At 42.2% G+C, this 60,948-nt stretch overlaps 2 protein-coding genes across 4 annotated transcripts; both read left to right on the forward strand.

Annotated features, from left to right (window-relative positions):
* Positions 1 to 127: 127 nt before the first annotated feature.
* Positions 128 to 18,521, forward strand: LOC147228118 (mucolipin-1-like). 2 transcript variants are annotated; one of them, XM_086156342.1, is made up of 14 exons: positions 128 to 329; positions 6,853 to 7,130; positions 7,280 to 7,447; positions 7,716 to 7,872; positions 8,443 to 8,524; positions 8,797 to 8,893; positions 9,797 to 9,896; positions 10,097 to 10,203; positions 10,545 to 10,694; positions 10,828 to 10,929; positions 11,845 to 11,967; positions 15,081 to 15,287; positions 15,739 to 15,869; positions 16,474 to 18,521. In XM_086156342.1, the coding sequence occupies exons 1-14, from the start codon at positions 299 to 301 to the stop codon at positions 16,508 to 16,510; spliced, it is 1,770 nt and encodes a 589-aa protein (XP_086012468.1). In that variant the 5' UTR covers positions 128 to 298; the 3' UTR covers positions 16,511 to 18,521. The 2 variants fall into 2 exon arrangements, with proteins under 2 accessions (XP_086012468.1, XP_086012469.1); XM_086156343.1 differs by having other exon boundaries at positions 133 to 329; positions 10,545 to 10,617; positions 10,865 to 10,929.
* A 14,805-nt stretch (positions 18,522 to 33,326) lies between these two features.
* LOC147228119 (uncharacterized) lies at positions 33,327 to 55,188 on the forward strand. Of its 2 annotated transcripts, XM_086156337.1 has the most exons (6): positions 33,327 to 33,574; positions 40,381 to 40,995; positions 41,146 to 41,233; positions 47,225 to 47,415; positions 47,664 to 50,120; positions 51,846 to 55,188. In XM_086156337.1, the coding sequence occupies exons 2-6, from the start codon at positions 40,419 to 40,421 to the stop codon at positions 52,928 to 52,930; spliced, it is 4,398 nt and encodes a 1,465-aa protein (XP_086012463.1). In that variant the 5' UTR covers positions 33,327 to 33,574; positions 40,381 to 40,418; the 3' UTR covers positions 52,931 to 55,188. The 2 variants fall into 2 exon arrangements, with proteins under 2 accessions (XP_086012463.1, XP_086012464.1); XM_086156338.1 differs by lacking the exon at positions 51,846 to 55,188 and having other exon boundaries at positions 47,664 to 50,702.
* Positions 55,189 to 60,948: the final 5,760 nt, after the last annotated feature.

Consider the following 60,948-nt stretch of genomic DNA (forward strand, 5'->3'; position numbering starts at 1 on the left):
TGTTGGTCCTGTTTTTGTTCAATTAAAAAAACACACACACAAATCGAATCTACAACAATCAATTACCCCGTAGTTTGATAAAGTTGAACAGAGCGAGGCGGTATCCGGTCACGTGGTTTGAGCACATGACCCAGGGTCGGAAGACTGTTTGAGAAACAACGGAGGAGCGGTTTGCTGTCGGCACTTTCTGTACAACAGCAGACAATCAGAAGCTGTTATTAATACGGTATAATTATTCTGCAACTGTAGTTAATAGTTCTACGATTGACCCATTTTTTTAATTTTTTGAACATTCGTCATGGCCGCGACAGGACATCAGGACCACCCAGGTAATTGAATCACCTCAGCGTAACAAATATGTAGCCTAGACTCCTGACTAATGTACTAGATTATTTCCCCATCACCAAAAGTACCGTTTGATATTGATTCTTCCTCCAAAGTACTCCCCCAGAAGTTGCACATATATATTTATGTGTCTAAAGGTCGCTGACGCTTCATTTGTCTTAGCATTACTTCGCTGTCATCTTTGGGGAAGAAGAGTTGCATATCTGCTTTCCCCAAACAAGTCTAACAACAGCAGTGTTTTGTTGTAATGTCTCAACGATATTATTTTCGAGGGGCTGTTTTTAATGGTTTTCCTGCTATTAGTTGTCCTGTTTGGACTATCAATATACTTTTCATTACTGTAAAACAGGTATGAGGATGTGTCCTGTTGATTTTTCATTTGGTGTTGTACCCACACTAACTGTAAGCTAAAAAATTAGAAGAAATACTCAGTCATACTCGGGCATTTCTGCTTATTATTCGCTATGTTGATCACACTTTTGATCTACTACCGAGTTTTTCTACAAACATCAGTCATTTCTTTGATTGCTTGATTTCTTTATCAAAAAATCTCATTACTTGTTCAAGTGAAAGCGCTCTTTCATGCATAACTGTTGTTTTAGATCAGACTGGTGAGCCTTAAGTCTTCATATACATATTTGTGTTGTAAACAGGATTGTTGCTGAGGGATAGATCAACACTGCCCCTCCAAGGCTATCCATTTCTCTTGACTCCTATTGATTGAGGGATTTTAGTCCCCATTCCTCTGTTTCAGAACAGAGCGATGTGATTCCATTAAGTGACACCCCTGTATTTTACGGCCCACGGGCGTCATCTGGCCTGTTTTGATTTTTTATCCGGCCCGTCAATCTATTTTCTTTGAATATCTTAATAAATATTTTCAATCCATATTGAATTTAGAAGCTCCCTATGTTTTTTCCTTTTGTTTAATTTTGTATGGATGATTACTTACAAAATAATGTTGATCCATTTATATGATCATTAACTATTTTAAAGTCGAAATAAAATGCCTAAAAATGTAAATATATAGATTTCAATTGTCATTTTGTTCCAATTTCCATGATACCTAGTTGGCCCGCGCATAAAAATTGAAAAAGAAATGTGGCCCACCAGCCAAAACAATTGCCCACCCCTGCAGTACGTAGTGTGTTGTACTCAGCAACTTTGAGACATCCATCATGACTATTATTGCTGACAATTAAACGTTTTCCTTGTATTTTCATGAAGTGCTATTCAATGACCTAGTGCAGTGCCATCAGTGAAATTTTACTGCTGTCAATTTGTAAACAATGCTCTGATCTCACTTGACTACTATTGTGTGATGTAGCATTGCTTCCTTGTACTCCAGTTATGTGCAATGGGCCATATACCTTAATGATGCCCAAAAAATTCTGTGATTCAAAAGTGAAGACTGGCTGATTTTGAATAGAAATAGGGCTGTCTGTGTCTAAAGAGTCTTTAGTCTAAGTTGACAGCACAGGTATGCCTGTTTCACTTGCGGTACAGCACTTTAATACAAATCAGTGTCACACGTCATGTACTAAAGATGGCCTAGATGGCATTTAAATTAAATGTCAGCAGCAATAACCAAGTCCGAAGAAGAATTTCCTCCCAGACATGTCAAAGTGGATTATCTACCTTGATTCATAGGTTTTCATCTGCTTTCACGCTCAACATAGGCTAAATATTAGACAGACACTGGAACTTGAGCTTTTTGCAAATCGTATGACTATGTACTGATGCTGTTTTAATTTCCATTTAAATTTGATCCAATTCTTTAGCCAACTGAAAGGTTAATGGTTCATTATTATTATTATTATTATTATCATCATCATTACTGAATTATAACTACCAGTATAGATACAAAGTTAGGATCTATTGCCATGAACCTCAGATTAAGACCACTGGTGAATGTGGCAAAATAACAAGCTTAATGGTGAGATCATATTCAATCTCAAATTTAGCCAACTAAAATTACAGAAAGTTACCTTTAAAAATGTAGTAGCTGACATCAATCTAAATACAATCTGTCACTGGTGGCATCCTACATGACTGCAGAACTACTGTCTTGCCTTGTATTCCAAGACTCATTAGCTTCACCCTTATCTGAAATCCCTAAATACTGTGAAGATTATGTTAACGATTTTTTTATCTGTTAATTAATCCATCACTTCAAAATTATTGTTAGTAAGCTATTGTGAATTGTGAACAACAATTTAAATGTTATTAAATGCTTTTAACTATTAAAGGTTACTAATTTTTGTAAATATGAAGTGCTCACTTTGTATCTCCAAAGTAAAAAATTCTAATAAGATTCATATTTTCATGGAAATTAAATGATAGTAGAGACCAAATCCCTTAATCACTTCATCACTTTATTTAAAATAGCTTAAGATGGCTCTAGGCGGATTCTTTGAACATCAAGTGATCTGGAAACTTCTCACTCAACAAGCACTGTGTATTACACTGTTTATCATAAATCCCTATGGACTTGATAGCACATAAACAATTGGAGTCCACAAGGGCTTAGACTATGTGTCTGTCTTTTACATCACTTGTACTTTTGATTATTTGAATCTCGAACACTGCATACTCAGGATCTTTGTGTCGCATGCAGAGGCGCAAATCAGAACATCGCTGGTTTGACCAGACCTATGATACTAAGTTGTTGATACATTTTATGCTCTGCAAGGGGATATGAAGTGTAAGAGTCAGATGTTTTAGCAGAGTTATTCAGCGTAAGTGAATCTGTCTTGTGTCAAACTGTTGGTACAGTCAATGACCTATCCCCACTTTTATTTGGCAGATTTGTATCCACCATGACAATCCACACACCCCTCTGATCAAAGATATGTGTAGACTCGGCTTTGAAACTATTGTCTACAAGAAATGTTAAGTGTTTGGGTTCCTGTGGCTTCTTTTCATTCTTTTGACCAAGGCACGCAATGTGTTTCAAGGTCGGGAACCTTGTCAACTTCTTTGTTTAGCTGAGTTACTTAAAATGCTGTCAATTTAATATACTGAATGTTCACACTGATGCAAAGAAACTGTTAAAGGTTGACAGCAGTGTCTACTAATAAAGAAAGCACATCACACAATAAAATAGAGCACAAGTATATGCTCTTCAATTTGAAAATTGACTAGGAAATTATTCAACTTGCTGAAATGACCCTGTTGAATGTTAAAACATGTACAAATTAAGCTTTTTGGGAAAACAAGAGGTCTTGATGAGTACATTTTTCCAAATGACCAAATGTTCATAGAGCTCTTAGATTTGGTGAAAAAATTGTATTAAATTTTAAGCATTGTGACAGTTACTTCTAAGGAATAAGACCAGCATAATCATCTGAGTATTTTCTCTTCCGGCTCACTTTTCCAGGCAATTTTGGCATTTGCTAAATTAGAAGTCTGCTTGTATAACCCATAGATAAATATTGATGAAAGACAACACATATAACTTAATTGTTAACCACAGACTACAAACAAAAACAAAAATAAATCCATATGTCACTAATAGAAACTTAGTCATCCATATTTTGTGCAATCACTCTGGAGTGTGTCTCAGATGATGGCACAAAGGATTAAGACATCTGTGGACTGGAGTAGAAGTTTCCCTTTGATTAAGAACTCATTTAACATTATGATGGCCATCTATGACTATGACGATGACTATGATGGCCACTGCCGAGCAAAAGTTTTAATGGTTCAGTTCTGTTTTCAGATCTGTATGAGGCTCTGGTTATGGACCTTGTCCACTCTGCTTATGAGTGGGAACATAAGATGTAACCCTTCAAAACAATTTACACTTAAAAATGGTTGTTTGTTGGATTGTTTTCTTGACTGATTTGTTCAAATTATGTGTTCAATGTCAAGATGTTTTTTGCACTAAATTTAATGACTTAACGTAGTAAGTATTTTGAATAATAACAAAAATAAAGGGTATTTTCATTAGCAGAAGAAAAACAAATAAAATGACAATGAAATAAAAGACTAAAGAACAGACTAAAAAAAGGTTATTGATTGGCAACTGGTCCAGGGTTTACCTCCCTCAATGACTGCTGGGGTTGGCTCCTGCCTCACTGCCACCCTCCGTGCAGGATAGGCGTTATGGACTATCATTGCATTAAGGTATGATATAAAATATACATGAAAAAAGAATAAGAAGCAATTTACAAACTACACACATTGATGGCAAAAGCTCTGTCCCCTTTATTCCTACACTTTTTCCAAGGTATCGTCCATTGTTGGAATTTAGATAGGAGCAACAAATGAAAAAAGAACCTCACCATTCCCCCAAAAAAACTGTGTCAGGGGAAAATAAATCTCTAACATTTCAGTAATTTTGTTCAAATAAAATACTACAGATCCATTTCAGACACACCCAGTACAAATTGTCATTACTGTGCATGTGTTTAATAGTTAAAAAATTCAAACACATTGATTTGATTTTTCAAGCATTAGTAATACATTGACTGCAGTGTGGATACAGTGTGCAGAGCTGTGTTCTTAATGGGGCTATTTTTCAACCTATGGGAAACCTCACCCCCCCACCCCCACCCCCATGCGAACAAAGTGACTTTATATAGAGTTGTATAGAGAACATTGCAGAAATACCTGTCATTGCATGGGATGATTTTTCTTGGAAGACTAAAACTATAAGGTGCTATTGCACAAAGAATAGGTATATAAGTGGATCATGCTTTACAAGTTCTTTGCCTTGTGAATGTCATCGAGTAAAAGAATATAGCTCCAAAATAAGAACTTATTAATGTGATGGCCACATTTCTAATGCAGGGGAAACTGTGATATTTTTTGGTCTTCAAATTAGAAGAGTAAAATTGGGATCTCAAACTGGTAGATTTGAAAGCCCAATGCTTTTTCATAGATACTCTGGGGATTCATTCAAAGCAAGGTCATAATTTTGGTATATATCCAAGATTAATTCAGGGGTATTCCTGCAGGTGAAGACAGGCCAATTGGTATATATATGTATAAAGTAATAACTTACACCATGGAGGCGATGAACACAAATCTGAATAATTAGAACTTTTTCTTCATTTCTCCCACATACAGTACTCCTCTTTCATACAACAACAGGATCCTCTTTACTCCTATAATAATATGTTCTGAAACGGGCAGAGTAGGTGGCAAAGTAAAATTGGAGGTACTGTATGTGAAAGTGTTTTTTTCTGTTTGACTACAGACCTGTTTACAGTTGATTGTAGGAATGAGCCCAAAAACTGAAACACCCACATGTAACCAGGGGCCATTGTGATTTGGATTATCGAAGACATTATAGTCACCTAATTTTCTGTGTTCTGTCCATCAGTTACTTAAAAGCAGCGTTTCACTTTTATGCCCGCACATCTTATATGCAAAGTTTTATTGCAGCCATTTTGACAAAACTCTTTCGTGATGCTGGAGCCTATCCCAATACACCCTGGACTGGTTGCCAGTCAATTGCTGGGCCGAATACAGAGAAATACAAAATCACTCACTCATTCTGGGCAATTTTCTTCCAATTTACCTGCTGCATGTTTTTGGACTATGGGAGGAAACCGGAGACCATGCAACAAGCAAACTCCACACAGAAAGGTCCCCTTGATGGAATCGAACCAGGGTCTTTTGTGCTGTCAAGCGCTAACCAGGAGAGAGTATGATTTTGATTTCTTTCATCTTTATATTATATTATATTAATATTAATTGTGCAGCATTAGTTCTCACCCATCGTCTCACCCATGACGAAACCAGTCGAGATATATCTGTCATATATCTGCCACATGAAATCTGATCTATGTTGATGTCAGTATTCACCTGCAGAAATACCACTGAATTCCTATTACTTTTGTGACAAAGAGCTAAACAGCACATGCATTAACTGGCTGAGGGGACAGAGAGAGAAATACAAAGTATGAGACACAGAAAGTAGTGTAATTCTGATGTAAAAGCCATGAAAGATAAAGACCATCTGTCCTGGCTCACATTGCACACATTAGGTGCTGAGAGGGTGCCCTCAGTGTCATACTGAGGCAGCAAGTTTTGCAATATGTAGCTAGACTTTGCCTCAGATGTTTGGAAAACTTTTCTTCTCATTATCTTTGCATCTGTTTAACTGAATGACTGGTGGTAATAATACTTGTGTGGATCTCTGTGTGGAGTCTGTCCTTGGCTTGTTCTATTACTATGTAATTTTATAACACCCTATTTTTCATGTCTCATTTACCAAAAAACACGAGGAAATATTCTGCTGTGTTATAGCTGGGTTGCTACAAGGCCAATCGCCCAGATGTTACATATGCATAATACCTCTCCTCTGTGATGGAGAACTTAAGGTATTTTCTGCACAGCAAAAATAAAGAAATTGATAGATATCTCACTTTGAATTTTCCAACCCCCTGAAAACCTATTGGAGTTGTGCTGGAAAAAATTATCATTTTTATCATAACAACCATATTACGTTTTAGGACTTCTGAAGACCAGAATTTTATCAGACTTCTTTCTTTCCAGAGAGGGAAAACCTGTCGTGCTCAGTGAACAGCTACGGGTCCACAGAAAGCAGCGACAAGCACGACCATCAGGTCAACAGCAGTGACAACAACTACTGCAACCAGCGGTTACCCACAGCAGTAGCAGGCCATTGGGTGGGGACAGATCAGGAGGAAGAGGCCATTCGCAGGAAGTTGAAATTCTTCTTCATGAGCCCTTGTGATAAGTATCATGCAAAGGGCCGCAAGCCTTACAAGCTGATTCTACAGCTTCTAAAGATCATTATTGTCACAGTTCAGGTATATAACTCATTTATAAGATTTTAAACAGACATTCCAGCAATGTTCACACAATTCAGTTTACATGATTGCATTCATTGTATACTATATAACTAATTGATCTTCTCGAAAATTGATCAACGTGTTTGTTCTTCTCATCTTCGTTGCAGCTAGTGTTATTCGGACTCAGTAATCAGGTGGTGGTAACCTTCAAGGAAGAAAATACTATGACTTTTAAACACCTCTTCCTCAAAGACTTTGATGAGTCCTTGGATGACTCCTTTGCTATTTACACTCAGAAAGACGTCTACGAACACATCTTCTATGCTGTGAAACAAGTAATTTCAAACATTATTCTCAAAATGCTTTTTCATTCTTTTCATTCATGGGTTTATCAAATTTAAAACAAACATCTATGTGGCAATTTAATAAAGAGTACATATAAAGTAATCTAGTAGCGGGCTATTTTTTGTGTTTCTCAGTCATATGGAATGAAAGTCTCAGAGCAAGATTGCCTTAAAAAACACAGCTCAGGTGTGGGTTACAATACCTTCAAATGTTATATCGTGCAAAAAACACCAAACAATACGTCTTTTCTCTCCCCAGTACCTGGCCTTACCAGAGACCACAGTGGGGCGCTACGCATACGTCTATGGTGTTGGTGTGAATGGTAGTGCACTGTCTCTCTGTCAACACTACTACAAGCGGGGGCGGATTGACCCAGCTAACGATACCTTCAGTATAGACCCTCACATCAGCACAGGTGCACCAGCTACACTGAAGATTTTCATCAACATGATGTGCTTTTGTTTTATGTGGTTCCCATTCAAATCACTGCCAGTTGACAAATGTTCTCAGGATACATATGAAATATTTTGGTGGTGTATGGATTTTCACAAAACAGGTCTGTGGATGTTTACTAAAACCCTGTTGAAATTGTTATCACATGGTTTCACCATTTTATGTAAATGTATCTAGGTACTTTTCTTTTGATCTTTCACCCAAACACACAAATTGAGAGTGGCATGGTGATTCAACATTTAATCTAATATAGAATACACAAAATTCCAGGAGGAGATGCCTCTGCAGGTTCCTTCTCATTCACGTCACTGACTGAGTCATATTAAGAGTATTAAAAGGAAGTAAGAACTATTTAAACTTCCTTGTGTTATAGTTTTACTTCACCTATTTCTCAGTATAAAAGGTTGTTTGTAGCAAATCACTACTTCTTCTTTTCCTTTTTGTGTGTGTAATATAAAATATGAAAATAAGCCACTCCTTTTGATGATGCATGTAATTATTCACCATGGTCCTGTACATTCTCTTTCTGCAGAGTGTGTAGGTGTTAATCCACTGTCAGTCCCTTCAGTTTCACTCAACAGCAGTTACAAGAACTTTACAGTCAAGTTACACAAGTAAGGCTTCATTTTTCACATGGCTTCTCTGCCACTGGCTTCCAGCACCAAGATTATCTTTAAATCTGATGACAGTCAGCCTGTCATTTATTATGAGTGTACAAGCATGCACAGGGGCATACTGTATCTGACATTGGCCCTGAATGTCTTTAAAAAATGTTCTCAAATATGTTTTATTGAGTGTCGGCCAAATTTATCATCCTTGTCAGTTCTTCAATTTCTGTATTATAATATCCATATTCTATACGTCTTTTTTTTCTTCTCTTTCAAAGGTTTATTAACGTCACCATTGAGTTTCAGCTGAAGGCAATCAATTTGCAGACGATCATCAACAATGAAATTCCAGACTGCTACACTTTTTACATAACGGTGAGACACAATTGGTTTGATGGAACCAATTGTGCCGGTTCGATTGGTCCAGAGGAAATGCAGGATATGCTGGTTGAGAAGCTACAGAGCAGGGGTGGGCAAACTTTTTGGCTCAGGGGCCGCATTGACTTTTGAAATTTGACAGACAGGTTGGGTCACCGCAAGATACGATACATATAAAAAACATGCATTTGTTAACAGTACATATCAGACTCGTCTGACATTTGTCTGAACATTGTCGGAAAATTGCTTTGAAAATAAAACCAGCTTTGTTTTGAAGGCTCTGATGTTTGCTTGCATTTCATGTTTAAACTGCTTTTTCCCTTGTAGTTTCACATCCAGCTCATTCATTGGTGTCAGTATGTCCACACTAAAGCCAATCTGTCATTCAGCTCAGGAAAATTCTCAAGTGTTCTCAAGTAGCTCCAAAAATGAAATAATTTCCTGTTCGAGCTCCCATATTTATCGATCCAATCATTCAATTATTCACATCAAGTATGAATTCTGTGCCAATCTTTGCCGGGCCGTATTACAAAGACCAAAGGGCCAAATGTGGCCCGCGGACTGTAGTTTGCCCACCCCTGCTATAGAGTGTTAATGGACCAAGTACAATTTAAATGAGCTTACTTAGTAAATGAAGAGGCAGCCATCATGTAAGGAATACTATTTGTGACTGTTGCTGAAGTTTATTGGCTTTTTGGATAGTAGCTGAAAAGTTGGAATCGATTTAACACTAAATGATGAGGAAATTCAAGTAATTGCAATGATATGCATCATTCGATGGGGTGGCACAGTTACCAGGTTTGTGATAAAAATGATTTTACAAAAAACAAAAAGAAGAAAACGCATTTCTTTAGTGTTAAGTGTTAAGTTAAAGGTTATCTTTTGATCTTTCTCCTTCAGATAGTGCTGGACAATAAGGCTCACAGTGGTAAGGTTAAGATCCATTTAGAAAACCGGGCATCAATAAAGGAGTGTAAAGACCCAAGCGTCTCTGGCCATGGTAAGATGATGATTTTTCTTGAAAAGAGGGTAGAATTATCTACAGACATGGTTGACAGCAAAGCATGAAGGTAGTGCTAATTTAGTTCTAATGAACCAAAAGATATTATTTGGGAGTTAGTGCTTAAAGAAGTGAAATCATGAACGTGCTGCATTAAATGAAAGATTGCTAAGATTGTTTTTCTTGCCTCACATTCCCAGCTGAGAATTACACTCGTGTGGCGTTTGATGTCGCTGTGGCCCTAGTGTGCATGTTGTCCCTATTGCTGTGTGGACGCTCTATCCTGCGAGGCATCATGCTGCAACAGGTAGTAAATTGACTTTCTACAGAGGCGCCCAATGTGCCACATGGGCTCAGTATTCACCATGCTGCACTGAAAAAGCTCCTGAACTTAAAGTGGGCTGACAATTTATTTAATTGTAAATAGCTCACAATTCACAATTCCTAGTCTTTTATCATGTCTTATGTCTCCTTGGTTCAGCTACTGACAGCATCTTTATTACGTGTGTGTGTGTGTGTGTGTGTGTGTGTGTGTGTGTGTGTGTGTGTGTGTGTGTGTGTGTGTGTGTGTTTGTGAGTGTGTGTGTCTGTGTCTGTGTGTGTGTGTGTGTGTGCGTGCGTGCGCATGTGTTTTGTTTTGCTTTTCAGGAGTTTGTGCAGTTTTTTAGGGAGACTCTGGATCGTAATGTGTGCTGGGCTGACCGCCTGGAATTCATTAACGGTTGGTTCATCCTTCTAATTATAAGCGACATCCTCACCATCACTGGAAGCATCATCAAAATCGGTATAGAGTCTAAGGTGGGTCCTTATCTTGTAAAATCTATACATACACAAATTATTGCAGGTTAACAAATCAGAGCCTTATGATGATGCAATTAACTGTCAGGCTGTTTTCCATATCAAATATGTCTTTTTTTCCTTTTCCCAACAGACTATGTCCTCCTATGATCTATGTGGCATCCTTTTAGGGACTTCAACTCTCTTGGTGTGGGTGGGAGTCATTCGTTACCTCACTTTCTTTCAGAAGTACAATGTAAGCTACAGACACACTTATCAAATGATACTGTTGTGTCTGTTCTTGGACTGAATAACAACTATGAGGGTGCAAAAATGACAGTTTTTGAAGGGTTTGCTTCTCATATAATGGAGCAATGCTGGGAGGTCTGTGTGAGCCTTGGGAACGTGCTTATGGTGTAGTATTAGCTCTATGGTGGAGGTGTTTTTTCTTTTTTTTGCATCAAGCATGCACTCACACAACACAGAGCAGGAAACATGAAGTGCAGTGAACAAACCTTCAAGAGACACCATGGAAAAATATTTAACAGGGATGACAAGAAAGGCAGAGATAATGAGACAAGCAAAAGTCACCCGAAAGCTAAGACCAGGAAATATGATGACCTGTATGTAGTGCTTGGCTTTACTGTGACAGCGGTAGGAGATGAAGAAAGACTGGTATGTTTACTGTGTCCAAAAATGTTGGCAGCGGACAGCATTAAGCCATATAAATTAAGGCGCCCCTTAAAGACATTACACCCCTATTACACTGATAAGCTGCTTGAGATTTTTCAGCGAAAACATGCCAAATATTGCCAACTTTGTGAAAGCTATTTCAGTAAGACAGCGAGCGCTGGTATGTTAATAAATGTTTATTAAGTTCTTCTTTGTTGTAAGTCGATCTCGGTTTCTATCTTTTGTATTTTATTTAATATTAATAAGGATGCAATGATGTGCATAGGTTTACATATAACAATTTTATAGACAAATGATACTTGTTATAGTTGCAGTGAAGAATGGGGGCGGCTACGAAATGTTTTCTTCTGCCTATGGGGGGCATAACAGATAATAATTGAGAAGCACTGGGTTAATGTGACATAGTAGAATATAATTTTGGTTCAGTCTCCCCTCTGTTTTTCATTTTGAGGTGATATAGCGTCTCTTCCCCCGGTAGATCCTGATTGTGACACTTCGAGCTGCGTTTCCCAATGTTATTCGCTTTTGCTGCTGTGTTGCTGTCATCTATCTGGGCTACTGTTTCTGTGGCTGGATCGTTCTTGGACCGTACCATGTCAAGGTAAAGAGCCCACACTCTTTTTAAATTAATTAAATTATTATGATATCATTTCATATTTTTTTCAAGTGTGTGGAGGTTCTCAGTCATCCAGGCCATGGTGAATGCTTGTTGAAATCTTGTGGCTATAATTTTTTCAATTGAAGACGTTTTACCCTTCATCCAAAAGACTTCTTCAATACTGAACTGAGGAAGCCTCTCGGATGAAAGGTTTCATAAAGGCTTTAAAAAGGCTTTCAAAGAGAAGCCTCATTCGAGAGGCTTCTTCACTTCAGAACTGAAGGTATATTTTTTAACACAGGCTAAGTTTGATGACCCATATGATGGACCCTCATCCATCTTCTGCTGCTTATCTGAAGATGGGTCACAGGGGCAGCAGCCAGAGCCCAGACTTCACTCTCCCCAGCCAAATGTTCCAGCTCTTCTGAGGGAATCCTAAGGCATTCCCAGGACAGCGTCTCCTGTCCCTTCCCTGGTCTCAGGTATTCCGGACATGCCCGGAATACCTCCCCCGGGAGGCGTCCAGGAGGCATCCTGACCAGATTCCCAAGCCACCTCATCTGTCTCTTCTCTATGCAGAGGAGCAGCAGCTCTACTCTGAGCTCCTCCCTGATGGCCGTAATTCTCACCCTATCTCTAAGGGAGAGACTGGCCACCCTGCGGAGAAAACTCATTTCTACCTCTTGTATCCGCAATCTCGTTCTTTCGGTCTCTACCAAAGTGACCAAACGTGAGGACAGGAATGTAAATCGACCGTTAAATTGAGAGTTTTGCCTTCTGGCTCAGCTCCTTCTTCAGCACAACAGACCAGTACAGAGTCTGCATCACTGTAGATGCTGCACCAGTCCACCTGTCAACCTCCTGCTCCGTCCTTCCCATTCATGAACAAGACCCCGAGATACTTGAAGTCCTCCACTTGAGACAAGACCTCTTCCTCTACTCGCATTGGGTACTCCACCCATTTCCAGTTAAGCACCATGGTCTGGGATTTGGAGGCGCTGATCCTCATCCTGGCCGCTTCACATTCAGTTGCAAACTGTTCCAGTGATAGCTGGAGATCATGGACGGATGAAGCCAACAGAACCAAATCATCTGCAAAAAGAGACTTGATCCAGTGGCCACTAAACCAGATCCCCTCTATGCCCTGGTTGCGCCTAGAAATTCTGTCCATAAAAGTTATGAACAGAATCGGTGACAAAGGGCAGCCCTGGGGGAATTCAAACTCAGCAGAAACAAGTCAAAATTAGAAACAGCAATGCGGAGCAAGCCCCGACACTAGGTTGTGAACAGCCCGTATAATAGGGTCCAGTACCCCATACTCTCGGAGCACCCCCCACAGTATTGCCCATAGGACATGGCTGAATGCCTTCTCCAGATCCACAAAACACTTTTAGACTGGTTGGCCAAACTCGCATGTCCACTTGAGGAGCCTGCTGAGGGTATAGAGCTGCATTGACCTTACCAGGGAGGCTGAGTGTGATCCCCCAGTAGTTGGAGCACACCCTCCGATCCCCCTTTTTAAAAAGGGGGATCATCATCCCAGTCTGCCAGTCCAGTGACAATGTCCCTGACATCCACACAATGCTTCAGAGGTGTGTTAGCCAGGATGGCCCTACAACATCCAGAGCTTTAATGAAACCAGGACGTTCCTCATCCATCCCCGACTTCTACTACTGAAGAGCTTTCTGACTGCTTCAGCAACTTCAGCCCCGGAAATAGTTGTGTCTGCTGCTGAATACCCCAGCTCTACTTCCTCATTGGAAGGCGTTTCGACGAGATTGAGAAGGTCTTGGAAATATTCCCCACACTGATCTACTACATCTCAAATTGAGGTCAGCAGCGCCCCGCTCCCACTGTACACAGATGTTGGAGCACTGCTTCTCCCTCCTTGGAGAACGACCCGGAAGTCGTTGTCCATGGTGTCCCCGAACTCCTCCCAGTAGGAGTACTCTTGAGCAGCCCCTCTAAGGACCCCAAGAAGGGTGTGTAAACTGAACTGCTGTTGGGTGCATAGCTGCAAACAACTGTCAGTGTCCGTCCCCCCACCTGAAGGTGGAGGCAGGCTACCCTCTCGTCCACTGGTTTGAACCCCAACGTGCAGGCACCGAGTCAGGGGGCAGTCAATATACCCACAACTGCCCATTACCTCTCACCAGGGCCACCTCCAGAGTAAAAAAAAAAAGTCCAGCCCTCCACAAGAGGCCTCATTCCAGAACGCATGCTGTGCGTCAAGATGAGTCTGATTACATGTAGTTGGAATCTCTCAGCCTCGCACACCATCTCGGGCTCCTTTCCCACCAGAGAGGTGACATTCCATTCCATAGAGCCAGCTTCTGTAGCCAAGGGTCAGACTGCCAAGGACCCCCACTGCCCCATGGGTGCAGGCCTGGCCACCAGGCGCTCACCATCGAGCCCCGCCCCTGGGCCTGGCTCATGGGGGGGGGCCGGTGACCCACATCCGGGCAGGGGAAAACTGGGTTTAATTCTGTTACTCTTCATGAGCATCTTCTGAGCTGCACTTTGTCTGGTCCCTTACCTAGACCCTGTTTGCCTCAAGTGACCCTTTTAGGGGCATAAAGCCCCCGACAACATAGCTCTCTGGGATGCCCAAACCCCTCCACCGCAGTAAGGTGGCAGCTCAAGGAGGGGGTTTGTTGACCCTTTTATATGTTTTACTGGCATCACTGTCTTTGCTATCCAGTTACCATATCACCATTAAAGTCATTTTTACATTTTATAAACATTTTATGAACCTTTTGAGGTTCTCATAATTCTCTTTTATTTAACCCAGCCTATTCTTGAGTATTCTTATTCCACTCATAATTTTTCAGTTAAGCCAGCAAATCCTGTATGCAAGGTTTGACGTCTTTCTCCCTCATTAGTCTGTTCTAAGAGAGGGAAACACTGGGCCTGGTCTTGATTTTCCTGAATTTATTAGAGCATAGGTTTGAAGGGGGCTTTCTAATATTGTTCCGTTTTAAAAGCTTTCAGAAAAATAAGCCTCCATGCTCAAACTTCGGGCTTTCTTACGAGTGAAGTTTTAACCACTTTCAGTTCAACCTCTCTTCTTTATATTTGCAGAGGATTTAATAAGTTCATTGCTTTTTGTCTCCCAGTTTCGTTCCCTCTCCATGGTGTCCGAATGCCTGTTCTCGCTCATCAATGGGGACGACATGTTCGTGACATTCTCAGAAATGCAGGAGAGCAGTATCCTGGTGTGGTTGTTCAGCCAGGTTTACCTTTACACCTTCATCTCCCTCTTTATATACATGGTGCTGTCACTATTTATTGCTCTCATCACAGGAGCTTACGAGGCTATCAAGGTAGGTGCAAGGGGTGATTAGAATTGATCTATTGCTTCTGAGCAAAACTATTTATTTATGACCTGCAAACAGGAAGTTAAGTTTTCACCTGCACCTGTTGTTTTGAGTTCCTTTCTTATATACAGTATATATTTATAGATTATACGCGATTGTGGAGGTTTTAGGGGTTTTTTTGTTTTAAGTGCTCTATAATTACCTTCCAATTCAGTTTAAGTGCTATTATGAAATTATATTGTAATACTTTGATACATATTACTTCATACTATTTTTAAGAAAATGCTGTCTTTTTAAAACTTGTGTTTAAGTGTCATTCTTGTCATTGCTTTATCTATCTGTCAGTTAGTTAGCAGAAATAAGAGACCTTAATTTCAAGGGTCAGGTAATAAAAGAAATCATCATTAATTACTATTTGAGTGACAATTAGCCACTTCCATGTTCTTGTTTTTCCTAGCACCAAACTCAAGAACCCATACACATCACTGACCTGCATGCATTTATAGCAGAGTGCAGAGATGCACCAAACTCTGGGAAGTTCAGGGGTCTGGAGACCTCGCCGTGCTCTGTCTTCTGCTGCTGTGACAGGTACGAAATGAGAAAAGTACAAATAACAAAGGATCAAAAACAGCAGTTCTTCCTCTTTGTTGTCTAAGAACAGTTTTTTTCATATGTGGATCTTTGCGGTTGTCCGGGTTAAGGTTTAACATTGTCACGTTGTTCTTCATAACCGAAGAAGCCTGCGATGAGAGTTGAAATGTTTTCAAGGAAAGAAACGTCCAGTTGCTAAGATTACATTTCACAACTACAGTGGTTTCCCACCATTGTATTCTTCAAGGTCCTTTCCTGGTTTAGCCTTCAATAAATGTGTTATAGATATATTAATGTCTATCTGATTTGACAATTATTTTGATTTCCTTAACATAAGCAATCAATTTTGATAGCTCATAATGAGACAAAACCTTGATTTTTGGTGCCCTCTCTTGGATATTTCTGAACTCATCATGACATTAAGTGATTTAATAATAAAGGCAGGATATTTGAATTCTAATGATTTGGTTGTTTTTATTTCCTCTGTTAATTTTCTAGAATAATGTCAAAAGATGTGTCTAAGATCATGTAAAACATCAGGACTGGTTATTGGTGTTTCACGGCTGTGACTAGCTTAAATAAGTCTTCTCATTTCCACCAGAACGACAACATATGAGGACGTCCTGCTGGTGAACTGAAGCTGACCTCAGGAACCGTAACAGTGTTTACTGCTGCCACTCACCCTTCTCTCTACCTATCTAGAGGAATGCAAATATTCCCATGATCCCTTGATCCCATGATCCCCTGCACTGCCAAATCTGGTCAAAACAAGGTGCTCATCTGAAGAAGGGGTCTTCATCCTAGTACTTCGAAGTGTCTCATTGAGAGTCTTACATTTCTTTTCTTGGGCTAACTTTTAAACTGAGAACTGAGAAAGACCAGCCCTATTTTGAAGCCCACCATAGTTTTTTAAAATAAACAGTATTTTTTTCCTCCACCAAGGATCCATTAACACAGATGTCTGTTATCGTAATTTCACAAAATATTCCGGATCTATTTTCCCGAAACGTGTGAAGAGGGTATATCACAAAGTTCTAGGAAATATTGGGGAACGAAAACATTGTGAACAGTGGCAAAGAAAAACTGCCCTTTTCCAGGCAAATCCTTGGACAAATCCAAGCTCAATGTGGGTAGCCATCTGTCTCAACCTACTGGGAAAGAACGAGATAGTCAGGGAGAGGGGCTGCTAGAGAGCAAGAGTGTGATAGAAGGGATGATATGATGATTTGGAGGGACAGGCACATACTAGTAGCAATAGCAGTGCTAACAGCTACAAGGCTCTGGAGGCAATAATAATGGCTTCAATCTTCACAAAAAAAAGTGAAATATTGTGTGAGCCTTGTAGGATTGCTGAAGTATATTGAGCCACGCTGGTCCGAGAATCTGCCACATGAGAGAGCTCAGGGACTCAGGAAAAGACATGAGGTTACTACCATACATTAGGAAGAGAGGAAGGAATAAGAGAAGTGTCTCAAAAAAGTAAGCCTACAGCAGCATAACTAAAGGCTAGCCTAGCCCCAATTATATGCATTCTTAAAAAGAAAGCATATAGTAAGCATATAGTAAGCAAGCCTTTTTTTCCACAAAGTGAGATTTAAATCAGAAGATGGTTTCACAGAAGAGGAGCTGGGTAACAGGGAGTGTGTCATGTGGATTGCCTTACAAGCTTTTTTTAAAATGTTTTTTTCAATTGCTATTGTGAACGTGTATCTTTGGAGACCAAATTCTAACATAGAGGCATAAATTCAGTGTACCTTATCGTACCACCCTCTTAATATCTCGCTTAGATATCCAATTTCTTATATCTCTTAAACTTATTGTTCTTATTGTTCAAAATACAGATCACTTTCAGTCTAGGCTTTTAGGTCACTAGAAGTAACAGAACCACAGACACACACTGGCTTTAGTTTCACTGCACAAATATGTCCCTCTGTTGTTTTCTGTTAGAGCTTTTCTGCATATTTGTTGTACTTTGTATGTGTGTTGTTGCATTAATTTTAGTTCCCAGTAATGTAGTAGAATGAACTCAAACACAAATACATATTCAGCATTGTCTATGGTGAACTTGAGCAAAGACTGCTATAATCCAAACCCATATTTTTGTTTTTAATCATGTTGATGTACATCAAGTTCATTATGTAGAACAGAAACTCTGTGGGGGCCAGAAACTTTGTTTTGTCATTAGTAGCTGAAGAACATGGATTGCCCATAATTTATCTGGCTTTTTAGAACTGAAAAAAAAAAAAAAAAATTAACAAAACAATTTGGTCTTTCATATAAACAGAGCAGCCCTCGAGGCAAACATCTGGAGGATAATTTAATGACAGAAATATATTGTACTTCTTCTATAGTGTTCACCTTAGACAATACTATTGACTATACTCTTGTTGGTTTGGATATGTTTGTTTTTATTGCACAAAATGCACACTTTTTGAAGAGGATTTAACTTGAAGACATGTGGTTCTTTCAAAGCAGTAATGGAGGATGTAATGTCAAATGACAGTACTTTTTCAGTTGGATACATCTGTATTAGTAAGGCCTGCAGAAAAATGTTTGGGCTTTGTACTTTAGACTTTGAATCAGGCAGTTTTACCATATCAGCCTGTGCCTTCACTAAAAATGAAATAATAAAATAATAAATAAAATATATTTTCTAGTATTGTTTAGATGTTACCTTTTGTTTGTTACCTTTTGATGTTACCATTTTAATGCAGCTCATTTCCTGGTTATTGACCTTCCCAGCAGAGGCTTCGAGATTTAAATGGGGTAAGGTTCCCCATCTTGTGAACAACTGCGTTAGCAAATCTTCAACAGTTGAAGAACACTTCTCAAGGAGCTATTGCAAGGAATTTAGGGATTCCATCATCTACGGTACATGATGTCAAAAGATTCAGAGAATCTGGAGAAATCTCTGTGAAAGCAGCGAAGCCAAATACCAATACTGAATGCCTGTGACTTTCTATCAGTCAGGCGGTCCTGCTTTAAAATCAAGCATCTTTGTATAAAGGTTACTGCCACGTGGGCACAGGAACACTTAAGAAAACCATTGTCAGCTAATACAGTTCATGGCTGCATTTGTAGATGCGGCAGTGTTAAGTTAAAAACATTAAAGCTGAGCCATGCAAAGCGAAAGCCATACATCAACAACACCAAGAAATACCACTGGTTTCTCTGGGTCCAAGTTCATCTAAAATGGACTGATGCGAAGTGGAAAAGTATGCTGTGGTTTGATGAGTCTAGATTTTAAATTGTTTTTTGGAAATAATGGACATCATGTCCTCCGGGCCAAAGAGGAAAAGAACCATCCAAATTGTTATGTTCAAACTTTAAAAGCCAGTGTCTGTGATGGACTGGGGATGTGTTAGAGCCCATGGGGAACTTGCACATCTGTGAAGGCACCAATTATGCTTAAAGATACATACAGGTTTTGGAAGAACATATGCTGCCATCCAAGCAGCATCTTTTTCAGAGATGTCCCTGCTTATTTCAGTAAGACAATGCCAAACCACTTCTGCACGCATCTTAACACCGTGGCTTTGCAGTAAAAGAGTGCTGGTATTAGACTGGCCTTCCTGCAGGCCACACTTATCCCTTATCAAAAAAATGTGTGCCGCATTACGGAGCACAAAATATAACAATGAAAGCCCCAGACTGTTGAGCGACTGAAGTTGTACATATTGCAAGAATGAGAAAGAATTCTGCTTACAAAGCTTTACCAATTAGTGTCCTTTGTTCCAAAATTTGTATGTCCCTGTACCAGCTTTTTTGAAATGTGTTGCAGGCATCAAATTCAAAAAGAATGAATATTTGCAAAAAAAAAATTTATCAGTTTGAACACTAAATATCTTATATTTGTAGTTTACGCAACTGAATATTGGTTGAAAATGATTTGCAAATCATTTTCTGTTTTTATTTAGGTTTTACATAACTACCCAACTTCATTGGAATTGGGGTTTAAATTGGTAGTCAAGATAGAACATGATTATGGACTCCTGTCAGTTGGTAAGGAGTCTGATGACAGTTAGCTAGTGCAACTTCTTCAGTCATGTTGTCCTACATTTCACACTCCTGTACCTCTAGTCAGAGGGTAGGTAGCAGCGTACCAGATGGTGATGGAGTAGGTGAGCATGGACTTGATAGTGTAGGTATAGAAATGCACTATCATTGTCTTTTGTAGGTTGAACTTGCTGTTTATCACAGCTACAGCACTTTAATCGAATAAGCTATGAAGCAAAGAAAGATGGAATAATACTACTTTTATTTTCCCAAATTAAAAATTGGCTTTGCATTGAGAATTTATAATTAAAACTGCTCCTTTTTGTATTTGATTGCAAAATACGTTATAATGTATTATAATGTAGTCAACATAATGACTAGTTTCTTTTTATTCACTGTGATATTTAACAGTAAAAACTAGTCTTCTCTGTCTTTCAATAAGAAACCAACTTGAGAACTTCATCCACCCCCTCTCTTTTGGGATTTTTCCCCTCTCTATGACAGAGGTCCCTTGCTGACTGGGAAACACTGACTGACTGCATCGACTGCATCTTACACAGAGCAGGGATGCTAAGGCAGAGAAGAGACGTGACTTATATTTACACACACAGTCATTCCACTGTAGAAGCCATAAGCAAAGATTTGTTCAAAGCCTTCATGAATATTACTTCTTTGTGTTAGTTTGCTACATTGATTCATTGCTTCTGCATCTACCGCTTAAAGAAACAACCTTCAGGAAAGATTTCACTTGAAGCTTTTGTAGCTTTGTACCATAGGGAAGTTGAGGCAGTACAAAGCAACATGGAGAAAAAATACAAAAAATGTTTTGTAGAAAATCACTTTCAGAATCTGCATCTCCCTCTTTGGAACAAATCCATCAATGGGAATTATATGCCTTGATGAATATCATCAGTTACGTGATATGATCATGTACTTTATTGGCCAGTAATAATGTTATTATTTCCAAGCACTTCTTGCAAAGAATAACTGAAAAGGGTGAAAGGCAAATCAAAATTTGAAATTAACTGTGAAATTGTTTAAAAAAAATTCAATGCAGTAATGTAAAAAACAACAACAATTATATTTCATTTTGCAGTTGATTGAGGTACCATTTTGAAGAGCCTTCAGTAGAAAAGGAATTATTGATTGTTTTACACTGACTAACATCATCATATTATTTTTTTCTAAGTCAATGATTAATTGGTTTGAGAATCCAACCCCTGTCAAGAGGCCCGATTTCAGTCTGAGCCGTGCATAGAGGTCTGACTTTATCTAGCCAGAACCTCTCAGCCTCGTGCACTAGCTCAGTCCACCTTTCCCATCAGAGATGTGATGTTCCATGTTCCTAGAGCCAGCTTCTGCAGATTGAATTGCTTAGGTCCCCTTCTCCAGCCACAACCTGTCTCACATGGCACCTGACCCCATGGCCCTTGCATTGTCTTTTTCTTCATTGGGTTCTTCTTGAGACACAGTTTGTCTGGATTGTTGGATTCGTTTCAGTCAGGGTTGGACTCAGCCAGGGCTACCCTTTGTCACTTTCTAGGTGCAGCCAGGGTCTTGAGAGGATCTGGTTTGGTGGCCTCAGGATTAGGTCCCTGCATTTTGCAGATGATATGGTTCTGTTGGCTTCATCGACCATTATCTCCAGCTCTCGCTGACATTCATAGACAAATGTGAAGCAACTGGGATGAAGATCAGCACCTTCAAATCTGGTTCTCAGCCAGACATGAGTGGAATGCTCATTTGGGAGGGGAGGAGGTCCTGCCTCAAGAAAAGTTCAAGTATCTTGTGGTCTTGTTCAAAAGTGACCAGCAGTGATGTGTGCTCAGAACCAGTCTGTCTTGGTGAAGAAGAAACTGACCCAAAGGCGAAGCTCTGAATTTGCTTGTTGATCTACGTTCTTACCCTCACCTATGACCACGAGCAGTGGGTTGTGACCAAAAGAGAAAGATTGCGGATCCAAGGGGCTGAAATGAGCTTCCTCCACGGACTCTCCCTCAGAGATAGGGTGAGAATGCCATCCAAGACAGGCTCAGAGTAGAGTGGATAGATAAGATAAGATAAGAATACTTTATTGATCAATCCCTTTACACAGCACTTGGATTCCAGGCTCCATTCACCACTTTTTACCCATGGTCATTCATGCCTGCAGAGCTCATTTTGTTTTCATATGACATGACGCTCACCACTTGGGTTCTTGAGACAAGTCCCTGGGGTTGTGTACTTGAAACGGGCAGATGAAGGTAGCAGGACATGCTTGATAGACTTAAACCGATGCACAGGGAGGCAGACAAAGTTGTGTTTCCAGCCCAGGATCCCCATCAGAGTCGCCTTCCTTCCAGGACTCCAGCAGTCCCATCATAGGCTCAGCATTGGATGGTGTTTCTTCTGCTGTTACGGCTTGGGGTCGCTGCAGTTGTTATGGTAGGCTGCTCAAGCCTCCAGTGAGAGACTAATTACTTTCCTGGAGTCCCTTCTTGACATTTGGGGGAGGAGCTGTGCGGCAGACAGTAGGGCTATTGCCACTCATCCAACAGGGCTGTGGCCTGGGGGCATGGTTTACATTACCTGGGTTTTTCTGTTAAAAGGTGTTCCAGTTTCAGTTTGGTTTTGAAGCTGGGGAATATAGTTTAAACTCACTTGTGTTTCTGATGTTTTACCTTATCCTGCCACAACATAAATAGTCAAAATCCATATAGGAAATTTTGAATTTGTTGTAATGCCGTTTAATTTCCGTGCAAGTGGATTTTGATGGATCATCCACCTTCCATTTTAAAGAGAGCTTCTAAAAATGTATCATTTATATCAACAACTTAAACTTCTGGAGATGGGAGGCATATGGACCCAATCACAGCAACATCAACGACTCTGCACCACAGTGAGAGTTCAAAGACTTTACCAGGTGAGGTGAATTAACTGACAAGCCTGGCAGACTGAGAAGGCAGAAGTGGGACCAACAGAGAAACACTGATTGAATCATGATAGAACCCTCCTCCCACCTCAAGGGATGGCCCTGACATCCAGAAGAAGGGGGGAGAAAAAAAAATATGGTTCAGAGAATCCGGGTAGGTGGAGGGGGAAACTGGAAGGTGGAGTGTGGCAAGCTCCCTCTGCTGAGGCCACCCCCTCTTCTAAGCAGTCCTGCAGATCAAACGTGGCTGAAGGGCCAGCCATCGAAGCCCTATGGCTGATGTTGTTTTCTTGCTGTCTTTGAGGAAGGGCTGGTCTGGATGTGGATCTGGAAGGTAGGGTGGACCCTCAAGGAGCAAGGCAGCTTTAGTTGAACCACTGCTGGGTTGATGACCTTTTGGATCTCGAAGGGGCTCTCACAGAACACAGCAGGGTGGCTCTGGCCCAGGTACTGTGACAATGGTGAATGAAGACCTGGACAGAAGGGCAGAGGAGTTCCTTCTCCTGGGCAGTGAATAGAAGGGGCTAGTACCCATATGCGCATTGAAATCGCGAAAGTGGAATCAGTAGAGGAGCTGGTCAGGGTGTTATGGGCATATTCTACCCATAACAGCTGTTGCAACCAAGGCGAAGGGTGACTGGAGGCCACGCACTGACATTCTGACTCCATCTCCTGATTCTTCCTCTTAGTCTGGTCGTTGGATTGGGGATGGAACACCAAAGATAGGCTGGCAGAAGCCCTGATGAGGGCACAAAAATTCCTACCAGAACACCAATGAGAATTCAGGTCCCTGATCAGACATCACATCAACAGGAAGGCCATAGAGGCGAAAGACATGGTACAGGACCAGTTCAGCCATCTGCTTTGCTGATGGAAGCTTGGGGAGGGGAATGAAGTGGGCCATATTACTGAAGTGGTCAACACTGTTCAGATGGTAGTATGGACCTGTGATGGTGGTAGGCCTGTAATAAAGTCCAACACAATGTGGGACCAAGGAAAATGGGGCACCAGGAGGGGTTTCAAGAGCCTGGTAAGAGGTCCTGTGCTGGTTGCAGAGCTAGAAAAGAGAAACACACGCACATCTGCTACCCAATTAGGGATGGGAGCTGGATCAAAAGGAAAGCTATTTTCAAAACTCTACTTCTTCTGGTTGCAGACAAGGCAAGACTTAAATCAATTCTTGGTGTCATCCTATACCGTGGTCCACCAGAATCGCTGTCAAAGGACATCCTGGATTCTCTGAATCCCAGCTCGTCCAGCATGCTCATTTCTTCAACCGTGGTCCACCAGAATCGCGGTCGAAGGACATCCTGGGTTCTCTGAATCCCAGCTCGTCCAGCATGCTGATCTCTTCAACGAGCCGGCGGACACTCCTCACCAGCACCTCTGAATAGGCCTTACCAGGAAGGCTGAGGAGTGTGATCCCCCTGCAGTTGAAACACACCCTCTGATCCCCCCTTTTTAAAAAGGAGGATCACCACCCTGGTCTGCCAGTCCAGCAGCACTGTCCCCGACGTCCACCCAATGCTGCAGAGGTGTGTTAGCCAGGACAGCCCTACAACATCCAGAGCTTTGAGGAACCCAGGGCGGACCTCATCCACCCCCAGGGCCCTGCTCCTGAAGAGCTTTTTGACTAGTGACAGAGCACTGCTTCCCCCTCCTGAGGCGCGAGATGGTGGACCAGAATTTCCATGACGCCCACCGGACGTCACTCTCCATGGTCTCCCTGAACTCCACCCAAGCCTCGGCAACCACCAAAGCCACATATCGCTTGGCCTGCCGGTACCTGTCAGCTGCTTCTAGAGCCCCACAGGCCAGAAAGGCCCGATAGGACTCTTTCTTCAGTTTGACGGCATCCCTCACCACTGGAATCCACCAGCAGGTTCAAGGGTTGCCGCCCCGACAGGCGCCGACCGCCTTATGGCCGCAGCTCCAGTCTGCCGCCTCAACAATGGAAGCACGAAACAAGGCCGATTCAGACTCAGTATCTCCCACCTCAATCACAGACTTGGTTGTAGTTCTGCCGGAGGTGGGAGTTGAAACTTCTTCTTACAGGGGACTCTGCTAGATGTTCCCAGCAGACCCTCACATTACGTTTGGGTCTTCCAGGTCTGACCGGCATCCTCGCCCACCAGCTCACCACCAGGTGGTGATGAGTTGACAGCCCCGCCCCTCTCTTCACTCGAGTGTCCAAGACATGCGGCCACAAGTCCGACGATACGACCACAAGATCGATCAAAGAACTGTGGCCTAAGGTGTGTTGGTGCCAAGTGCACATACCTTTGTGCTTGAACATGGTGTTCATTATGGACAATCCGTGATGAGCACATAAGTCCAATAACAAAACCCAGCCCAGGTTCAGATCAGGGTGACCATTCCTCCCAATGACACCCTTCCAAGTCCTACTGTTGTGGCCTACATGAGCATAACGAGGGAGTCCCTGGTAGGAGCGCTCCTTAGCAGCCCCTCTAGGGATCCCAAGACGGGTGGGTAAACTGAACTGTTGTTAGGTTCATAGCCACAAAAAAACAGTCGGAACCCATCCAGTGGGCGGGGGCAGGCTACCCCATCATCCACCGGGTTGAACCCCAACCTGCAAGCACTGAGACGAGGGGCAATCAGTATGCCCACACCTGCCCGGCATCTCTCACCGGGGGAAACTCCAGAATAAAAAAAGAGTCCAGCCCCTCTTGAGAGGCCCGGTTCCATACCCCATGCTGTGTGCTGAGGTGAGTCCGACTATATCAAGTCGGAATCTCTCAGCCTCGTGCACCAGCTCAGGGTCCTTCCCCGCCAGAGACGTGACATTCCATGTCCCAAGAGCCAGCTTCTGCAGCCGTGGATTGGACCGCCAAGGTCTCCCGCTCCAGCTACCGCCCGGCTCGCACTGCACCCGACCCCCATGGCCCCTCCTATGAGTGGTGAGCCCAGGGGAAGAGGGACCCATGTCATTTCTTAGTTATGTGCCTGGCTGAGCCTGATGGGTAAAGACCCGGCCACCAGGTGCTCGCCACTGAGCCCCGTCCCCAGGCCTGGCTCCAGGGGGGGCCCCGGTGACCCACATCCGGGCAAAAAAATGGGTGCAATGATTTGCTTCTTCATGGGGGACTTCTAAACCACAATTTGTCTGGTCCCCCACCAGGGACCTGCTTGCCTCGGGTGACCCTTGTAGGGGCATAAAGCCCCTGGCAACATAGCTCCCAGGATCACTGGGACATACAAACTCCTCCACCATGACAAGGTGGCAGCTCACAGAGTGGTAACTTAGTACTATTTTAAACAACCTTCACAAGTGAGTCACCAGCATTGTGCCTCAAGTACAGACTTTAACGGAAACTTATTTCTGTTAACCAAACTTATTTCTATATTCAACCAGCACGTGTTGAACAAAAGAGGTCAAATCCTAAAGATCGACCCCCACCCCTGTCGGACAGGAAGTGTGATCCACCTAGGTGGATTCTGGCATGTTCAGCTGGGAGAGCTTGTTCTGGGAGAGGACTGGGATAATTGTGTTAAAGGCAGAGCTTAAATCTACAAATAGGATCATGGCATAGTTCCTGCTGTGTGCAGGTGCTGTAGGATGTAGTGGAGGACAAAGTTTACCCAATAGTCTACAGACCTGTTTGCTCTGTAGGCAAACTGCAGGCAGTCCAGGAGAGGGTCTGTAATAGATTTTAGGTTGGACAACCACAGGTCAGGTCAGGGTAGTGATTCTGTAGTCACTGTGTTCTGTGGACCTTGTTTATTCTGTGGACAGGGATGATGGTAGAGGGCTTGAAGCAGACTGGTATGTCTTTAGTGAAATGTTAAATATGTCAATAAACACTGGACAGCACAGTGCTTCAAGGTAGATGGATAGACACAGTCCGGTCCTGCTGTTTTGCCAGGGTTCTATTTCTTGAAGATCCAATTCACATCTCTTTCTGTAAGGGAAAGAAGTGTTGCTGGGATGGCGGAAGTGAGTGGCTCTGGGGCAGCCCCACCTTCTATTGTGATGGAGGGGATGGTGGGCTGGAGCTGGGAACTGTGAGGTATCATGGGGGATGAAGTCAGGATTGTCCCATTGTCATTCAAAGCGACAAAGCAAATAGAACTTGTTCAGGTCATTGGCCAGACATGCACTGTTCATGGAGTGAGGGTGTGGTTTGAAAGTGGTGATCTGTCTGAACTTTCCAGGCAGAAGCAGAGTCATTGGCTGAGAATTGGAGTTTCTCTGAGTACAGCTGTTTAGCTTCCCATAAGGGAGGATTGAAGGAAAATCTGAAAGGGAATGTGAGAAGCAGGGAGGCTGCCCTCTGGAAGGAAACGGGATTTGGAAGGACAAAGATGGGTGGTGGAAGTGGGCAAGGAAGCAGTTAGTTAGTGGAATCACGATGGGAAAGCATCAGGAAGAGTTGATTGAATACCAGAAGGTGTTTGAGATGTTGCAAAAGGAAGGCAAGGTGCTGCCAGGAGTCAAGCAGGAGGCATTGTTGCTTTATCTATCGAAGTCAGAAGAGTGGCTGAAAGGCAAAGTGCATGTATTGAGAGGAGAGCCACAGAAATTATGTACGGAGCTTTCAAGGAATGCTGACATTCCTGGACGGGACACAGCTGAACTTTTCTATAACCATGGCTATGGGAGGCAAGCAGATGATGATGTCAGAGACATACATCCAGCGGCCCCAAAGCCATGGGCGGATGTGTATTGGAGAATAATCGAGCTACACTCGGCTGACAGTGGCGGAGTTTTGGCTGGGAGCCCAGGATCAAACTGTTGCATCCATACATCCCAACCACTAACCCTCTCCACATCACCTTCTATTAGTATTGCAATCAAATTTAAGTCTATCACGATGCCTTTTTTGGCGAGTTGGAGGGGGGAAGGTGGCACATTAAATCTAGCTGTCTGGTAGTCAGGAGGGAAGACATTGCTGAGGATATTAAAACGTAATACATTTTAATGATGTATAAAGGGATTGAACAGGGCTGCTTGACAAGGGCCGTCTCCATCATCCTCATTACTTCCCAGACCTTAGACTGGCCCAGTTATTGCTGGAACACAACAAATGCTGATCTTGCTCATTTGTTGATCTTGTGGGGGTAGGAAGTGCGATTTCCACATATCGAAAAGCATAATCAACAACCAGCAGTTGTTTCTCCCAAGTGTGAACATATCTGCTGACAACTTTTGCAATCGTCTATCTGGGTATTCAGATAGCATCAGCGGTCCCTTGCTGTTTTGTCTCTCTTTGCTGCATGTTCTGCAGTTGAGGACCAATTCATTCAGCTGTTGGCTCAACTAAGGCCATCACGCTGACTGTTGTGCACGCTCACTGCACTTTACCACTCCCAGATTAACTTCATAATCTGGGAAGAACATCATTTCTCATTGCCGCTAGAATAAGCCTGCTTCCTTTCAGCAAGAGGACTGCACTGCAAGACAAGTCCTTTCTACCCAATACAGTCTGTGTCCTGGTTCATTCTTGCTGCGTAAGGCCACCCTTCCTCAAACTACAGCATCACTCTGCTGCAGATGCCGACTCCTTCAGTTGTCCAGGAATATAATGCTTGCATGCAAATTGTCCATCACCATGTCCACGTAGATATTGGTGTCTTCCAAGAACTGTTTCTCTTCTGATGTCACTCCACTCTTCACAGGAGGCCTCAACAGCATGTTGGCTGTCCACATACTCTTCCTTGGGACATGTGTGACTGAATGCATCTGGCACATACGGAAACACAAAATCCGAGGAGAAAGAGTATCAAGTGGCTGGCAGCCTAGGAAGCTTAGGAAAGATGTATGGTCAGTTTCCATCTGGAAGTGTATGCTGATGAGAAAGGTTTGAAACCTTTCACATGCCCAGGTAAAACTCAAGGCTTCCGTCTTGACCTGTGCATATCTCTGCTCCGTAGGTATGAGAGGCCATGATACAGTATATATTGTATTAGTCTCCACCCTCCCCCTGCCCCCTAGAGAAGAACCGTGCTCAAGCAAACTGTGCCTTATCCTGGCTATCTGCATACTGAGACTATCTTGAATCTGCCCTGAAGCTGTTTTTAAACACTCGGCCCATGGCTATAGCATCACTTGCCTCCTTAGCACTGTCCCCTCGCAGAGCGGCCTGTTGCCATTTAACCACCTCACTTTGTTTAGCCATAATTGTCACGCTCTCCAGCGTTAGATTGGGATCCAGCTGTATTTTCTCTGCAGCCATGCTGCAGCGCAATGACAAGCCTGTCACAAAGAAGTTTGTCATGTAAATGCCTATAATTGCAATGTTCCGCCAGTACATCGTTAAGAAAGAATCTACAGTTTTGCCCTCACCCTGTTTGCACATGTTGAAATTCACCCGCTCATAGATCACATTCTTTTTAATGACAAAGAAGCTCTCCAGAATGTCCCACACTCCCATGTACGTGCGCCCTTGATTGGGCGGTAGAGCCAGTCCATGCAAAATATCATCAGTTTCATCACCCATGCAATATAACAGGGTGTTCACATGAGTTTCCTCCTGAAAAAGCAATGCACCTAAGCTGTAAGATGAAGCATCTGCTGAGACTCTGCATTCTTTGTTCACATCATACATGACCAGCACTGGTCGGGATATCAGGACCTCTTTCAGGTCCTTGAACGCACTGGCTTGGTCAGGTCCCCAGAGCCAGCAGTTCCTCTTCGACGGGAAGATGCAAGGGCTCCATACCTCCACAGGTACATTATCAGGACCAACTGCCTTTTACCTCTTCATCCTCTTCAGTGCCCTCCTCAGTTCAACTTCAGTAATCTCTGCTACTTTGTAGTCCGCAACAATCACATCCTCTATCCTTCGTCCTCTTTTTTTTCATTCATCACCTCTTCAAAGTACTCTCCGTCATCCATCACATTTCTGGTATCTGCAAATTAATTTCCCTCTCTATCTTTAATTGCCCTAACCTGCTGCATGTCTCTATCACTTTGTTTCTCAAACCTGTATAAATCAGTCTCTCCCTCCATTCTGTCGGAGCTGGCATACAAGTCATTATACAACCTTTGTATGACCTTTGCAACGTCAACTTCACCTTGCGCTGTGTCTCCCTTTGGTCCTGTCTTCTGTCTTTAGTCTCCTCAGTGTCCTACTACCAACCTCTGCCTCTGTATACACTCCTCCATTCCTCATTCCAAACCCAGTCCCCTTATCTGCTTTCCTACCAGATAATATATCAAGTACTTTCCTACCTGTCTCCTTTATCAGTTGTTCAGTTCTGTGAAAGCTCCTCCTGACCACCCAGAACCTTTCTCAACTCCTCCCTGTAAACCACACAATACGCTCCCCTTTTCCCTACCACCACTTTATTCTCTGTTCTGCTTTTGATCCCTTCATATTTCTTGCCACCAGAGTCATCCACCACCTACCAGCCACCACACTTTATTGTCTGTCTAGACTCTCCAATACAGCTACTTTGCAGTCACTGATATCCTTCAGATTACATTGTCAGTACAAGATGAGGTCTGCCAAGTGCTCCTATCTATGCCCTTATAACAGACCATATGTTGCCTCTTTCCGAAGAAAGTATTCACTACAGGCCTTTCTATCTGGATACGAAACCTGTCCATCATTTCTCCATCACCTCTGATCACCTGCACCAATATGCCCATTGATCCCTGCACAAATGACCACTCTCTCGTCTTTAGGAACATTCTGCACTTCATCTTATTCACTCAGGAAAGTCTCTTTCTCCTCAATCACATCCTTACCTATGGGGCATAGCCAATCACAACATTGAACATCACACCTTTTTAACTTCAGACTCATCACTCTGACACTGTATTTATCCCAGAATATTCCTAACTAACTCTAGCTTCAAGATAACTCATACTACATTTCCAGTGACGTGCGGTGAGGTTCATGGCTGGTGAGGCACTGATGTCATTATAGTCAGATTCACAAACATATGAACCCTACAGAGTAGCTTATTCACCATTTTATTGGCAGCAGTTGACGTGTTTTGTTTAAGATATCATATCAGCATTCTTTACATATACAAACTGTAGCATAGAAAAAAAGCACATTTAAAGAAACCTTTATTATCTCTTACCTTTACTTATAAATGAAGTCCATGCGCCACTCCTTCTGAAGAAAAGCATCGATAACTTGCTTGTAGAAGTCTTCCTTATCTATCTTCAGTTTTAAAAGTGTCTGTCTCAATGGAAGTCACTGCCAGTGAAGACAGTCACCCTTGATCAGTCCTGTTCCAACTGTATGTTTTGAGTCTTCTCAGTGCTGAGAATGACCGCTCTACCGATGCTGTCATAGCTGAATCAGAGACCACCAGCCGGAGCAATTTTGTCGCCTCTGGAACAGTTTAAATGAGATCCTTTTGAGCCAAAAAGGTGAGAAGCTGCCCAGGAGATTTACATTCATCCCTCACCGTTTGTGAGCTATACAGGCCGATGAGATCGGGAAAAAATAACTGGATGGCTGGTATACATTGTGCAATCCATTGTGGGCTCAGCTGGTTGCTGTGTCACTACATGTCTCTTCTTCATATTTGAACTGTAAATGTGAATTTTTTTACAGCGATTTTGAAAAAAAAAAAAAGAAGAGGGTGAAGTTAAATGGAAACTACTTTATAGAACAAATCACTGAATAAATATAACCATTTAATTTACTTTTTCATTTAACATTTTTTTCTTTCCATGATGACAGGTGAGGCCCGGCCTCCCCGCCCTCTGCTGACTGCACATCACTGTACATTTTTCTTCCCAACATTAACATGACAAAAGTACCAACATCCTGCTCTGAGGCTTGCTACCTTTACACCCGGTCTCCTAAACGCACAGTTTTCTCCACCTTCCTTCTCTTTACCATTCCAAACAGTTATCTAGCTTTTCCTGTCAAAGTCCCAATATTTAAAGTCCCAAGTCACATTCCTAGACTCTTCCCTTTCCTCTTCTCCCTCCCCTTCTTTGAGCCACAGCGGCCCAATTTCCAGCAGTGTCCTGTAGGTTAACAGCACTGATGACTGTCACTGCTAACCAGGTTCTCGACCAACTTGATTCAATTTGCATATTTAGTTTGGCCCAAGTATTACATCGGATGCCCATATCATAAACTTCTGCATTTTTCTGGGCTTGGGCCCTGCTCAAAAAGAACGTTGGCTTGTGCGCCCTCGAGGCTGCAGTAATGACTGAATGAAGATGAAAAAATGCTTTTTGTCATTTTATTGTTCATAAAAATACATTTTAAGAAATATTGTGCTTTCTTAGCCTTCTTAAATATTACATATGGCTCCTTTGACATGACTCAACTAATGGGGACCCACAAGCTATGGGAGTTGAGACCCCGACCCATAAGAGGACTTTAAGACCTAGAAAAAGCATATGACAGGGTGCCAAGAGAGGAGCTCTGGTATTGTATGAGGAAGTCTGGAGTGGCAGAGAAGTATGTTAGACTGGTGCAGGACATGTATGGTAGCTGTGAGACATTGGTACGGTGTGCTGTAGGGGTAACAAAGAAGTTCAAGGTGGAGGTGGGACTCCATCAGGGATCAGCTCTGAGCCCCTTCTTGTTCGCAATGGTGATGGACAGGCTGACAGATGATGTTAGACAGGAATCCCCATGGACCATGATGTTTGCAGATGACATTGTGATCTGTAGATTTTCCTCTACTTGCTGTCTGCTCTCACTAGAGCGGTGGAGGTATGTGCTGGAAAGGAGAGGAATGGAAGTTAGTCGCAGCAAGACAGAATATATGTGTGTGAATGGGAGGAACTCGGGTGAAACGGTGAGGCTACAGGGAGTGGATATCAAGAAGCTGGAGGATTTCAGGTACTTAGGGTCAACAGTCCAGAGCAACGGAGAGTGCGGAAAAGAGGTGAAGAGACGGGTCCAAGCAGGTTGGAATGGGTGGAGAAAAGTGTCAGGGGTACTATGTGATAGAAGACTATCAGCCAGAATAAAAGGAAAGGTGTACAAGACAGTGGTGAGACCAGCGATGATGTATGGACTAGAAACTGTTACAATGACCAAAAGACAGCAGGCAGAACTAGAGGTTGCAGAGATGAAGATGTTGAGGTTCTCTTTGGGAGTGACCAGGATGGATAGGACCAGGAATGAGTCTATCAGAGGGACGGCACATGTTAGATGTTTTGGAGAGAAGGTCAAAGAAGCCAGACTGAGATGGTTTGGTCATGCAGGGATAGTGAATATATTGGTAGACGGATGCTGGAATTGGAGCTGCCAGGCAAGAGGTCTCGAGGAAGACCAAAGAGAAGATTTATGGACGTAGTGAGAGAGGATATGAAGGTAGTTGGTGTGAGAGAGGAGGATACAGAGAATAGGGTTAGATGGAGAAAGTTGACTCGCTGTGGCGACCCCTGACGGGAAAAGCCGACAGAAGAAGAAGACCCATAAGAGGACTTTATAAATCAGACGGTAGACACCGCGGTTGGGGAGCCCTTCAGATCTCGCGTTTGTTTTGAATTGACACCACGCCCACTTCGCGTAAGCGCCAATCCTGCTGTTTTGATTGGCCCGCCCCGTGGTTACAGTCTGCATAATTGTTTTTTAATCCGTTGCACCCGTACCCCTCTTTCACTCGCCCTCCTTGTTCGGGTCCCTCCTTTATGAATGACCCTGGCTGCCGCTTCTCGTTTTTAACGTGGAGGGAAGGAAAGAAGCAAGGACTTAGAGAGGGGCACTTACCCGAGCGTCTCCTTTGTTAATCCCGTGAAATTTACGCCGCGTCGTGTTATTTGTACGTTTTATCTTGAAGCCGGACCGGGACGCTGCCCGTTTCTTCTGGACTCTTGAAGAACAGCGTCGTCGATTTAGAGGTACGTATTATTTCTTTCATTATTGAGTTTTTCACACGAGGGAAAAATCGAAATGACCCCGTTCTCCTATTTTTTTTAGATCACGACCATATTTTTTTTTTCGACGAGGTATATATTATTAGGCGTCGTGTTAATTCGCCATTGTAGTCTCTACAGACGCCCTCTTTTGTCTCTTGGACGCCAGTTTGTGGATGGATGGGATGGTGGACGTACAGCGTTAGCTTGTCACGGCGAGGCTGAGCGGTATTTTCGACCTATTTTTCTATCTAAATCCCTCGTATTTGATTCTATGGTGGTAGCCGAGTCAGCTGGCACGTAATCGTTGTGAATTTATTGACTGTGTGTGCCTTACATCTCTCCCAGCTGCCTCGGCTTCCTCCGCTATTGCTTTGAGGGCCTTCTGCTAAACGAAGGGGAATCCAGCGTGTTTGTCTCTAGGGTCAAGTGATGCAGTAAAAGCTCCGCTCTACGAGCGATGGAAAAAAGAAACAGACCCCGAAAAGCAATGGGTCCACAAGTGGAAATTGGCAGCCCGTGTGGATAATTTGGATCTTTGACAGAGGGTCAAATATCAGGAAGGACTGCGGTACTACGTTGAAAATACTAGGTCCTTGCGGGATGCATAAAAACAATAGCGTCACGTGAATTTGGTGACGTTTTGGATTTCCTTTCCTGATGGCTGTATTAGAAATACTGTTCATGGTCACCCGAGCTTAATTTCCTTTTTTAAAAAAAAAAAAAAAATCTGCTTGGACTGTGACAAATACGTACAGGTACATCTTAAAAATGAATCTCTTGAAAAAGTTTAATATTTTGTCAATCATTTTAGAAAGAGAAAGCCATATAGATTCATTACATAGATTTATTGTTTTGAATTGTTGATGTATGGCTTATGGATAATGAAACACAGAATTCAGTGCATCAGAAAATTTGAATATTTTGAAAAAGTTCAAATTTTGGAAGTCATGATGTCTTACCCTAATAAGCCAATTACCTCAAAACTCCTGAAACGTGTTCTTGAGTCTTTAAGTGGTCCCTCAGTCTAGGTCAGTAGGATACAGAGTCATGGGGAAAACTGCAGGTATGTCAGAAAACCATTGTTGACATTCTCCACAGTGCTGTATCCAGGAATATTCATCAAAAGTTGAGAAGAAGGAAAAGGTGTGGTATGAAAAAGGTGCACTAGCAAAAGACATAACTGGATGGAGAAGATTGTCTTACAAAATTAATTCCAAGAATTGGGGGGAGATTCACAAGGAGTGGACTGAGGCTGTAGTCACCGCATCAAGAGCCACTATGCACAGACGAGTCCTTGACATGGGCTTCAATGTTGCATTCACAGTGTTAAGCCCCTCCTGAACCAGAGACCACTTCAGAAGTGTCTTACCTGGGCTTTGGAGAAAAGGAACTGGACTTTTGCTCTGTGGTCCAAAGTCCTCTTTTCATATGGTAGTTAATTGTGCATCTCATTTGGTCCTAGAGTGTGGAGGAAGAGTGGCAGGGCACAGAATCCACATTGCTTGGAGCCCTGCGGGAAGTTTCCATAGTCTGATTTTGGGTTGCCATGTTGGTCCACTCTGATTTTTTTTTAAGCCAACGGTCAACGCAGCCATCTACCAGGAATTTTTAGAACATTCCATGGTTCCTTCTGCTGACTTCATGGGGATGCATTTTTCATTTCCCACCAGGACTTGGCACCTGCCTACACTGTCAAAGGTACCAAAGCTGGTTCAATGGTCATGGTGTTACTGTAATTGACAGGGTAGCAAACTAGCCTGAACTGAACCCCAAAGACAATCTTTGGGGTATTAAGATGAGAAACACCAGACCCAAAAATGCAGATAACCTTATGGGTGTTATCAAAGCAACCTGGGCTTCCATTACACCTGAGCAGTGCCACAGGCTGATCCCTGCCATGCCGTGTCGCACTGAGGCTGCAATTCATGCAAAAGCAGGTCCAGCCAAGTATTATGGCAAAAACATACTCTTCAGAAGCCTGACATTTCGGTTTTAAATATCCTGATTTTATTGATCTTTTTTTTATTTTGTAATTTTCTGATACACTGAATTTTGTTTTTCATTATGGTCACTCAAGAAATAAAGACTTGAAATATTTCACTCTGTAATTAATGTATGTAATATATGGCTTCCACTCTCTGATATGTGACTTTTTTTTTTGATGCACTTATGCATTTTACTGTTAGCTTTAACTCTGTTCTGCTGCTTCCACTGCTTCCTCCTTCGACACTCCTGTGTATTGCTTAATCTATTTCCCTGTTTGCAACTCTCAATAGGAGTGATCTAATTTTGGAGAACAATGTGGCAGAAGAAGGGAAGAGCCCAAAGGCATACATTTGACTGTATCATCTATCGATGTCAATGGCTAAGGGATGCTGCTTTTGATTCTTTTGGGTTTGGGTCAGTCTTCACTACATAATCAGCATGCGCTTGACTGAAATGGGTGTGAGGAGTAGAATGTGGGTGGGGGAGCACTCACTCTCTCTGCTTTAAAAAAGTAATTGATATGCAGGCATGTCACCACCTCAGAAAATGATCCTGTTGCTGGTATGACTTGTTGTTTAGTTAATCTGGGTGTGAAATCCTGAATGACCCATACAGGTGGTGTCTGACTGTCTTGCTCTTTCTTTGACTTACCAAATTTGGATTGAGAATGCTAAAGTAACGACAGGCCCAACCTATATGTTGTGGGTTTGTCGATCGATGATTTAGATCAATTATTGATTATGTAAAATCACCGATCACTACCTTATTTATTAGGGCATTTGCCTTTTTTTTTCTTGGGTGCTTATTGTTCATTTTCACAGTTAACAGTTGATATAGTGGAATATTATAGTATTGTCAGAATTCGGCAATTTTTGATTGATCATTCAGCATACGATGTCTGAGGACTGCTATGCCTCTCTGTCCAACAATTCCTTTTACCGAACCATGCCCTTTCTAAAAGCTACAGCCTCAAGCCTTAAACATGTTTAGCGTGATCACTTCATTCTGTTACCCTTTCCTTTTAGTTAACCACTGGGCCAGCTTGAAATAGTGGTCAAGTCTTTTTATCCTATATTTCTTGGTAAGCTCAGTGATTGGATAAGCTGTTTTTGAAAACCTACAATAGTGACTGAAACACTTCCATAGTTTAAATGACTTATGCCAATTCATAAAATGGCTTCTAGTAAGTTATGCAACATAAGAACATTGTAGTTTGTTTGTTTTTTTTGTTAGTTTGGGAAGAGGAAAAAAGTCTAAAAGAGACTTTTTACCCTTTCGTTCGTTCCCTTAAAATTTAGTTTCATCCTCTTTGTAGTACTTCCTTAGGCCATCATATCATCTTTCTCATTTGCACAAAAACACTGGATCTTTATGTTATCCCTTCAATAGTTGATTTCAGACTTTGCCAACTGTAAATAGAATCCACCTTCAGCCCATTCTATACTCTCAATGCAATGCCATAGCGGCTGATCTTGCAATTTCACAAAATGGTAACTGGTCAGGGTACTATTCAACCTTGCCCTTCTTTGTCTCCAGAGATTTTTTTTTCCCATTTGAGATAAAGTAGGCTTTATTTTTAGTGAGGAGCCCACTGCAAACACCAAATGGCCTCAGTTGCTTCAGGAAGAACATTACGCTCTGTCCTTTCCTGTAGAGGGCATCTGGGTATGAGTCCAGTCTAAGTTTATTATTTATGTAGACCCCAAGTTACTTGTACAAGTCCACAATCTCCACCTCCACACCTTGAATGGTGGCTGGGACAGGTCTCCTCTGGTTCCTCCTGTAGTCCACCACCACCTCCTTGGTCTTGGTGATGAACTGAAGATGCATCATTGCATGGGTTTTAGCTACACCCCATGCAATGGAGCATAGCAGGAGCTCTGCAGCCAGGCAAAGTGAAAGATGTATTACATTTAACCTTAATTCACCCTGCCGAGTAAGTGGCATAGTAGCTGATCGTGCGTTCGGGCTCCAGGGCATCATATTGACTATCTGCCTGCTTGTTTATGGTAATTTTGCTGACTTATAAGTTGAGTAACTGCTGGTTGGATGTATCACTTCATGGTTTTTGAGTGAGTTGTGTAGAGAAAGAAATATGTAGAGTGACAAAACCACTATCACAGGGAAGAGTCTATAAAGAGAAACAGATGACAACGCTATTGCTGAATGCCTCATTGAAATGTTGTATGCAGCATTGCCTTTTTTTTTCCTGTAACTACCCAACTTTATTCTTCAACCACTGAAACTGGACTGCTTTTATGAGATGATATTTTGCATTACCTTTAAATTATAGTGTTTAAATAGTGAACTGTGTAGGACGTGAGACTCTGGGAAGGAGAGGTGAAGCTAAGTGGGCAAGGGATATCAGTGGAGAGACCTGGGTCTGTGGTACCTTGGATTCTTACATTTTTAGGAAATCATGATGCAGATAAATAGTTTTATGAAATATATAAAATATATATATATACATGATATGAAATATAAAAGTTTATTTGACAATCCTGTGTGTGTGTGTGTGTGTGTGTGTGTGTGTGTGTGTGTGTGTGTGTGTGTGTGTGTGTGTGTGTGTGTGTGTGTGTGTGTGTGTGTGTGTGTGTGTGTGTGTGTGTGTGTGTGTGTGTGTGTGTGTGTGGACTACAAAAATGGTGGAAGCCTACAAACTACAAAATGGTGGTCTGAATAAAAACTACCAAAATGGCAGCAGTTGTAGTCCAAAGGCTACCACCTGGTGCTACCACATGGCTGGGGCCAGAGGGCACAAAGGAATGAATAAAACGCCAGTAGATAATGTCCTGTGTAAAGATTACGTGGAGGTGCGTTTGTGTAGAGAGAGTTAGACAAATACCATGTTAACAAGGTAACAATAGCAATGACATGGGAATATAGTGATTACCTAAGGCACGACAGGAAAACACCAGTTACAGCCCCATCACAAAACTGAACAATAACTCAAAAACTAGCCACTTGTAATGAGCTGATCAGGGATGTGATGTTCTGGTATGGAAGGGCCGCTTCCGACGACGATCACGTCAGATCCGCAATGGATTTGGGGTCGTCAACAGGAGTGAGGTGTTCTCTGGACACACCTCTGGGACAGCAGACAGCTGGCGATCTGGGGATGGGGTTTAGCTCTCAGATCTGCGGGTGCAGCCTGTAGGTCCGATAGTCGGTTCGGGACATGGAGCTTGGGACCACAGTCCGGACTGGTGGGAAAAATTGTCTTTGCTTCTATATACAGTCACCTCTTATGCACCTGAGAGTAGCTGCTAGGGTGTAACTGTTAGAGTTATAACAAGTTTATGACTTCACAGCATGGGTCTCATGGTCCGATGGGTGAGCGTGCAGAGACGATTTGCCTCCCCCTCTCATCACTCACCTGTAGAGTGTGTACCTGAGTAATCAGGAAGGTGAGAATTTGTTTGACACATGGGGGTCAATCCTTGGAACAAAGGATTCAACCCTTTTGGTAAATACATGGCGGTTGAATACAGAAGCAGGTTCAGTTAATGGAAATACTCTTTCCCATAGCTTCATTGTATGGCTCATCAACTTTATCCCTCTAAAATTGCTGCAATTCTGCACACCCCCCTTATTCTTAATAATAGGCACCATCACACTTCTTCTCCATTCTTCAGGCATCCTCTCACTTTTTAAGATCCTAAATCCCTACTCTCAGTCCCAGACTCTTGCCTTTCCTCTTCTCTCTTCTTCTGAACACGCCTTCCTCCTCTCCTTCTTTGATCTAGAGTAGCCCAGTTTATCTGTGTGTGTTTGTGTGTGTGTGTATGTGTATATATATATGTGTGTGTGTGTATATATATATATATATACTGCTCAAAAAAAATAAAGGGAACACTTGAACAACACAATGTAACTCCAAGTCAATCACAGTTCTGTGAAATCATAGTGTCCACTCAGGAAGCAACACAGATTCATTTTGACTTGTTTTAAGGACATTACATCAAAGTTGGATCAGCCTGGAGTTTGTTTTTACACTTTAATTTTGAGTGTGATTCCTAATCCAGACCTCCATGGGTTGATACAATTGATTTCCATGGATCATTTTTGTGTGATTTTGTTGTCAGCACATTCAACTGTGTAAAGAGCAAAGTATTTCATAAGAATATTTCATTCATTTAGATCTAGGATGTGTTTTTTAAGTGTTCCCTTTATTTTTTTGAGCAGTGTATATATAGTACTCCTGATACTTTTCTTCACCCATTCCAACCTGCTTGGAGCCAGTTATTCACCTCTTTTCCACACTCCATGGTACTCGACTGTCGTCCTAAGGAATAGAATACATTTGACAGATGCTTTTATCCGAAGCGACTTACAGTGGAGATTCCAGGGATCGAACCCAGGACCTCATACATTGCAAAGCATGAAAAGCAAGCGGTCACTGGGCAAAAATTCTCCACCATCTTAAGCTTCACACCCTGTCGCCTCACTGGGGTTCCTCCCATTCACACAAATGTATTCTGTCTTGCTGCAACTAAGCTTCATTCATGAGCTGAAGGGGCAGAGCAGGGAGGGAGTTGAGCATCCTGACAGCCTAGTGGATGAAATAAGATTATAAGGTGTATGTATACCACAGACTGTGTATTTTGTTGCATTAAAAGGTTCTCCGAAATGATGATGTCCAGGTGGAACTGAGACTAGTCACAAAACAGATTATATAGTGTACAATTTGCCCACTTCCTGTTTTTCAGACAAAATTCCTTAGTAGCCCCTTACCATCAATTGTTGACACATTAACTTTATGAGAAGCCCAGTATATATTTAAAATGTTTGTTCTTTTTCAGGAACATAAAAAATTGGTAGGAGCTAAGCTAAAGAGGGAATGAAAGCTGATGGGGTTACCATGGACACCACAGATGTCACAGAGCCCACTGAAGGTGTCGGAGCTGCAGACCCTTCTGTATTTCAGAACATAATGGAGCAACCTGCAACATTACCAGAGCAAGCAGCAAATAATAAAGCAGCTCATGCTCCAACAAAAGCAAATGAGAACCCGGAAACAACACAGTCAAAGGTAAAAACACAATTTGTTGCGTCAAAAATGCGGGCCACTTGTAAAGCTGCAGGGAATTCTGGATCAAAGTCCCAAGCAGGTACCTCCTCACAACACGCTATGAATAGCATCCAGTCATCAAATAATTCAACAAAGACAACCCTAGCCAAGAAAACAACAGTGGCAGCACCTTCAGCAAATGCTTCAACAGCAGGAACAATACCTAAAAGTTCATTGGACATTGCAGCTGTTTCTCTCACAGTCAGATATTCCACTAAAAGGCCTATTGGACCAGCTAAAACATCTGGTGCTGCAACCTCAGCAACAAATGGTACTAAACCTTCAACAATGGATGGGAATCCTACTGGGAGACAAGCAACCAAGACCAGTAAACCCAAAAGTATTGGTAAGTGTAAAGAAGTTATAATTGAATAGGAAAACCTGTCTCACCCCCTTGTGGTATCACATCACCATCCTGCAGCATTTGTACTTATGTTTCACCCTACTTTGCAGTCTCCAATAAAATTAATTTTATTCCTTTACTTTGTTTTTGTAGCCTCCAGGCCGCCAACATCTGCTGCCCTAAAAAATAGTACTTTGATAACAACGAAAGTGCAGACTGATGCTATTCCAAAGACTACCAGGTATGTTTGCATATTTATCACAAAAAACATTAGTAGTTAAAGTCCTAAGTTTACTGTTGTGCTGCTGACTGAGTGACTTAGTCAAAATCCTGATGCTTGGACCATAGTGAGTTAGATTTCACTTTTGGAGTGGGAGTCAGGTTTGCAGAAAATAAGAGCCCTAACAGAGCAAATGATACAGAAGACCTGTGCCTAATACAAGCGTGCTTTGGTTGAGATCAACCCTTCGGAGAGAGTGACACACAGCTTTTGATTTGATTTCTCAATCCCTCTCCTTCTGACCTAGTGATTTGTATTGAGTAATTGGCTCTAAATACTGGTATCAAATTCAGCCATTGTAAAAAGTTTTGCTTGAAGGAGCCATTTGTTAAATTTTTTTGGGAGTGAAAAATTTCTAGTTTCAAGTTGCCTTAAAAGCAAATCACACAAAATGCAATAGAAGTTATGACAAGTAATATGTATTAAAGCAAAGTAAATAGTTGCAAAAATTAAATCATCTATCTCGTAAGAATGGGTTAACTTTGCAGTGCAACTCTCACTTTTACTCATCTGTGTTTTAGCCTTACTTCAGTATCTCGCTTCCCAGTTTTATGTTTTTATTGTAGATAAAACTGTCTCCAATCATTTGGCAGAAAGCTGATTATTGTTGTAGAACAAAGAGTCATGATTTATATCATCATTTTATTTAAAAAATGGAAAATCTGCTTTGCTGTAACTCTTCAACTTCCTCTCCTAATCGTCAAGAAGATAGCTGAAAATGTCAGGCTCAGGAATTCGTACACTTTTGAGTCCAAACAAGGTGTAATGTAGATCTCAGTCCATATGTTGTCACCAAAAGGGCCCTTAAACTGGTGAGGTCATGAGGAGGGAAGAAACAAACCTGTAATGTGCATTTATTTAAATAATTACATTTCCCTGAAAATTACAAAATTACATTTCAGGGAAATGTAATTATTTCTGTCTGTTATCAGACAAAAAGTAGTTTTTAGAATTAAATCTACAATATTCTGCTCATGATTCCAGCTATATTTTAAGTTAAGAAAAGGGGCGTTATGGATAAATGTAGATCTGACATTGCTGCAAGAAATCCATTCATTAAGATAAGATACATTTTATTGATCCCCATTGGGGAAATTCCTTTGTCACAGCAGCGTAACTGTTATAATGTAAAAAAAAGGAAAATAAATATGAATATAAATAGAAAGACAGAATAGCAAGAACTCAACAAATTACATAGAGAGCAGATAAATAGACAGCAGATGACAACAACATCAGGGATAACAATGGGCAACATCAAGGAACAGTGAGGGTGAAAAATACGCAACTAGAACTAAACAGTGCTATAAATAGAGTGACAAAAGTAAATAGCAATGAATAAAATAAATAAATATAGGCAAGATGTATGCGGGCTGGGACAAACAAGAATAATAGAGACAGCAGAATTAGGACACTGACATGAATGGGGTAGGGTAGTGGGACTGTGGAATTGTGGAAGCGTGGAAGCAGCACAGGTACATTCAGGCCGGTCAGAGTTGTGTGCCATCCAGACTGCTGTTGTACAGTCTGATGGCCATGGGCACAAAGGAGCGTCTGAAGCGTTCAGTTCTGCACTAAGGTGGGAGGAACCGTTGGCTGAAGGAGCAGCACATCAGCCACAGCTCATTGTGCAGGGGGTGGGAAGGATTGTCAAGGATAGCTCCCAATTTGTCCTTCATCCTCCCCACTGCCACCGATTGAAGATGGTCCAGGCTCAGTCCCACCACCAAGCGGGCTTTCCTCACTATCTTATTAAGCCTATTGAACTCACCAGTCCTGGCACCGCCCCACCAACAGACAATAGTGAAGAAGAGTGCACTGGCTATCATAGACTGGTAGAAGGTCTTGAGGAACCTGCTACAGAGGCCAAACAACCTCAGTCTCCTCAGGAAGAACATCCTGCTATAATCCTTCCTGAAGGATGCATCCATGTTGTGTGACCAGTCCAGTTTGTTGTTGATGTGAACCCCAAGGTACTTGTAGGAGTCCACTATCTCCACCTCTTCACCCTGGATGGTGATTGTCTGTCTCCTGTCTCCGCCGATTCTATCGGAAGCCCACAACTACCTCCTTGGTCTTGGAGATGTTGAGTTGGAGGTGGTTCTGGTTGCTCCACTCAACAAAACTTGCAATCAGACCTCTGCACTCCTTGTCATCATTGATGCCTCTAAAGATGGAAGAGTCATCGGAGAACTTATGGTGGTGGCAGGAACCGGTGTTGTAGAGGGTGAAGAGGAATGAAGACAGGACAGTACCTTGGGGCACTCCTGTGCTGCACACCACAGCCTAAGAAACAAATCCATCCACCCTAATATACTGTGGCCATCCTGTGAGGGAGTCCAGGATCCAGGAAGTGATGTCAGGGTGAAGTTGCATACCCAGCAGTTTGTCCTTGAGGAGGGTGGGTTGGGCGCTGTTGAAGGCACTGGAGAAGTCAAAGAAGGTGACTCACAGTGCTTCCTGCACCCTCAAGGTGGTATAGAGTCCTATGAGTGAAGAAGATGATTGCTTCCCTGGACCCTCTGCAGTTTGCTTACAGGCAGCACATAGGTGTGGAGGATGCAGATTGCTGGTCTTTCAGCCAGATACTGTACCTAAAAAGATCCACCCATGTGGTGTTGTCGGCAAACTTTACAGAATATGGTAGAGGAATGGACCGACTACACAGCCTTTTTGTACCACAACCTTGTTTATTGCCTGCATTGAGTATGATGCTGTGGAGAAGATGTGGCCTGACCTAACATGCTTGATTAGGAAGTCCCATAATCACTTAACAGGGGGAGGCGTTAATGCATACATCTTTAAGCTTAGTGACTTAAAGGGATTTACGGTGTTGAAATGAACAGCACTCTTTCGTATGACTACTTATTGTCCAGATGTTTGAGCACAGAGTGCAACGCTGTGGACTATACATCCTCTACCATCCTCACCAGTTTACCTTTTGCAGAAATAGGAGTACAGACTGCTTTTCAGGTGTGCTAGAATCAGTCTCACAAAGGTCTTCATAGCACTCGGTGTGAGTGTTACACAGCAGTTGTTGATAAGGCTGTTTGAGGGCCTGGGGTGTTTCGGCACAATTGCAATAGAGGTGAATTTGAAGAAGGCCCAGATACCTGGGCAAGTAATGGGTTAAAAATGTCCATGAATACTCCTATGAGCTTAGTGCTGCGGGTGATTACTACGTAGGAATGAGGAACAAAGAAAGGTGGTCTTACTGTGCCATGTGGTGGAGTTGGGGTTGCAGTGTCAGCACTACCAATATTTTTATCAATATGATCAAAACGTTTTCCCATTTTGTTGGAGGAAACATGCTGGTGGAATTTGGGGAGCACTGTCTCTGAGTGATAGATATAGCCTGTAACCGTAAATGCAGTCTCTGGTAGAAAAGTCTGCTGCGCACTGATGGATGTAAAAAGTATCATGATAGCAAGTTTGGCATATAGACTGCAGTTACAATGGTGCACGTGAACTTACCTTACGGGAAGAAAAAGATCTAGGCTTTTCGAATTTTTGCATTGTTTATAAGTGCATAGTCCATTGCTTCTGGTCTTCCCAGAGCCACTGCTCTTTGATGTGTGGCTAGCGGCTAGCTCAATAACATTAGCCTGGCTCTTAGCCCTCCATGCCTCCCTCACCTTTAAAAACCTGGGCTTGAAGGTAACTGCGAGCGCTCCTGCCCGGATCTGCAGAGTCTTTACCCTCCAGTGTTCTGGGGATCTCAGGAGCGAGACGAAGATTGGTGTTGGTAGAATAATATCCAAACGTCTCGGTCAGGTGTGTGATGTTAAAGTGAAACCTTTCTGTATGAAAAGACCCAAAAGTAGGAGGAAGATAATGCAAAACTGCAAAAATCAGGGAAATTTAAAAGGAAAGTTATTATCAAATTACACATGAGTCTTAGAGCAAGAAAAGGGTTCACTCTGTGGCAGTGAAACAACCCCAAATGTTTTTTTATTCTTAACTTTAGCTTTAGTTTGACATTTGACTTGTGCATCACTGCCACGGTCTACTGTTTAGTTTAATGTACCGTATTTTTTGGACTATACGTCGCTCCGGATTATAAGTTGCACCAGCCAAAAATGCATAATAAAGAACGAAAAATAACATTTACAAGTGGCACTTAAGTAAAAGTCGCATTCTTGGGGGGGGAATTTATTTAATAAAATCCAAGACCAAGAATAGACATTTCATCTTGAAAGGCAATTTAAAATGACAATAGAATTGAGAGCAACAGGCTGAACAAGTACAGCCTATATGACGCATAAACAACAAACTGAGAACGTGCCTGGTAGTCTATGTTAACGTAACATATTACAGTAAGAGTCATTCAAATAACGATAGCATATAGCACATGCTACAACCAAACAATCTGTGTCACTCTTAATCACTAAATCCAACGAAATCTTCTTCGATGTCACTTCTCAACAACTCCGCCAACTCTCAAGGTGGACAGTGCGCCGCTTCCTCAACTGCCGGTACATTACTTACGTCAGAGTCATTGTCACTTGCAGTTCCAATTATTCCAGCCTTTTTGGATCCCGACAGGATGGCGTTCTTGCTCTGATAGAGAGGCGATTGCGTTGCATGAAGCTGTAACACTAGGAAGGTCCTCCCGCAAAGTCATTTGTATTTATCTCCTTGGCAGACGCAACTGTACTGTTGACAAGCCTCTCCCAGCAGCACGTTGTTCAAGCACCCATGTGTGAACTCGTTCCTCTAGCCGTGACCAGCTAGCTTTCAGCCCGCGATTAGCTTTTTTAGTTTTCTTCATTTCAGTAAGAGTAACCTCCGCTTTTCGCCAGTCCCTTACAAGTTTCTCACTAACTTCAAACTTTCTCTCTGCTCCTCGATCGCCATCTTCGGCTGCATATTTCACTACTTCCACCTTGTAACCTGCAGAATATGATATTCTTTTCGGTGCCATTTTTGTTCAGCCCTTCTTAGTTGTTTTTATCAGTTAGCACGAATGTTTAAATGATCAATTATCATAGGTACAGAAGTCGCTGGTAGCGTCTTTTTTCACAACACACTTCTGCCATGACCCGCCCCCGCTGAATTTTGATTGGTTGCCATGTGTGTGTTATATTAAAGACACACGCAGACACAGACACACGAAAGAGCAAGAGAGCTCAATTATTTCACACATAAGTCGCTCAAGAGTATAAGTCGCACCCCCGGCAAAACTATGAAAAAAAAACCTGCAACTTATTGTCCGAAAAATATGGTAGCTCATACTTACCCTAGTTAATCAGTGCTCAGTATATGAAAATAAAGAGAAGTAAAAGCGGCTTGTCAGAGCAACTGAATAGATGAGTGAAGTAGTGTCATGAACTTCTGGAGACTAAATAAAAAGAGCTTAGAACACAATTCATAGTAAGTTGATCAGCATTCTGAACTTCAGCCTGCTGTATCCTCTTGGCGATTTTTGGTCATTAACCTTTCCTGAATTATTTGTCTGTCCTCTGATATTAATCCTTTTTGTCACATTTTGTCATGCTTTTTTTTTGTACTGTTTTCACGTGTTCTACCAGCTTTCTTTCTATCTCATCTTGGCTCTAGAGGTTCTCAGATATCCAATTCTAGTCAAAATCTTCTCATTGTAGCAGCTGTACTTGATTTTCAGTTCCGAAGAACGGAAGAAGCCTCAAGGGAAATATGAGCGTTTCATCTCATCTGAGAGATGCAAGGGAAGAAAATCAAGTCCAGTTGGCACAATAAGAAGATTTTGACAAGAATTCTCTTATCTTGGGTTTTCATAACGGTTTTGATTAAAGAATTTAACCATGAATTAAGACAGTCGTGCAACTCTGTTTAATTTGATTTTTCCATTAGAACTTTGGAGTTTTTTTATGTTTTAGTATTTACCAGTGATTTGATGAATACCAACACACTTGCAAATGTTTTTAAATGTTTGCATTTTGGTACTTGTGCATATCAGTTCTTCTCTGCCCCCAGACCTGCTACAGGTCCCTCAAGATCTAGACAGGCAAACTCCACCTCAAGACCCACCACAGTTGCGGCTCGGCTATCCACCACTGTAACTACCAAAACTGGTGCTTCCAGAGTAACTGCGGCCACTTCTACCTCCAGGGCCATTGCAGGACAGCCGATCAGAACTGCATCGGCTACTACTGCTCTTCATAAAGGTCGGAATATGCTTTACTCCGGGGAGCATGTGATTATGTAATATATTTACTCCTCTGATGGCATTGGTTCTATTGCTTTTGGGTTTGTCATGCGTTGAGTGATGAAAACTTGGAATAAAAAATTAAGGTAATATTTTTTAAATTAAATGGAATTCATCCTTACTATTATAAAATGATAAATTCACATTCATTGTCAGGAAAATAAAGTCTGGAATCTGTTTTGTCAAATGTCTATTTCTTTCCTCCAGATGTCAGTCGACCTCATTCTGCTGCAACAGCCAAAAGACCTCAAACAACTGTCATGCCAACTACCCCCAAAAAACCCGAACCCTCTAAGCATGTGGCTATTGGAAAAACTAGCTCCGAACCCAAAATGTCTTCGACAAAAGCAGCAGATCCCAAGGTTACACGTTCAAAGACTGAGTCTCCTGCAAAACCGTGTCCCACAAAGAAACCTAGAGCAGTCGCTACGTGTTTCCCTACCCTTAACAAATTACATCCCGTTAGCCGAGCCCCACCAGCAAATAGCAGCACACCCAAAACCAAACTTGAAACGAAACCCACTCGGGCTGTGTTGCCATTCACCTCTTTTAAGGGGACAAAGGATTCAAAAACTTCCACATCAGAAGCAGAGCTGCAAGCCACTGGTACACCACCAACAGCAGCAACGCTCCAGACGAACGGTGGAACACAGGAAGTGACAACGCTGCATGCCACTGGTAGAATGCAGGCTGCAGTCCTCCTGGGGGGAACAGAAAGTATAGATGATCTTGAAGATTGTAGTCTCAAAGGAGCCATGGACATGGAAGGAGCCTCAGTAGTTTCACCTGATTTTGAGAAGGTTCCTGACATATCAGTGAATAACTTAGGTGCAACGCAAGAAGCATCAACGCAAGCAGAGGCAATACTGCCGGCTGATGGTATAACACAAGCAGTGGCATCGCTGCAGGTCGCTGGTGCAACGCAAACCGCAGGCCTCCTGGAGGGCACAGAAAATACAGATGACCTTGTAGGTGGTAGTCTCAAAGGACTTATGGACATGGAAGGAGCCTCAGAAAGTTCACCTGATTTTGAGAAGGTTCTGGACATACCATTGAATGACTTTGAGGAGGAAGATACAGTGCAAGGAGTAGTGAAGGTGCAGGCCTCTGCTGCAAACCAAGGGGTGGCAACACTGCAGGCCACTGGTGGGAAGCAAGCAGCGGCAAAGCTGCAGGCTGCTGATTCAACACAAGCCGTAGCCCCCCTTGAGGGCATAGAGGGTACAGGTGATTTGGGAGAGAGTAGTCCCAAGGGAGGCATGGAAGGAGCCTCAGCAGGTTTATCTGATTTTGAGAAGGTCCTTGACATACCAGTGAATGACTTTGAGGAGGAGGATGAAGACGAAGACGATGATGATGATGATGATGACAATAATCGAGTCTGTGATATGGATGTTTGCTCAGAGCGTACTGATGAACCACTGAGACCTAGGCATGACAATGATGAAGAGGATGAGGATGTTGAGATGGCCAGTGAAGGCGTGACAGAGAGCGGACTGGAAAGCTATGGGAATGCAGATGAAGATGACTTTGCTGAGGATGAAAGGCTGGACAACTTGAACAGGTTGGCCCAACCACCACCTCCTCCTCAGCTACCCTCGGCCCCTGCTGCTCAATGGGACCAACCAAATCCCTTTAGCAGTCCCTTGGCCAAGCCTTTTCAGCAACAAGCTAAGCAGGTGGCAGGTGCAGCTGCAGCAAATCCATTGGTAGGTCCCTGGCAAGCAGACAGTGAGACCACATTTGAGTCTGTAGCCCAGGCTTGGTTTGAACCAAGCTCCGTTTCCTTAGTCACTGAAAACCAAGAATTTTCCCCTCATTCATCAGACAAGGCGGAAATCTATATGTACGAGCTTCAATCCACTAAAGTTTCAATGCAGAATATACCCCAATCCCGCCTACCTGCTCTGTTGAAACCCTTGTGCAGTGAGAGCAGCACTCTAGAAGGTCTAGGTGACTGTTGTCGAGAAAGGAAGCCCCAATTTAAAGATGTACAAGTCTTGGTGCCTTCTGCCCAGAATGATGTAGACAACCAAGACCAGGGCATCCACATGAAAAGAACAGAGAAAGAGGAGAATGCCAAGACGGACACCATATCTGCTGATGAAATTGTTATAAGTGCCCAGATGTCTAATCCACCATCATCATCAGTAACTGAAGATGAAGTGAGTGACACAGAGGGAGAAGCACAGTTGGATGATTCCTTAGAGGGTCCACCACTAACCCAAATAACCGTTGTGGGCAAGTCTCCAACTCATCATTGCTTGTCGACTTTAGAAGAAGGTGAAGAAGTTGAAACTGGTATTAATGATGAAACAACCCCACCCTCCGTTACTTCATTGGCATCTTATGTCTTTGATTCCTTGACCACAGCTTCAAACTCCAATGCTCACTCCACAGAGGAGATTTGTATTAATATCCCTGGTGTCTTTTCTCTGGAAGCACCTCCTGAAGAGGCCAAGGACCTTGGTCTTATCCAACCACAGCACAGCCAGTCAGGTCATGTAGAGCAGGAATATATTGCATGTGGGAAGCAGGAAACCAAGCCTTCTGAGCATGTTGAGGAGGAAGCACCAGGGTCAGACAAAACCCCAGATCCTTCTCCAATGCAGAGCTCAATGCAGCATTCTGCTATCTGTGAAAAAACTGAAAACTCTTTTGCAGGTAATGTATAGTTCATCTCCCTCAGCTTCCTAGTAATACCCCCACTTTGCTTTAGCACTATTTTAGCCTCCTTGAAATTATATATCACTGTTGTGATTCTGGTAATCAGTGTTGGTCCCAAAGTCTCTGGGGGTGGATATGATTTAAAGGGAAACTAATACAGAGAGCAAAAAGGGAAGAATAAAAGGAAAACAGTGATGGCACTTCTCTAACATAATTGTGCATTATGAGTATTTGGCTTAAATTCCTGTATGTGCAATAGCTACTACTATTTGCTCTAAATATCCGGGGAATGTGCCTCGGAACAGAATCACTTGGCTTCCTAAACTGGTACAGAGTTGAATTTTCTTCTGACAATGCAGCTTACAGAGGGAAGGGAAAAAACAAAGCTTCGCAAAATGTGTGGAATGAAATGTTCAACATTTTCACCTATATTTATCCAGGTACTTTATACTGAACAAACTCAATCCCTGGTCACTCATGTCTTGCACTTTAAATTGTACACGTGTTTTCTTTGTTTATTGATCTTTTGGAATAATGAACCCTAAAAACTGAAAAATAAAGATTAGATTTTTGTTACAATGTACTCTCTCATTTTATGATGTTTTTCAAAAAAATGGTATTAAGGAGGTGACGTGTTTGATCTATATTTGGTAGAATCATATTCAAGGTTTGCCACTTTTAGGTATATTCAGCGCTCCATTTCATCTTCACTTCCACCCAGTCGTTAGACAGATTCAGCAAAACTCTTGCATTGAATGTCAAAGCTATTTGTATGTAGATTTTGGTCTTTCGCCATCTAAAACACTAGTAGTTGAACTCTCACCCAACGCTTCCAAAAAACAAAGGCTGAGTTTGTAAAAAAGAAACATCCTGAAAAAAACTATGGCAAAAGAGTTGATCTACTCCACCAGACCTCCCCTCTATGGATTCAACACCAGCATTTGAAGCAACAAAGATTGCCTCCAGAAAGACCTGTTCCTGGATGATTTTTGGTGCAGTTTAAATTTTTCCTCCCAGATACTGTGGGTGTGGTGTCATCTTCACTGTTTGCGCTCCCTTTTTAGCATCCCTGCGCCACTTTCAACAGCACTGTTATTGTTTACTGTGCTTTTGCATGTCTTGTTACTTTTTAAGGCACAGCCTTTTTCCTTTTTAGTCTGAGGTCTAGGTTACATTCAAAACTTTTGCATGTATCATTTAATCATAATCCAAAGGTGACTGTTCAGCTGGCATTGAGCCTTGAGGTTGTTTGGCTGAAGGGGGATTGCATATACAGGAAGTTGGCTAAATCTTTTTCTGCGCAAATGTGTGCCATTTTTCATACAAACAAATTAAGTATGCACAGTTTCTCTCTGCTCAAATTTCCAACCCTTGCTCGAGCCGCCACCCCCAGTCACCTCGCCTCAGAGGACTATTTTCTGCTTCTTTTTTTTTTCTCCCACAGTTTGCACATTACTTTGAGCTCAAAAAGAGTTGGCCATTGCTGTTCAGATTTTAAGCCATATAAAATTGGTCATTAGGCATAAAATCTGCAGATTGGCTTGTCAGTTTGGGGTTTTAGATAAATGCTAGTGTCTGTGCTAATCGCTGACTCACTTCTCACCCCTGAAACCCCTCCTTTCCTCCACATCCCTTGCTTGTACTCGCACTGCAGTCCTGTCCTTGTCCTACTGCCTCTGACCTATTACTGTAATCTTCCTCCCTACTTCCTCTCGTACACAGGCTTCACTGCACTCCTGCACCCTCATCGCTGCAATCACGCTGCATATGCAAAAACTGAGTGCGACATTCTCAAAACTCACAGTGATGCTTTCATACCTCCCCGACTGGCCTGTACCGACCTCCCCCACAGGGGTGTAGGGATACAGCCACTCAGCCCCCAGCCTGGCAGGCTTGAGCAGCACCATAGGCAGCTGATGAAGTTGCAGCAACATGGAGCACAGCAGAGCAAACCCCCTGAGGAGACAGAGCATGAGAAAAAGGAGAGGGAAGAGCGAAGGCGAAAGGCAGAAGAGACTGAGGAAGAGATAAAAAGCAATGAGGAGGAGCGGAGGCTCTGTGAACACGTAGAGGTGCCAAAAGAGGATGAAAAGCTCACAACAGAAGAGCTGAAGCAGAGGAGAGATGTGGAATTACAACTGCATCAGCAACAAGAAGAGCTGAAGCAAAGACAGCAAATCATGCAGTGGCAACAAGAGCTGCAACAGTCTAAAAAAGGTGAGACAGTGCTACTTTCACCCTCTTCTGGTCTCTGCACTATCTATGAATCCCTGGAGAACAGTGATGAAGAGGCTGAAGGTGAAGAAATAAAGCATCGCTATGACTCTGAGGAGCCCTTGCGAAAGACTTCAAATCAAGGGTATGACAGGAACTGTAAAATGGTAACCACCTTTGTAGACAAACATCACGATTCTCTGCCCCCTGATAGGAACTCCCTTTCTCACCCAGAATCCCCAAAGTCTTCTACTCCGTCTCAAAATGTCAAAAGCTTATCACCTTGTCTTCCGGAGTCTACTAACCAACCCACATCTTTAGAGCTTGAATGGGAAAAGAAAGTTGACATTGTACAGCAGCTGATAAATCAAACCTTGTTGCTGAATGATGATGGGTGCTCCTCCCTGATGCTGTTGCCAGGAGGTGTGGGAGGAACATTGAGCCCCTTGGAGAGCAGCCTTTGGCCTAACCTTTTGCATCCTCTCACTCCACCCTCTGCCACAGTCACCTCCGTGAGTAGTTTTTCCCCAGAAGCTACAGGGAGTTCCCCACAAGGAGAGTGGACTGTGGTTGAGCTGGAGACTCATCACTGAGAAACAAATGAGGTATTTCATTCAGATTTCATCCAGGGGCTAAACCTGTATTCATATTTGCAGAGGTAGAAATGAAGGCACATATTGTTTGGTAACAGGAAGTAAATATTTTGATTGGAAAACCAGTCATGGCCAGAAACTACCCTAGTATATTTTTCTGAAATTCACCTTTCTTGCTCATGGGAATAAGTGTAGATTTATAGAAATAATACAGTGCTAAAAGTTGAACATTTTGATGTTTCAACAAAGGACAAGAAATACTCTTAATACCAACAGGTAGGCACAAACTGATATTGCTATATCTTAATTTAAAGACACATTTGTCTTGTATTTAATAAAATTGCTGATTTCTCATGGTGTTTTAAATTTGATTTAGTGCAAAATGTTTGTGGCCTCTATTAGATTCTGGGTGAGTTCCTTCAGTCAGCTTCTGTACCTTCAGAACTGTTTTTAGTAAGGCGCTGTACATTTATAGGACTAGCATCAAAAACACTGAAACTGAGATTTAGACTGTTGCAGCCAAAGTGGAGCAATAGTGTAGTGACCCAATACTACTGTAGAGAACAGAGTTTCCGCTTTTCCTCTCTTCCAGGGTATTTGGAAGGAGGATAAGCTTCCTAGGCAACTCTGGTTATTTTTGTATACTATTGTTGACACTATGGCAAGCTTTGTCACCAATAATGTTACCACTGTCTGTGTTTCAATGCTTGTGACTTGTCGGGATGAGGTCAGTATGTACATCTGTGATCTGACATTGCACATTGTGACTTTGTCACAGATTAGTGCTGATGAAGGCATTTTCCATTTTTTGCCAAATGTGAATCAATTAAAGCACATTAGAAATATGAACTGAGAGAAACATGAGAATATAAGGAGTTGCACAATCACATTAGATATTTGACGCAATCAACACTCAATATTTTTTGTTAAATTAGTTTCAATGAGAAAAGTGTGCGAGCAAGCTTTTTCTTTCCCTTTCTCTAAAAGCTTTTGCCATCACTGCTTCTTTATACCCTGTGCTTCCCATTTGACCAGTTCATAACCATCTAGGTGTTTATGCTTTATTTTTGACAAAGCTGGACTTTTTCATTGTTTATATTACTTTAAATGACTGCTGGCTGTAACAAAGGGAAACCCCTTACTGTTTTAACTCGAGATTTAGAAATATAAATGCCCTCTACAAGTCATATATACCAGTTATGGATTGCTTTACTGATATAGAATAATGGATGTTTGGTTTAGATGCTTGGTATTATTCTTTCCTGTGATTTAAAATTATTTAGGGGCCTGTCAAGGTAATAGGTGGAGTGGTTACAAGGTCAAACTGAACACAATAGACCGAAAATGTAACGGTTTCATTAGTTTCTTAGATTTAGTTGTTAAATTTTTCCTTGTCTTTTTATTTATTATGGAGTAATGGAAGCCTGGATGTTCCCATTTAAATGCTTTATTTAAACAAAGTCTTTTAGAACCCCAATGAGTTGCATGTTTTCAAATGTAAAGTTTCCCCTATTGTTTTTTTTTAATGATGACAGAAATCTCTGTGTTACTTCCAAATCAAAATTTCATGTTAATAAAATGAATTTAATACCTCTGGAGTTAATCAAAGTTCTTAAATAGAATACGTTAACATGTATTGATCAGTGATCAGCCACGTACATCTTATCATCTTATCTAATGGATACCCTCTAAAACTCTTACCTCACTCCTGCTTGAGTACTAAAATGTCTATGATCTCACTTCATCCAGAACTTAACACGTACATACATACATATTTAGGAACTCACTATATGTTTGAGCACAATATCTCGGTCTGGTTTCTGCCAGGCTGTGAGAAGCTTATGCAGCTGATCTGTTTCACAAAGGATGGGTAGTTCCTCATTTCCCTGTAATAACAGTACCATTTAGTTTGCCCGAGGATTGTCACAAATGATCCTAAAATAAGCAAATAGGACAGACTATGTCTCACAAGTTCAACCGGTTGTCAAATGATAACACTTCATCTGTTTGATTTGCCAACTGCCCACTATTGGCGGCATCTAGTAGACAATTACTCTACACCTTGTGAAAAAACTCACACTGCCTTATTTCATAAAGGCTTATGGCAATCGATTTGCAACAGGGATGTGTTTCTTACAAATCTTTTGTGAGAATGTGTCATAATCATGTCAAAGGAAAATCTGTTGAGAGTGTGATTTCTCTATATAATGCCTTGACAAAGTCACTGAGAGCTTAAGAATAAAGTGACCATGAACATGTGGGGACTTAATGACTCATCTTGAGCTCCTGTCCACATTTTTCAAGCAACTCCTCGCACGAAAAGTAACTACTCTCTTAACAGCAAAGAATGGATTCATCAGTCGTTGATGTTGTCTTAAGTCTGGATCGCTGGCATCCACTGACCAATGGACCACATCCTCACGACATCTTGGTTGCCTCCATCAGTCTTTGAGTGTGGCTTAGAGATATCCTCATAAATTAAAAGGTTTTGAGTGAACTAAATGTAAACAGAATTGTAGTGGTGATGCATAGCTTATCGAGGCTTTAATTTCTGACAGGATTTGAAAGAAGGGAGGAAGAAACTACATGAGGATAACATAACCTAGACTGAGCTATTCTATGGTCGTATTTGGCTCCCCCGCCTCATTTCTGCCATCTGGGTCTTCATCTGTTAGTCGCTCATCTTGGATTCTCTCCACATTTTAGTGCATGTGTTTGAACAGTCCATTGTCCACCTGTGCCAGAAATGGCAGCAGCTTGCGGTAGGGGAATATTGTAAGCCTCAGTTGACTCTTCTCAAAGATAAGGAACAAGGTGTGAAAGTATAAGAGAAAGATAATAAGGAATTTGATAAAAGTGGAATAAAAAACTGTCAAAAAAAATTTTATTGGACACTGCTTTTCGGGATACATATTCAATACAGCCTCAGGATTGCACAAGCGAGCGTCTTTTTGAGCAGGTCCCAAGCACAGATAAATGCAGGGGGCTGCATCGGGATGGGCATCAAGCGTAAAATGTGCCAAAGCTAAATATGGAAATCTATCGGAATATGACTGTAATACCAGATTGGTCAAGGCCGGAGTTATGGACCGCCAGTGGTGTCAACAACCTAAAGCGCACGAGTGTAAGTTAGGCCACTGAGTCGAAGGAGAGGGGGAAGGTGAGTTAAGAAGCAGAGAGGGAATAGAAAATGCCAGAATTTGATAAGAGCTGATATTAGGGATTTTGAATATAAGGACGATAACAGGAATACGTAGAGTTGGTTGACATGATGCAGAGAAGGGAGATGGACATAATGTGTTCGGGAGACCAGGTAGAAAGTTGACAAGGCTAGAAGATTAGGAGCAGGTCTTAAGTTGTTCGGAACAGATATGAAGAAAGAGTTATCTTGAAGGAGGACTTTGCTCGGAATTTTCTCAAGGTAAAAATAGTTTCAGATAGAGTGATGAGTCTGCAGCTATAAATTAAAGGTGTGATCCCCAGTGTTATTAGTGGCATAGACCAGTGACGTGCGGCGAGGTTCATGGCTGGTGAGGCACTCACGTCATCAGTCAGATTTACAAACATATGAACACTATGGAGTAGCTTTTTCACCTTTTTATTGACAGCAGTTAACGTGTTTTGTTTAAAATGTCATATGAGCATTCTTTACATATACAACGTTAGCATAGAAAAAAGCACATTTAAAAAAAAAACGTTATTATCTCTTACCTTTACTTATAAATGAATTCCATGCGGCGCTGTGCGGTTTTCTTTTACCTTATCATTGTGGATGCTGATGTTGAGTCTTTGCTGTTCATTCAAAGCCAAATCTATCCTGGACATCCCAAATGTTTTTCGCGCGATTTGACTTCGAATGTGAGTGGCCGACCGCTCATGTTTGAAGTTGAGAAAAGAATGCAGGAAAAGCAGAAAAGGCGCTTTCTTACTGGACATCCACACAGCCAGCCTTTTTGTGTATACCACGCCGTTTGAAAAGACTGAGTCTTCCGTCTCCTAGTCTAAAGCAAATCCATTAGCACCAGCGTCGGTCTTCCCTTACTTATTATCTCCTGCTTCGACTGAAAGTCCAGTTTAGAAAATTCTTTCATTTTAGCTATGTAATCCTCCATTTTGGAAAAAAGGAAAAAATAACTGGATGGCTGCACTTCACTTGCTAACTGTTTACAGTAGCTTGCTATTAAAAATTCTATTATTCTTTAGCCAAGTAGTGAAAAGGATCCCTGGGATCACCAGTGCCCCCTACCATGAGGCCCCATCACTGCGTGCCTCACCTAGCGTGTCTTCGCTGCCACTTTATGATCGCTAGGCACGAGACACACGTTACAGTTGTTGAGGAAAAAAATTATACACATCAGCTAAAGTATGGAAATTTAGTTCATATATTAGTGCTTGAAGTGTTTGAAAATATTAATACTGACATCAACAAAGACAGCAATATGGTCTCAGCCGCATAGCATGGCAGTGCAGTTATTGTGCAATCCATAGTGGGCTCCGCTAGCTGCCATGTCACCGCACGGCTCTTCTTCATATTTAAACGCTAATTGTGATTTTTTTTTTCAGCAATTTTGAAAAAAACAACTAAAATGGTGAAGTTAGTGGAAAATAACTTTCAAATCACTGAATAAATAGAACCATTCAAATTATTTTTTCATTTTACTTTTTTTTCTTTCCATGATGCCAGGTGAGGCTGGGCCTCACCTGCCTCTACTGACTGCACGTCACTGGCATTGACATACATGTGGGATGTGACTCAGAAGGGGACAATTAAGGAGAGAGTTAGATGAGGCGATGCTGAATATACCCAGAGGTGAGAGAATGGTAATTGGTGCAGAGTTCAATGGACATGTTGGTGCAGGCAATAGAGGTAGTGAAGAAGTGATGAGTATGTTTGTTATCAAGGATACTGTATGAACATACAGGGACAGACGGTTGTAGATTTTGCAAAAGGAATGCCAATGCCAATGCCAAGGAATACTTTCGTCCAGAAGATATAGGGAGATAGGGCTACTTAGTGGAGGAAGGAGCACAAAGGTCGACTACATATAAGACTACACATAGGAGATAAATCACTGCAAACTAATTGTTGAATGTTGCCAGACAACATAGGATTGCTGATTGCAGGATGACTGGTGACAATGAAGATGAAGAGGACAGAGGATAAAATGATGGAAGCTAAAAAATCAAGGAGTAGAGAAAGCCTCAGGGTGGTCAGAGGGAGTTTCCTGATGGCTCAACACCAACAGCTAATGAGACCATGGAGACAGATAGGAGAGTTCTGTATATTGTATAGTCTGGAAGTAAAGTAAATAAGGGAACTTGGTGATGGAATGAGGAAGTGAAGGAGTGCATGCAGCGAGAGGTTAGCGAAGAGGAAGTCGGACTCTGAGGGGACTGAACAGAGCAGACAGGTGTGCAGGTCAATGCAGCACAAGGTGAAGGTAGAGATAGCAAAGGCCAAACAATGGGCATATGATGATTTGTATACTACGTTGGTAAGTAAGGAGGGAGAGAATGATTTATACAGGTTGGCAAAACAGAGAGATAGAAATGGGAGGACTTGTAGCAGGTGTAGGTGATTCAGGACATAGAGGGCAATGTATTGACAGGGAACCAGAGGAGTAAATTAAAGGGTACTTTTAGGGTACTTTTAAATTAAACTAAATTAAAGGGTACTTTTAAAAGCTGGTGAGTGAGAAAAATGAAAGAGGCTGAAGGGAAGAGATGACTATTGTGGACCACGAAGTAACAGAGATTAGTAAAGGTTAAGTGAGAAGGGCATGGAAGAAGGATTAAGAGCGAAAATGCAGATGGTCCTGAGACTATGGTACTGTATAAGGAAAACTTGAGCGGCAGAGAAGTGCTAAATTTGTGCAGGATACGTATGCAAGCAGTGAGACAGTGTGCTGTAGGTGTCACAGAGAAGGTCAAAGTAGAAATGGGTCTACATCAGGGATTAGTTCTGAGCCCCCTCATGTTTGCAGTGGTGACTTATGATATTTAGACAGGAATCTCCACAGACCATGGTGTTTGCAGATGATATTGTAGTAGACAAAGCAGGGAGCAGGTGGAGGAAAATCTTGAGTGGTGGGAGTACAATATGCCCTGGAAAGGGGAGGAATGAAAGTGAGTTGCAGCAAAATACAACATATTTGCGTGAATGGGAGAACCCCCAGTAGGACTGTGAGGCTACAGGGAGGCGAGATAAAGAAGATGGAAGATTTTAAGAGCAAACATGTTCAAGCAGGTAGGAACGGCTGGAGAGAAGTGTCGGGGTAATGTGTGATTAAAAAAAGGATCGGCCAGAATGACAGGAAAGACATACAAGACAGGGTTGAGAAAAGAAATGTTGTATGGTTTAGAGACAGTGCCACTAAGGAAAAAAATGGAGGGCAAATATGACGGTAGCTGAGATGCAAATGTCAATACTCACTTGGTGTGAGAGAAGAGGATGCAGAGAATGGGGTTAGATAGAGGAGGGTGATTCGCTGTGGCGACCCCTGAAGGGAGCAGCCAAAAGGGAAAAATAAGGTTCAGTATATGTATTCAATAAAAGACCTTTTGAGCTCAACTGCAGATTTTGACAAAAACAACTTGCAGTAGGAGTAGAATGAAAGAGGACAAACAAGCATTGGAGTTTATGTGTGTATACTTGTTAGGTTTGGTCTCATCCAAACAAGGAAGAATGCAGCTGCTGTAGGTCAATTCCAGCTGCTCAACTATCTCACTGTTACTGGGCCAAGTTCATCACTTGATTGAGTTTTTTTTGTCCGTGGAGTCCAGATGTTTAAAGTAATACTGAAATTTGTTGAATAGCAGAAGCAAAGGACTTGTTTTCCCTATATCCCTACCTGCAACAACACAAAATAAAATCACAAAGAAGGGGAGACCTGGAGTAATGTCACTGTAGTATATGAGGACTTACACAAATAAAATAGAGAGTCTAATTCTTATAGTCTACTGCTGTGAAAAAGGAGCTGGCAGAATGATTAACGCTTCTGCCTTACAGTAGGACAGGGCACTGGTTCAATTCCAACAGTGGATCTATCTGCGTGGGTTTCCTCTGGGTTCCACACATGCCTTAATGTCACCACATGGTGACGCCAGCTCCGTGCCAAAGACAAGCGCCAATTCTGCTTCTTCTTTTCCTTTCAGCTGTTCCCTTCGGAGGTTGCCACAGCAAATCGACTCTCTCTATCTAACCCTATTCACTATATCTTCTTCTCTCCCACCAGTTAACTTCATGTCATCTTTTACAATATCCATAAATCTTCTCGTTAGTATTTCTCAAGGGGAACTGCCTGGCAGTTCCAACCTAAGCATCTTAGTATACTTCTCTGCCACGCCAGACTTCCTCGTACAGTACCATAGTCCCTCTGTGGGCAGCCTGTTGTATGTTTTTTCTAGACCTACAAAGGAACAATACAGCTCCCACTGACCTTCTCTGAACTTCTCTACCAACATTCTTAAAGTATGATACCTTGGGTATCCCACCTAAGATTCCTCAGCAACGACTACAGATACAATGTTGAGAGCATCCTGACCAGCTGCATCACTGTGTGGTACCACAGCACCACTGCTCTGCACCGCAAACACCTGCAGCGAGTGGTAAAGACTGCAGAGAGGATCACCAGAAGCACACTGCCTTCTCTGCAGAGCATCTACCACCGCAGAGTCCAAAGAAGAGCTGCTCTATCGGCAAGGAGAATGCGAATAGAAAAGTACAGAGAAGGTCAGAGGGAGTTGCATTGCGTTTTTGTAGACCTAGAAAAAGCATACGACAGGGTGCCGCAGCAAGACAAAATATATGTGTGTGAATGAGAGGAACTCGGGTGAAACGGTGAGGCTGCAGGGAGTGGAGATCAAGAAGCTTGAGGATTTCAGGTACTTAGGGTCAACAGTCCAGAGCAATGGAGAGTGTGGAAAAGAGGTGAAGAGACGGGTCCAAGCAGGTTGGAATGGGTGGAGAAAAGTGTCAGGGGTACTATGTGATAGAAGACTATCGGCCAGAATAAAAG

This window comes from Fistularia commersonii, chromosome 12, assembly GCF_037954325.1.
Source record: "Fistularia commersonii isolate RoL2024-O1a breed Wild chromosome 12, RoL_Fcom_v1.0, whole genome shotgun sequence".
Lineage (NCBI taxonomy): Eukaryota > Metazoa > Chordata > Actinopteri > Syngnathiformes > Fistulariidae > Fistularia > Fistularia commersonii.

Coding starts and splice junctions, on each gene's coding strand:
- LOC147228118 (XM_086156342.1), top strand. CDS start 299: ATGGCCGCGACAGGACATCAGGACCACCCAG. Junction 7,131..7,279: donor TCATTATTGTCACAGTTCAG/GTATATAACTCA, acceptor TCTTCGTTGCAG/CTAGTGTTATTCGGACTCAG. Junction 10,204..10,544: donor GAGGCATCATGCTGCAACAG/GTAGTAAATTGA, acceptor TTTGCTTTTCAG/GAGTTTGTGCAGTTTTTTAG.
- LOC147228119 (XM_086156337.1), top strand. CDS start 40,419: ATGAAAGCTGATGGGGTTACCATGGACACCACAGATGTCACAGAGCCC. Junction 41,234..47,224: donor GCTATTCCAAAGACTACCAG/GTATGTTTGCAT, acceptor CTCTGCCCCCAG/ACCTGCTACAGGTCCCTCAA. Junction 50,121..51,845: donor AACTGAAAACTCTTTTGCAG/GTAATGTATAGT, acceptor TCTCGTACACAG/GCTTCACTGCACTCCTGCAC.